The 71,867-nt window shown below is 49.0% G+C and overlaps 1 protein-coding gene across 1 annotated transcript; it reads right to left on the bottom strand.

Moving 5' to 3' along the window:
• Positions 1 to 48,410: 48,410 nt before the first annotated feature.
• On the bottom strand, positions 48,411 to 61,058 carry LOC144153179 (chitinase-3-like protein 2). The gene is made up of 5 exons (XM_077684829.1): positions 60,728 to 61,058; positions 58,906 to 59,255; positions 53,926 to 54,162; positions 51,177 to 51,557; positions 48,411 to 48,647 (listed from the first exon to the last, which is right to left on the bottom strand). The coding sequence occupies exons 1-5, from the start codon at positions 60,762 to 60,764 to the stop codon at positions 48,411 to 48,413; spliced, it is 1,242 nt and encodes a 413-aa protein (XP_077540955.1). The 5' UTR covers positions 60,765 to 61,058.
• Positions 61,059 to 71,867: the final 10,809 nt, after the last annotated feature.

The raw sequence follows: 71,867 nt of genomic DNA, 5'->3' as shown, positions 1-71,867 counted from the left end.
ATGACAAGGAGTACGGGAAAGCCACCCAGTGTTAGAACAAGCACAAAGAGTCACTCGAAAATTTCAAAACGAACGATAGTGCTACCCTTCCCTAGAAAAGTTAGGAAATCACTCCAGGGAAATCACTCCCAGATGAAGAATGAGATTACTGTATCTCGTGGTAGCTGTGTGTAATTGTCCTGTATTTGTAAAAATTTGTTTACCAGTTTTCCTTTCTTTAACAAAAAATTGGCCTCTTATCTTCTTCGCTGCAAATGTCGTCGAAAGACGATAGTCTTCTGTTGGCCCTACTACATAAGTCCTGGTATCTTTTCCTGGCGTCTTCTGGGGTTGTGTTTGCGTGCAGACTTTGCACTTCAGGACAAATTCCATGGTCGCTTTTGGTGGGAAACAGCGCAGTCTGGCGCAGTCCTTTCCAGAGCTATGCGTTCTCCGGACACAGTGTGTACACTAATGCATGACTGAGTACCATTTCGTCGCCGCGTACATCCATGGAGAAAGCAGACGCAAACTGCGGTGTGCACCGCCAAAAATACTGCTGGCAACGCTGGTGGCGCACCTTGCAGTGGCGCTCGGAAACACACGGATAGGCGCATAGGGCCACTGCCAGCTTGCAATGCGCCACCGTATCCTCGGCGGTGCGCGCCGCAGTTTGCATTTGTACAGTGGCTAATATTTCCTTTGCTATCGGAAAAACGAAGCATCTATGTTTTTTTTTTTAGAATAAAGGAACACTGCAAACATCACTTATGTATTCCTGTTGTGCTTCAGACATCCCTAATATTTTGTTTTTGCTCAACAATGCTGACAAATATGGACATTGCCACCATATTTAAATGTATAGAAATGTTTTTGCCTGTATAAACGTCGCGTTCAGCATCTGCCTTACCTTGGGCCGGGCGGAGGAATCGAGGGACAGACAAATAGACGTACAGACAGACCAAAATTTTGGCGTTCAAGTAGCCCAAGAAAGACTATCGTCTTTAAAAAAAATTGGTGAAAAGCCTCCACGACGTGCCGGAAATGTAGGGAATGCGTTAACTTTTCTACAGTACAATTTATCAACATTTATCCGCTGTTATAGGTGCATTCTACCGGAGACATTCTCGCGCACAAATTTTTTGCGCAATTTTTATTATTTTTCTAAGCCCCGGTTAAGGCCTGACCTAGGCTCAGCATTTCGACCACGGTCAGCGTAGAATCACCTGTCCCCCTTCCAGTTTCGAAACTTCGACATTCGTGGGGTTCCGAGAGAGTCCGATATCAACGGATTTCACGTGCGAGCCATAACAAAACCACGAACTCATACGCACATAGCAGGAAACTCAGGCGACTCGCAACGGTGGCTCAATGGCTAAGCCGTTGTGCTGCTGAGCCGAAGGACGTGGGTTCGATGACAGCCACGGTGCATGTTTTTCTGATGGAGAAAGAAGCGAAAACGGCAGTTTGTCTAGGTTTAGGCGCGCGTTGAAGATCCCCAGGTTGTTAAAATTAATCCGGAGCCCTCCACCACAGTGCGCCTCATAGCTAAAGCGTAGCTTCGGCGCGTTAAACCCCAAACACCATCAATCAGAAAACTCAGGCGACTCATTTTTACTTTCTCTTCTCAAGAAATAATGCATCCCCTATTCCGAACCGGGAAAAAAGAAAGACAAAGTGTGGAGTAACCTTGGGAGCAAACAAGCGCACTAAAAACCCAGAAAACCACCGCTTACGCCGATAATGCGGAAGCGAGCATCACAGGGGCCGCCCCGTTCGATACCGCAGCCCAGTCGTCAACTCGTGTTGTTGTTACTTCGACACTAAGATCAGAGATCTGCGGCGGCATCGAATTAAGGCCAGACCGACCACGGAGATCCCCGGCCAGATTGGTGTTGATTTTACGAGCGGAAGCGGCGCCCCCAGGGAGTGAGCGAGTGAGCGTCGCTGTGGGCGAAAGAAAAGTTTGAGAGCCGCCCGCGACGCAAAGACAAAACTCAGCTGAGTGTTGACCTTAAGGATCGGTGTTTGTTTACTTTGAGTAAATGAAGAGCTGGATCTGATAGCCAAACAGCAGACCACGAAACGGCGCTCTCGATGGAGACGTGCGTTTGTGGGTTTTTCTCTCTCTCTCTAATTTGCTTTCCTTTTGATCTCCAGCGCTTCCTTTTTTTGTTGATAACCATGTTATCTCCCCCCCCTGCCTTCCGGTCTTACCCTCTTATTATCGCGTTTGCACTTCTAGATTTATTTTGGCCAAATGCTCGAGAGTTTGACGTCAGAGTCCCTGTGAAGGATGAAAAGTGAGTGCACAAATCCGGAAACTTAACCACATGGTGCCCTCTTTTTGCACTTACTTACGATTCAATCTTTCACTTAAAAGATGAGGTTCTGTAAGCCAGGAAATGGCTAAAAGTGTCGACAAGGTTATGTCGCATCCCATCTGCAACCACATCTAAAATAGCCAAATGATTTATCAATGAAAATAGGAACGCAGATAGCTCTGCTGTGTATTCAACTGAGTCATATGGCAATTCATTACTATGGGGACTCACGATAAGACCCGATTCAAGCGCGGCTGGCAAGTAAAATTATTGGAGCAATATTCTCTTGGTACGCATTATGTAGTAGGTGAGCACGGTTTGAAGCGTTGGTAACTGTTTTTTTAGGGTGGTGCACTTCTTTTATTATGCTTTTTATATGAAACAGCGGGAGAAAGGGAGGGGAGGAGGGGGTATTGAAAAAGAAAGAACGAAAAAGAGAGAAAGAGAGAACGAAAGAAAGAAAGAACGAAAAGAAAAAGGGAAAGGAAAAGGAAAAAAAATGTAAGGTAGGAAAACAAGAAAAGAAAAGGAAAAAGAAACAAAGAAAAAGGAGAAGAAAGAAAGAAAGAAAGAAATAAAGAAAGAAAGGCTGATCTGTTGGTGGACCTTTAAGAATGTGGGAGCGAATCCCTCGGACACATGAGACGCGGCCCGATGCGCCCGCCTTGCTGCGGTTTAGAACCTTGCAACACGGCGTTTCTCGCACGCCCGTTCCTCCTTATGTTAACCGTGCGTTGTGTTCTAACCTTCTCAGTAACTACTTTTGCTCCCTTTAGCAGCGGCGTTGGCAGCCTACCACTCCTTTTGCTGGGCACCAGTATCGGCATTTCGTTACCGCCATCCCGATCCCACCCGTTTTGCCGCCTACATTGTCCTATATAAGGACAGTGGCCCGATCTCTACGTCACAGACTAACAACACACACGATTGGCGGGCCGAGGCAATAACCTTTTGTTGTAGCGCGGCTACGCCAATCACAGCACAGAGTATAGTGCTTCGCACAGTGGCCACAGCGCAATGTCAGGTGGAGAGAGACGTCCCGCGTGACGAGGAGTGTAAACGGCAGAAAAAAAAAAAAGAGGGGGCGTTTGGGAGGAGTATAAATTGGGGCTGTAATCAGACTCACTCCGTAAATTGTCATGCTTCACTGTGGAACACACAATGTGGAAATGCCACCTTACAAAGATCAAGCTTACAGCGATTCTTTTAGGGTCGGCTTCACGTCTCAAACACGATGCATTGCGGGGAAGGCATTTTCTAATAAGGAATATAAGCTGTCGTATATCAAAATATGGAGGCCGCCTTAATAAGGACCTGTGGCGACCGACGCGTGCGAGGATGGGGGAACGCGATACCAGCCCACTCCGCTAACCAAATATATCGCGGCAGCAGAGCGTCAGAAAGAGAACCTTGCTGGCGCGCAAGTGCGCGAAAGCGCGCATTCCGCTACCAGCCGACCGATTTCACACCACCGAAAAGAGACAGTTGCTGTAATACGCCTCGAGTGGAAGCAATAAAGTCATGTTTCTCCACAGAACTCTATTTTTAATGATTTTTTCACACGTGAACACACGCCTGTGAGTAAATTATTGCCGAATGCGCAAGAAATCGGGATATTAGACATATAGAGCTTCCCTGTAATAACTTCTTTCATCGCTGTGGTACTGAAGCTACGCGGTTGCCTGTGTCGTGACAGGCGAGGAGAGGGCGCGTCCGCAGTGACAGAGCACGATTGGGGCTGTCCTCCTCTCCCACCTAACTGGTCGCGGTCAGTTGAGTATGCTGAACATGCTTAGGTGAGGCGGAAAAGGTTTGAAAAAAATGAAGGAAGCTCACACTAATGCGTAAGACTTGAAGGTAGCGAAGCTGTTTAAGCCTCGCCGCTGTACGAGGGACCACAGCTGGATTCTTGTCTACCTCTATCGCACACGGTTCTGCACCGCACGTGGCCTCGCTGCCTTCCTTCGTGGCGCGCGCTTATCGCTGCGGCGGCGGCCTCTTCGCCTTCCTTTGCCACATCCCGCGCACGGGTCCCGCGCACGTCTCCTTTCCCTCTTCGCCTATCTCTCCCCTGCTGCCTATCTCTCTTCGCAATCGGGTCGCTGCTCCATGACGGCCGCTTCCGGAAGGGGGTGTGGTTTGACCTTTAGAGCTCAAGGGTAAAACAGGTCACTCCGCGAAGACTGCCCAAAGTAGCGTGGTGTAGCTTCCGCTACAAAAACAGGGACCGCGCTGCTGTGCAGCGCATAACTACGCGGAAAGCGGAGAGTTGTAGATGTGGCCGTGAATGCTGTGTTCGGCAGCAAATCAAGCACGATCTTCGCTGACCTGACCTAGCAGCGCAATAGCCACAATTACTCGCAGCGCAAAACTGGAGGGAGCAGTCAGCAGCGTTAAAATTGACACTAACGCGTTCGCATTGACAACTCATAAAATGGGCCTAGGTGTCCTCCAATTTATTCTTATGTACAAATGGTAGTTTGATTGACTGATTGCAGTTTTTAACGCGCCGACGCAACACAGCCGATGAGGCGCGCCGTAGTGGAAGGTTCCGGAATAATTTTGACCACCTGGGGATCTTTAACGCGCGCCGAAATATCGTACACACGGGCGTTTTTGCTTTTCGCCCCCATCAGAAAAGCGGCCCCCGCGGCCTGGAGTCGAACCCGCGTCCTCGTGCTCAGCAGCACAACGCCTTAGCCACTGAGCCACCGCGTTGGATTACAGGTAGGTTAGTCAAATACACCTACACATTATCTCTTTCTAGTAGGCGGTTGCATTAGCGACTGCATGCACTTTAGACGCTTGTTTTAAAAAAAATTGAATGTGTCTAAAATGGCTCTGCAAATACGCCATCCCATTAATATTGTCTGGCACTGGTTATGGTGTCAGTAGAGGTACAGCTCTGGTTAGGTTGCGCTTCGTCGGGGACGCTGCCGCGCCTTCCATTAGGGCCTGGCCTGACATGGCTTGTCCATTAAAGTATGAATGATTGAGACAGCACGATAATAAATAGTGGGGAACTAGTTGGGCACTGCAGTCGTTATCAGGAACGAAGGCCTCATACCTATTCACGCATCACGCCTACCCAACTCCTCTCGTTCAAAAATAATAATACCCCTTTACTAGTAGACACGGAAAAAAGAATTTGACCAGACGAAGACTGGTCGCACGGTTTTAATTCCGCTCTTCTCAGTATTACATGTTGGTAATGGGAGAGTATAAGTACGCATCAAAGGGCCCAATCGCTCAAGCGCGCTTTTTAAGAAAACCATTACCTTGACAACAGCCAGGCACTATGAATGGGGTAATGGATCTCTGAGAATAGGACGAGCGTGAGCGGCGCTGATATTTCTTGCTGCCTTTGCGCATGTCGACGGATGCACAGTTAATCTCTCGTTTTTCTTTTCCTTGGTTAATCCACGCCGGCATAAACCGCAATGGAGCCTGTCGTTGAAAAGGCACCACTGCATAAGGAAGGGCTTCCTGCACTGAGGCGCATGCTCGGACTTCGATACACCGCATTCGACAATCCCGCAAGTCAAAAGAATTGTTCACTGCGCTTTTTTTAGTTCTTATTTTATTTGTCGCCTGCCACTGCGTCTCCAAAAACAGCTGATACATTTTTTAGTATTCACATAAGTAACCAGCTATGTAAGGCCCAACTGCCGGTATTGCCAAATTCACTTTTCCAAAGTAGCCGCTGGTACATAAGTCGGCGTGAACCTCGACGTCCGTGTACGTATGTACTTGCGTAAGTGCGTTTACACGTCATTGGTTTTATTCTCTGTGCAATCCGTGGTATGCTTAGGACCGAAAAAGTGAAACGAACAGTTTTTTGTGCATGTCGCTTTTGCTATTGAAATGCAGGTGTTTGTGGGGAACGTTATCCTAGTCTATGATGAAGGCTTGGATTTTAGAAAAATAAAATATTTGGAATATTTAGGAAAATCTCCGTACCGATGTACGGGTGTCATGACTCATTGTCCAATGATCATTTCTCCCTGCTCCTCTTTACTGGTGACACATTCTCTTCGGGAAATTTTAGAAAAGTTTTGGTGCAAGCCCTATTAATGAATATCCGGGTTTCAACGATAAACGGTTCCTTTCTTGTACTGTACTGCTTTTTTCCATGCTCAACAACATACTACAAAAGTATGTGGCAGCTGTATGATTGCTAGAACTCTCCATCCTGTTCCCGTGTTTGCTTGTGCGTGTGCGTGTGCGTGTGCGTGTGCGTGCGTGCATGCGTGCGTGCTGCGTGGGCTTTCGTGCATGCTCCCTCGTCGTGGTTGTTAGTTTATGTGGCTCAGCATTGCTCTATTTATGACCTTGGCACTTTGCCCTAGTTATGTGCTGTAAGACCCGTCCAGAACGTCGCACGGGTCTTCTCGCTGTCACTTCTTCCTTAACGGATAGAAAGAGTGAAGCGTGACAGTTGAAACACTGGCGCAATCCTAAAACGTTTTCCGAGGTAATCGTTTGAGTAACGTTTCGGTAAGCATTCGGAACGAAATTTGTTGGTACGGCTCTGATTGATGGAATGGGTTTATTCACATATATGAAGGGCCGAGGCATTTAAGAAAACCGGCGAGCGGTCGGACTACGTTCACCATTTAAACCTCTTCTTGCCCCCATCCGTTGTCCTCCAGAGCAATCCCTGCCGGGTATGCGCCATTCTCCCGTGAGACGACAACTGTACCAGTCCCTTGGCACCTCTCATTTCAGGCGACTCTGAGTTGTGACAATACCTAACAATTCATCAAGTTTCACGCCATTTCAAGTTAAATGCCTGTAGTCACGTTGGCTAATGAACATTTCTTCATTAACAGCGAAAAACTGCTTGTTGAGTGGAAATTATTTGTAGCAAAAGCTGAATTCGTTGCTTTAGAAGAAACACGCATACAATGAAGTTCCCCATGTCCGATTCATTGTTCTCACTTCCATAAAAAGACATACCTAAAATTGTGAAACAATTGGTAATAACTGGGCAGAATGTTGTAATCGTGAAAAGTTGAAGCTCGAGATTAAGCTTTTCAACTAATTAACGTCACGTCTAATTTAGAGCCCGTCGGCATGCACCCGTTCTCCGCGGGCGACGTTGCATAAAATTTTAACGCAAAACAAATTACTGCGGTTGAACTGCTTCGCTTTGTTTCCGACCCAACCGCCTTTGCGATTTAATACGTCGGTTATAATGATGGACTGACAAATATGTAGCGCTAAATTTTATTGATTGCTAATATATTCAGCAAGTATAGACTATGAGACAACAAATAAAAGTTTCTGCTACCCTTGAAAGGAGTAACGGTGAAAAGATTTTATTGCTAAGATAGCACGACAAGACATTGCACGACTACAAGTCGGACTTCACTGCGGAAGTTCGTGCTGCGGCCGCAGACGGCACGTGGCGTTCTCTTCTACTGCCGACTAGGGAGCCTACATGCCGCCGGCGGCATGTAGGCTCCCTACTGCCGACTATATTTATTTATTTATTTATTTATTTATTTATTTATTTATTTATTTAATTTATTTCCAATCCCAATTAGGGGTTATTCTGTTAAAACATGTCGTAAGATAGAAGGTAAGCCCGGGCAAGGACATGATTTTACTCCGAAATGCAGATTTCTCCCAATTTTCTCAGAAATCCTCATTCGCGTTATTAGTGTTGATGAGGGGAAAGACCTTAAACTACTTTTTAAAGATTTTTACAGGCTACATATATACGCGAAAGAAATTTCGATATGTTCACGCGTGAGCGAAGAAATCGGAAATTTGCTAATACACAATGTTTTCCTTTCTCTGTGTTAAGGGCGTGATTTCCGAAAATCCCGCCTTAATGATAAACCCGTACGCCATGGTAGAAATGTACTCCCGTAGTTTCAGTACTCTAGGTGTAGCAGTTTTGATGGAGCGTTGATGAATCCTTCATTCAGTCAGTGTACGGGGCACTTTATTTTATGGGTATAGATTTGAAACAGAACTTATTGAGTGCCAGTACCTTAAACAATTCAAAAGGGTAAACCAGCAGGGATGCAACTCCTTAGACTAGGGTTCCAAAGAAAACCGCGCGGAATTTGAACGTTCCTAGGCTGTCAGTTATTAAGAGGCAACCTTCTTCTCGCGTAAGCGCGGTTACCTAACCGCGTTAGTTATTGACTTCGCGATGACATCTGAGGGATCCCACTCTTGACGAGAACTTACAACTTTGTCAGCAGCGTTATTACCGACGATGGTCGACTGGATGGCCACGGAGTTTTTCATGGGTAAGCTCTTAATATCTGAGGTGCGCGGCAAAAGGCCATAAAAACGGATGGGGAAAGCACGCCGGAATGGAGCAGTTGTCTGAAGGCAGGGTCTGTTTTTGTGTTGGAGAATGCCATGGAAGGGCGCAGGTTTCGAAATTCTTGAGGCGAAAAGTTAGCCATACACAATTCAGTTCTAATGAGTTGCCTTTGAACGACAACAAGACGAGGATAGCAACGGAGGATCTGAGAAAAACCATTACTGTGAAGATACTTCCGTTTACAATAACACACTCATTACGCGCGCAAGCTGTGAAAAGGGAGCTAGCTGTTAAGAGCAAGCGAGAGTTTTCTAAGCGTTCCGGTGTCTACAGTGTTGCTTTACGCCCTTAATAAATTGAGCACTTGAATGAGATACCAACGGTATCGCACAGAAACCCCACTACAAAACGCAGCGTGCAAATGTGTTCAAAAATGGAGGTCCCAGCAGTTGCGGAACACCGATCGAGGGCACCGTTTTGATGTCTTGGTGCAGTTCCTATTTTTTAATAATACCTCCTGTAACCGGGGTCTCGCTATTATTCACCAATTTCACACACCCACACTGGGCTGAAGTGCCCCCTTAAAGTTTTTTTCGCGCAGTAGCCAATATAAATACTGTCTTTCCTTAGTTGAATTAGAAGCTGTACATCAGAGAGCAACATCTTGAGATATTTATACAGAAAATACTTAAGATAGAATTCAATTCATGAACGGAGGGGAGTCGGAGCCAGCCGTATCAAGCCAGACGAATACCCTAAGGCATCTTTTAACAGCTTAGTGCTCAAAGCCCCAGCCATCGCGTGCACACGTAGGGCGTGACATTAGATAGATACTGCGGTCGGTTGAAGAATGGTCCACTCTTGTTACTTTGCGTCGACACATCTCAATACCAAGCAAATCTTTTTCTTAATAAGAAGTTTTTGCACCGCTGAAAACCTCTCAAAGAACGCAACAAAAACATGTTGTACGAATCCTTTACGTTTTTACTGTACATCGATTAAAACCCACCTCCCCACGCCGTCGGTCCGTCCGTCTCCACCCCCAACATCCAAGCGGCCGTTCTTTCGAAAAGCGCAAACGATCGAGTCACTAACAGAACTCCAATTAGGTACCCTTCAACACTTGCCCGAACTTTCGGCGGTTTCATTTCACACGTATTTACCCACACAGGGAGACGCGCGCGAACTCACGCACGCACAGTCATACTGACGGAACAGGCGACGACACAAAACGCGAGCTGAAGCGTGAAGCGATTGCCTCTGCAGTTACTTCTTTCTTCTTACCAAGCGCGATCATCCGACCCCTTGCCCTCTTTTTTTCGGAAGGCAGCTGCCGCCGACCCTAAACACAATATCTTTTCCCAATTTGCAGCGGAGTTCACAACAAAAGCGCACCAACAAAAACCCGCTGAGAACAAGTTGATCGAAGCGCTTAGGAAAAAAAAAAAGTGTAGCACAAATACGGGGGGCGACGGCAGTGTACAGACGCAAAGCGAATATAGAGAATCGGGAAACGGGGAGGCGATTGGGACCGCTCATCAGGACAACCCCGAGCAGTACGGTGCGCCGGCTACAATTCTTTCGCTCGGCATTTATTACGATCCCTTCTTTCTCTCTAGCTTCCAAAGTTGTTCCTCTTTCTTATAGCTCGTTCTGGGAGGCCTCCTCCGCAGCTTCCTTTCTTTGTTCTCGGCGGCTTCCTATATAAACTTTCAGAGAAGGGGTGCTGCTCCCATTTGTCGGAGCAGCCACCGCTCTACCTCACCGCGGCGGGAAACGCGGGCGGCCGTATTTTACGCCAAGCCGCCTGCTCCCCAATCCTTCCCGTCGTCCCCTTTTCTTCGTTGCCCCTATCGTCCGCGGCGTCGAGAGCGGCGAATAAGTGAAGCGCGAAAACGATCCGTTGCCTGGCTGCTTGCGGGAACATCCAGAACTTCTGCGAAGCAAAAAAAAAAAGGGCGCCCGAAGCTCGGAACTGCGACCGGCCGACCGACCGACCGACCTCCCGTCGGATCGGGCCCGGTTGAGGCGAGGAAAGAGGGGCAAAACACACGCACACGCACACAAATATGCGCAAGCACATTTTCCCCCTCCCGTCCCTATTGTCTTTCCCGACTTCAATTAAAGCATAAAAAAAACGTGCGCCGCGACGAATGCTGCGTTGTGTACTCCCTCCTTTTTTCCCTCGCCGCTGTAATAACGGAAACAACAACAAAAGAACGGGGAATAAAAACGGGAAGCGGGGTATCGCCGGATTGCACGCTACTCAGCGGCTTCTTCTGCCGCCGATCGCCCTTTCCCTCCCTTTTTTTTCCCCTCGACTCGTTTCTCTTACTTTTTTTCCTCCTCCATCCCCCTCTCCTGCTTCTTTTATTGCCTCTCGATTGGTTTAGAGCCTTATTCACAAGTATCAGCCGCGCAGTTCACTTCCCATCTCTCCCTCCCTCCGTCCTCTTCTTCCCTGGCCAGTACTGCGCCCGTTTATTTCCTGCATCAGTTTCTCCCGAAATCCGCGAATTTTCTACGGTGTTGGCTTATTAAGTTTTTTTCTTCTCTTCTTGTTAAATCCCCGTTCCGCTCACCTTGGGATTGAGAGCGTGTAATAAGTTTTGTTTCGAGTTAAATGAGAAAACAGAGGAGGGAGATGGGGGCGGAAAGGTCGAATGGAAACTGTTTGTGAATTGGAGGATCGCGAGGATGGAGCGAAAATACCGCGCGAAAAAAATACACAAAAGAGCTAGAGCGATGGAAGAGAAGCGAAACGAGGAAAACACATGGCAAGGTTACGCGATCGGATAGCGAACCTAGGGGACCGCCGCGGAAACGTTAGAAAGAAATTATAACTCGCCGGACTGACGCCGCTCAGCTTCTCTTGATCCAGAGGCGGAAGAATGATCGGCTCAGAGGGGGAGGGTGGCGGACGCTCCGGAGTAGAATGCTCATGCTTGGTCCGCTATACAGCTTGGTTTCAAATTACGTTTCGATTAGTTTCGCGAACGTCCTGTTTCGTTTCCCGCGGGCTTGCCGCTCTTTTCTTTCTCTCCGTATCTTTTTTCCTCTTCCGCAGTGCGGGGAATCGGCGCGAGCGGTCTCTGTTGGACCGTATAAGGTAAGTCGAACGGGTAATGCGCGATACGAAACTCGAGATTGCGGGCTTAATGGATTCCGTAAATTCTGCTGCAGTTATTTTTTTCCTTCTCAATGTACGACTTCGTTGTTTGTGCGCCACTGACCTAATTCGGGGAATGCTTTTTTTTCTTTCAAAGAGCTGTTTCCTGTTGTCGCTGGGCACGACTAGATCGGTAATGCTAGACAATCGCTGTTGTTATGGCCCTAACTGGAAAGTATTGAACAAGAGCAAAACCTCGTCAACACGCCGAGTGATTTCCTCGGAAGCAATTCCAGTGGACCATAAACGGTATACGACGACACGAGTGATAATATAAACACTGACAGTTACAACAGCAACGAGAACACGGGAGGGATAACAGGAAGGATAACGGGAAGAAGAACGGCATCTCCAATAACAACAACGACGTGACCATTACATCAAAAATAACAAAAAAATCACCAGTAACAACAAGAGCGGAAAGGCAAGAAGAGGCATGCCGAAATACTTCAGGCGATAAATAACAGGTCTGGTCCGGCCTCGTTCCCGAAATGCTCTTCCAGTCATTTATCAAAACCATGACATGTATTGGCACTGTCTGATTTTGTCTGCTTTTTTCATCACTGTACCGGTTAAGAGTTTTATGTGGATTACCTGTTTCCTTGGAATTAGTCCAGTCCGATGTTGTGGGTTCTTTCTTTCTCTATCTAATAACTATTAGAATGACTTGGTTTGCAGGAGAAGGATAACATTTCACGCAGGCGTTCTAGTTTTCGCTAGTTTTCACAAAACTTCATTTGAACGAGTAACACTTAAGAAGAAGACGTTCACTTTGTTTTTATACCCCCTTCCTTCTAGCAATGTACGGAACCCCAGTGCCAAGTGGACATAGGGCCGTATTCTGAGTCCCTCCTCCACTCCATTTGCTCCCTCCATTCGGCTGAGGGGAGGATTCCGCAATGCTTATGCGTGGGGAAATTGATGTCAAGGATCCACTCAACTGGAGGCTCAAGTGGAGGGAGGATCCAGAATACCAGGAATAGTTTATAGTGACGACTAAAGCGCAAAAAGTTACTCGAAGGGTGAAGGGAGACAGCAGAGACAAGTGCTACTTCCTACTGACATTCATTCTTAAAAACGCCCATATATATACACACAAAACGCCCGCACATCAGCCCTAAATTATACTGTACAGCGCATATAGCCATTTCTGGTGTGATCGCAGCTCATGCTCATACTTACAGACATCAATAGGCAGCAACCGACCACGGTGTTTCACGTGGTACACTGAACAAAAAGCAACCGTACAAAAAAACCAAAAACAATTAACACAAAAAACAAAAACAAAACCACACTCCCCCCCCCCCCCCACACACACACACACTCAAAAGAACGGAACAAACGAACTTTCGTGTACTCGGTGAGCTAATCTATCGATTTAGAGCAGTTGGTATCTTGACTTCAATGCCCCTTTCGGCTGAATATGCTGTAGTTAAACATCAAATCATCGAGAGACAGAAAACACCAGTAGTCGTGTTTAAGTCATGTAGTACAACTTCAGAATCAGCTGAAATCATTTTCTCTGAAGAAAACGTAAAGTCGGCGTCTTATTGCTTATGACATGTGCAGGAACTCACTAACACATCTCCTTTCAAAGCCAACCAAGCCCCCCACCCCCCCCACCCCCCCCACCCTTCCCCTCCCGTTTCGGTCATTGTTTATCGCAATAGCGGTAGGTCCCCCCCCCCCCCCCCCCTCTAATTTTGTAAAATTGCGTCTGTTGGAGCGAAGGCTGTGCGTCTTCTATAAATTCTGCAACAGGTTATCAAATGGCAGCGTCTTCATAAAAACCGCTCACTACCCATCGAACCGCACCAAGCATTTAAAATAAGTATTTCCCGTCCTCACAGCCACCGACTTGAATGGCCTCGCCGAAGAACTTTTCTACTGATTATTTACGGTTTTTATGTTATGTTTGGGATTACTTACAAGCATTTAAAATAAGTATTTCCCGTCCTCACAGCCACCGACTTGAATGGCCTCGCCGAAGAACTTTTCTACTGATTATTTACGGTTTTTATGTTATGTTTGGGATTACTTACACATGTTTCACATCGTTGTTTACTTTGTATTGTATGCCTTTTCTGAACATAGCGCCCTCGAGACAGCTTGTAATGGTGCTTTTTTGTTTGCTCGTTTTTGCTTGTTTGGTTGGTTGTTTTTTACCCTTTTTGCTTAAAGGGGCCATGAAGACAAAACACAAGCTTGGTTCATTCAAAAGAATGCCTCGTTAGAATCGTACTGACACCACTCTTGACGTAACGTCGCTTAAATAAGCTATATAATTAGGAAAAAAGGGAATGGCCATGCGACCCACTCGCTCATTTCCCGCAACAGAACCTATGATGTCATACCAGCTAACTCTGCGATTCGCAGAGGCCGGTAAAAGCAAACACAAATTAGGCTGAGCTTATAAGCTTACCGAACGAGCTTTTTGCGCTTAAATGTAAGGAACAATCTTTTTAAATCAGTAAGAATGGTGGGACAAACAGTGTAAATTACGAAAGCACACGTAAACATAGAAATACCGGTGCGCCCTACTGTTGATACTGCGCGCACTATGCTTGGTTTAACTGCACAGGACTGCGGGGCTTTGGAGTAGTCTCAGACGGCAGTGGCCGATTGACGCAAGCAACGCAGTCTTACGGGACCATATTTGTCGAGCGAGCACTATGTTTCACGAAACGATTATTTTCTCCCTGAAAAAAAAAAAAAAAAAACAAGCCAGGTTCAAATACGGTCAAAAACAAACCAGAGGCAGAAAACGGCTTGCCATGGCATGGTGGCGCCATCTAGGTTCACTAACGGCAAACAAGGGTTCGCAATCGGCTGCAGAGCGGTCGGTTCCTGTGATGTCATTGCAGACCACGAAAACACAAGATTCAGCGGGGAAATCAAATTTTTGATTTAAATTGATCAATTTCTGAGTGAATGAAACATCTTTTGCATCCGGACAAGCGCCGGAGACACTAAAAAACACGAACTCTTTCGAATAAAACAAACTTGTACTTTGTCTTCATGGCACGTAAGAAAAACGTCTCCAAATAGTACACATAAAAAGAGTGCGAAATGCAAAATACTACGTTTCAGACATGAACGCGAGGAACACAAACGGCTGACGACATTGGCGTTTTCGGAACCGAAAATGAATAGAAGAGGCGGCCATTACCGGCGTCCGGACGTGACGTACGTGATAGAACGGAAGCGGCCGCGCTAGAACCAGCGGCCGCTCAAACCGCCTTCAAATGCGCGTGGTAGCACCGCGTTTCGCAATGTTATTTCCACAGAAGAACTCCTTTGCTCAGGATAATGGAGTTAGGCGAAACTCCGGCATCGCGTTGCTATCAATCGAAATGAAGTATACCGTACGATAGTTCTTTTTCCATCAGAATAACTCCCGTAGTAGCAATCCTTGGCATTGCGAGTAAAAAAGTGGGCCCTTATTTACAAAGCTAGTTGCTCGTACGATATCGGCAAGCAGCTTTAGTTAGCCGGCGCCTCGGCTGTCACATCACTCTCTTTGAAGGGAATAAACTGCACGCAGGAGGAGATCAATCACTATTTTTACTATACATTACGTGCATACAGCTTTGTGGATATCAGCCCAGTATTTTTCGCTTTGCTGCACATCGAGGATCGAATTATAAAAGGGATCTAAACCTATAATCCACTTTCCACAGCTATATGATGCACTAAAACACGAAAAAAGTTACCTATCTACCGCTGTTTTCTTTCACCAGAGGCATGTGCTGTAAATGTTTCAAATACTTCAAAATACTTCAAATACTTCAAAAAGTAAATAATTCATTTGGGAATTGAAAAAAGTTAAGTGTATTGTTTATCAGAGGAGCAGTTTTGTTAGCTTTCCGCACTTCGCGAAGATGACGGCCGATATTTGTGTGGATGTATTTGTTACTACAAGCAAGGTTGATTTTGGTTCACTTAGCGAGTGAGGCAAAAGTCGCACAAATGCTTATACTTGCATGTACAACAACTCCAGTTAGGCCGTCAAATTTTTAGGAAGGTCTAAGGGATCGAGGTAGCGTTAGGCCAGCCCAAATATGGCAAATATTGGACGCGGATGTGCAAGTGGCCACGAATTTATCAAATATCCTTTTTTTCTTCTGTGATAGATGCAATAGGAGTGACAAATGTAAGGCAAGTGTGCGTGTCGCGCTATTTATTTTTTTAGTGGAAATTATATTTTCACGTAAAAATAGTTTTGCTAGCTCCAGAACGCTCGCAAGCGTGTGAATGTTCGTAGGCTTCTGATCTCTCTTATTGCACTTAAAAAAAAAAAAGGGGTATATTGCTACCTATGCGGTTAGCTTGAAGCATGTGATGGCGACGGCGGTGCAGCGCGGTGGTGCAGCAGAGAAAACCCGGGCGAACGCACCCCTGCGCCCAGCGGAGCGCCTTAAAAGTCGCCGGAGAAGCGCGAGCTTCACGGGACAGGTTCCCCAACCTCCATCATAGTTAAGGACGGAAAGTTGGGCTAGTTGGTTAGACGATACTGGGTACATTTTACTAGCGCAAAAGACGGACCACCATAGTAAGAAAACCCCATGACGAACGCTAGACATCAACTGAACGTGAAATCAAGCGAACGTAAAATCTACCAGGCATATTGTATTGATCAAAAAGTCGACGCGTGTATCAGCACCCCTTCTGTGGCATTGTCAACTAAAGGAGTGGAGTTCCTGGAGCAAAGAGTAACCCTCACACGTCTTGGTGAATAAGCGTCCCGTTTTATTCCCCCTCCCCCCCCCCCCCCCCTTTTTTTTTTTGGCGCGTGCGCCGTTGGCATAGTGTGTACGTGTATTTTGTAATAAATTCAGTTGTTTATCGTTCATCCTGTGATTTTCTTACTCTTGTGGTTCGTCTTTTGTGCTAGTAAAATGTACCCAGTTCCGCCACAGGCCGCTCGGAACTTGTTTCGGCGACTCTCCGCCAGGTACAAACGTCGTCTGCACGGAGCCACTTTGAACGACGGTACCTGGTGTACTGTGCGCTTACGAGGCTTAGGATTTCGCCATGGGGATTTTAAGAGCATAGACTACTTATTTCAATCAAATTTGGACAAAGAAAAATTTGAGTGTAGCTGGCCTTTAACCACCCGTCATGTAAAACCCCACCCAACGGGGTCCTTGAGGTGTTAATTAATTGATCAATTATTTTCCAATTAAATGTGACTGAGTAAAAAATGCCGGACGAGGGCACCGAATGTACAGTGCGGAGGGAGAGTCCCCGTTTTACATTTGCCTTGGCCCCTCTACCGAGTAGCGCGCCTACATCTGAAATACAGCCGGCAGGATCCGTGATCCTGCTAGGCGGAACGGCTGCTGTATGTAAACAATGGAGAGCACGGTAGCTGCACGAGATGCGCAGCGAACGACAGTATGAAGAGGAGGTTAACGCATTTATGGCCTGGTTCCGGATCACATGCTTGTGCTGCGTATCGTCTATACCGCTTTTATGGTCTCGCGACAGTTTAGAGAGTGAAAAAGCGAAGTACTCCGACCGATATCCATTCTCAGTGCCCGTCAAGCTGATCCAACTGATAAACAGCGTAAACGAGGCCATCCTCAAGGTACGTCCACTGATGCTGAAGTTCTAGTGCCTAAACTGTCTAAAAAAGTTCCCACGGCACGTAAGTCTGCTTACGCGCTTTCAGGCGATACTTTGGCAATACATACTCATTGTGATGAAGGACCCCGTTAGCACCTCGCGCTAGACCTTCGTACGGAGCGACGACATCAGGTGCGGAGCATCGAGGAGATATATTCTGATTAGCAGAAAGACAACGAGAACACGCACAAACTAGGCACACGGGGTAGAAGGTACATGGAGACATTGAAAGCGCGTACACAGTCACGTGATACTTAGATAGTGTTCACTGATCTACGACACAGTCAAAGCAGGGATCGCCTCACCACGTGCGAAGTCCGGCGTCAGTCGCACTATCCAGCCATGTCGGTGACGTGAGCTGAAGGGACTCGCGGAGAGCGCTTGTGCTTGCTGTGGCGCCTCGAGACTACGCCGCGAGGAGTGACCGCTGGCCCGTGGACGTTGCGTGGGGGTCGCTTGACGACGTGCGGCCTGGTGCACTGGCCGGGTAGCACATACCCCACGTCAGGCCTCGGGTGCTTGGCGCGGACCCAGGTCTCGGCTCGGGAACAGTGAAGCTCTGGCAGTCCGAATTCAGGAACCCGGCTCACCACGCAGCAAACCCGCCTGGACGTGATTCCAGCCACCACAAACCCAGCTCACGCCGTTTTCCTCTTCCTCTTCCTCCGTAGAGGCACATACCTTGTCCTTCTTCGCCTGGTCAACCCCACACAAATACGTTCCTGCACCATGCATCACCACACTCATCAACTACTTTCTTTCTGCTGCACCGTATTTGCGTCTCTTACTACTTCGCTTTCATTTCTTCGATGTGTGGCGCTAATTACTTCGGCAGTCTTCTTTAGTGCTACCCCGTGTATGCACGGTCCCTGTCTTCACTTATTTTTCACCGTCATTTGGCGCTAAATAGTTCAACAGGCAGGCTTGTGGCACACGTCACAGAATCTCTTAGATGCACCTGTTGTACTCACGTGCCAAAACATTCGCTTGTCACGCAGAACGTACTGCGTCAACTTTCCTTCTACCGCTGGCAGCGGGCAGAGACAGTGCACTGGTAGTGCACTGGTACACCCTGGGTCAAATTCCTTACGAAATCAAATGAGTTTTTTTTTTTATTTATTGTATACAACGGCAGCCATTTTCCGAACCGGAGAACAATAAATACAATGATATTTACTACGAGAACAACGAAGACGCCGGTTTTTTGCTGATGAAGCACTTAGGGCTTTAGTTTTAAAACGAAAGACCGCAGTGCCGCCCGCGCTAGTGGTGGAGCTTGCATTGCACCGCCCCGAGAATGTTCTTTTAAAGGTCGCTTCACCTTACGACAACTGTGTTAGCGAAGAAGCACGCTTTAAAGCATAAAATCAGGGGCCGGCGATGAAGGTGCGTTACCTGACACAACAGAGAAAGGGAAGAAAACGGATTAGAGCAATATTGTCAAAATTTTAAGAATGGGATGTGAACAGTCCTGCTGGGGACTAGGTGCAGAAAGAAGCCCGATTGTTTACATGTTTCCCCCGCGAAAAGAAAAAAAAAAACGAATAAAGTGCCAACGGTAGGGATCTAACCGCAATATCCCAATTAATTGATCTTACCTTATATTCACAAAGTATTTGTATTATATTCTTCTCCCATCCAGCCTTGAACTGAAAAAAGAGTTTGCTACCTCTTACCTACCTTTCGACAACTCCCTTCCCTGAAGCAACATCCTGTAACACATGGTTTCTATGTCGCTAACACTCCGCTCCCCTGCTTCTTCCACCCTCAACTACCGTCGTCTACACTAGGGGTACACTGTAGTGTACCCCCAGTGTAGATGGCGCCCCTTGCAGTGTAGACGATGCCCCCTACACTGTAGTGTTCCAACTTCCACCAGAGTACACTGGCGTCTATCCTTTTGCCAGCTCTCCCGTTCAAACGCAGCCCCCTGTAGAACTCGGGTTTCTCTGCCGCTAAACCTTTCCCCCCAAAAAGACCTTATATGCATATGAAGCGCGTGTCAAGGATGACCGCAGTTGCCCTCCCGAAGACAAATCATTGTCAAAACTTCGACGCTTCTCGCTGAGCGCTGCCTCTTCGTCCAAAACCTTGTTTCTTATGTATGTGTTCATACGTATCTGAATAAGTAATTATATACACGGCAGAGAAAATGAAAGCAGGAATATAATAAATGCTTAACCCTTAGCACTTCTGTATTTGGTTTTTCGACAGTTGTGCTCTACGACGGCACGAGGTGCGGCAAGTTTATTCTGGATCGTCGCGAACTCTTTGAAATAAAATGACCGCAACTCGCGGGCTGCTCAAATATTTGCTGAGTGCTTTCAACGGTTTCCTCCGTCCGTATTCCTGTCCTTGTAGTGTATCACGGGAGAGGCGGTAGGGAAGAATAAAAACCTTAATGTAAGCAACGGGAGACGACATGAGAAATACGCGATGCACTTGCTCCCGACCTGCTTCTTCCCCTACACGTTTAAAGCGAACCAGCAGTAAGTGTTTTCAATCCGCTTCGAGCGCGAAAGCGTCCGCGGGAAGCTTATTTATAACAGACCCTACGATCGAATTCATTTTCGAGAGAAGAAGAAGCCTTGTGCGGGCAAGAAGGGGAGGGGAGGTGGGGTGAGAGACGCACAAAGGTTGAGGCAGGCACTCCGTTTGAACCGTGCATACTCAGTCTTCCTGGCGTTTATTATTTTTTATCCCTTTTCGTTCAGAGCGAAAAGAAGACCTAGAACGCGCAGTTCTTGGGAAAACCCGAAAGGTGGAGCGTGAAGCGTATGGAACTGTGCGTGCAGTCTTCCTTCGCTGTTATGGGTTATCGAGCCTGGAGAAACGCTCCTCTTCGCCGGCTTTTTCATTATCGGTAAAACCCCGATAGTGCACGGCGCGGACCGGCCACCTCCAGTGTACGCCGCTCCCTTTGCATCTCTTTCTATCCCGTTATCACCGTTTGCATATTTCTCTGGAGCTCGTTTTCTTTCCTTCTTTTTTTTTTCTTTCTGAGAGAACTCCGCCGGGATCCTCTGAATCGGCTTCTTATAAGGCTTGGCTCGGCTTCGTCGAAGTATCATGCGCGGGCTTCGAGCCCATCCAGCGGGGTTTTGGCTTGACTCGTGCTAATAAAGTTTCGCGTGGCTGCGCTCCGGAATTTCGTTTTGCCGAGAATCATATGAGATCCCCGGAAAATGCTTCCTTTTCTATTATGATGAGGAATGATTGAGTTTTAGGCTTCCTCCTCCTCTGAATCGTTCCCTCCGCCATGCCTAGTTACTGTACGCTCGGCTGGCTCGAGGGTTTGGGATTTTATAAACAGCCAATTCAACGGGCATGATAGAGTTAAGTTTGTTCTTTTTTTCTCAAAACAAAAGAAATAATATAGGGATGCTATAAATTAAGCAAATAGCCTTCAAACTTGGCTTCCACTGCGCGCTCGGCTAAATTAATTTGCCGTCGTTTGGGGGTGACGTGGGAAGGAAGAAAGGAACCTGTGGGCGAGAGCTTAACAATAAAGGGCTCGTAAAAATGTCATAAAAAATCAATTCAATTCATTTCTGCTTTGAGAGAAAGTGGAAAGCATGCGTAAAAAAGCAGTCTAATTGAAAAAAAAAAACTATGCGTAGCCAAAAAAACGATTATGATCATGCAACTGGCCTATAAAGAATGCTTGTTTCGTATAGGACAGCCGTATATATGTGCTCTCCGTTTTTTTAGAAGAGTAAGGCTGTGGTTGGTGCCCACTGACACGAGAAATGCTGGACACGCTTGCAAAGTCAATTTTAAGAATTGAAAACTAAGTCAAGCGAGTTGGAAAGTCGTTGGATGAGCTGTTCCGCATGCAATTTAACCTTAAAGCGAATTCAAGTTGATTTGGTAGGAAACCTTTTTGTGGTCTCTACAAATATTTTTTGTAACAGTGATAATTTACCTATACGCTCGAAAACCTATCTCAACCTTCAATGCTATATGAAATAGTGTGTAACGTTGCAGCAGGGTTTGCTGAAGGGCCAGTTGGCACATTGTACTACGAAGAAAAACAGCGCAAAAGACAGGACAAAGTGAAGAGCCACAAACCACAGGCGCGCTGGCCACAAACCACAAGAACCATAAACCACTGAGCCTGTGGTTTGTGGTTCTAAGTTTGTCCCGTCTTTTGCGCTGTTTTTCTTCGTTGTATGTAACGCTTAAAAACCAGCGCGTTAATTTATTCCGCAAATATTTCAATTGCATTGCTTTCTTCCTTTAATCATGCTTACTTATCTCCTTACATTCTACCTCAGCGAGAAAAAACGCAGGAGTGTATAATTTACGGAAGGCCGCTCGCACTTGATTAAGTAGGCTTCCTGTTTTTCGTGTAATAAATTTGCAGAATGACTAATTTAATAGTTCGTTGCATAGAAATTATGTCTGCGGTACAATGTGAACTAATGCTGCCTGTTTTAAGACCAGTCCTCATATGCGGCACTGTACTCTAGAAAACCCATTGAAAAAGTTGTTATTGCCAAACAAGTGTAATCGACATAGTTCTGACCTTTTTACACAAACTTCGCTGACCAATAAATTATAAAAGCTCTGTATAGTTTGCCTAAATTTTAGAAAATATATGAAAGCCTTATTCAAACTAGTTGGAAACTTCTCGCTTTATTTTTTCTTCGATCAACGTAACAGTAGAATTGCTTCTTTTTCTTTCCACGGTACAGTGCATGTTTTTTGGTCCTGTCAGCACCCTGTTCTGTCTATAGCGTGAACGTACTCCTGTACTTAATGCAAGCGAAAAAATCCCGTATCTTCGACGTTGTCACAACTATTCCCTCACACCCATTTTTTATGAAGCGAAGCTTTCTAAGTCTCACTTGTGACGTTGTTGGCAATAACGTACAGCAGAAAAGCCAACTTTACACAACAGCTTTCCACAAAGAGCACATGATGATGATGGTGAAATGGGAAGCTTTCTGCGGTCACGATAAAACGCTCTGCGGAAAAGTTGACTTTACACAATGGCTGCGTTCCGATTCGCGGACAGCTTGGTAGACAGTCTGCGAAGCAATCTAACTAGAAGTCTAAAGGAATAAAATTGGAACGACGCCGCGGTCCCAAACGCAACACCAGCGCAGAGTAACCAGTGCGCATGCGCGAAAAGTAAAAACGGCTTGGAGAGGAGTTAGGGGAAAGAAGAGAGGGAATGTCTGGGTCTTTCATTACGTGGGAGTAACAGATGACGTTCATACACTTTCGCAGCGTAGGCGTGGTGTGAACATGATGGGAAACAACGCAAAACAAAACTTGGACAAGAAAGACTAACGGGACGTTAGTCTTTCTTGTCCAACTCGCATGAACGCATCCAAGTCGCATCCACGTCGCATGAAGTCGTGCACATAGAGGAAGTGACGTCACGGTGCGGCGTCGCTGCTTGGCGGGGTGAGGTCGGCCTGGGCCCCAACGGGATATGGTTTGGGAATACGCCGCCGGGACCACTGCCGAGAGTCCGCCTGCCTCCGCCGTGCCGCCAACGCTGCAGAAGATTGGTCCGGCGACGCCGAGCACAAATGTCAGCGTCGGCGTGACCCTACAAATTGTCCATTTAGGGTGATTTCGCGAAGCCGTAGTAGTAGTAGTAGCGGTGATGTGTGCTGTTTGATGAGGTGGCATAACCTTGCATAAAACTGCCGGCAGTTGCTGCGCCAAGCGGACCCATTGTCTTATCAAAGACACGGAGAGTCACCACTCATCACTTAGTCGGTTAGATGGCGGCAAAAATCTCAGCAGGAGACGACGAACCTCCATGCACAAAGTACAGCGGCCACTAGGAAATGCAAAGCGCTATGGGCAGCATTGAATTATACATTGTGATACACCCAAGCCGAAAGCGTCCACGTCTTCATTGCTTCATTTCTCGGTATAAAGGGGAACGTAGATGGACACACAATTTCATCACATAGTTCAGAAACCTTTTAATATACCGAAGTGAAAAACCTTAACATAAACATTATGGTCCCTTCTAGGCTTCGCTGGTCAGCCCTTTCTACGGAGTGTAGGGGTCGAAGATTTTTTTTAGAAGCTGAACGATTCAGTCTCTCAAACTGCTCGTCATAATCAAAAGCTCGCAGTAATGAACTTTTCTTCGCAATATTACGGCGTGGTCTTTCTATTCTCCTTCCGTTCGAGCTGAGCCGAATTTGCATATAACGTACAGACTTGGGCGTTACAACTACATAAACGTATGATTGGTTAGGCAGCTGTCAGATGAACGCGCAAAAAGCGCCAGTACTTAAACTCCCAGCATCCATTCGGATTGAGCTTAATCCTCGTAGTGTTTGGTCAGCCCGCGCGGCCAGATTGCGCAATATCGAAACGTGAATTCGGTCGCAGCGAAAGCGCCGCTCAGCGGAGCGGGAAGGAACCAGAAGATAACCGCATAATCCCAGATTCCCAAACCACTGCTCTTTAATAAAGCACGAGCACAGCCAGGACGCGAGTACACGAGGCAGAAGGCGCGGCGGTCGAAAGCCCTCATTTCGTGGCTGAAAACGGAAATCCTCTTTGCTTCGCGCTCGCCCTCCGCTTCGCGGCCACACCTTCATGCGAGCCGTTGCCTTCTATCGGACCGAACAAACGGCGCTAAACCAGTTCGCGCGGCCCGATTAAAACCTGAGCAAACAGTCGCGTGAAGAGGACGGCAAACAGAGCCCAGAGGCGTAACTCCCCGGAAGCTGGAGAAGTGGAGGAAGTTTAGCATATGAATGCGCCAAACTCTTCAAAATTGTCCCTCCTTGCCCTTCTTCACGCCTGCTTCGCACGCGATGCAAAGGTATTGTTTCGATTCCTGCGGGCGTGAAAATGAGCGCGCGTGAGAGACAACGTTTTCAGAGCCTGCACTATGACGTTGCTTCTTTGAGGATCTGCATGACAGCTCGTGACACTCAATTGTTATTATCAGCGTTAACAGGAGGGGACCGATAAAAAAAGCTACTTTTTAAGCAGCAGGCGTTGTCGGTGGCGCTTTTAACCCAATCTAGTGTGCGCGGCTGTATTTACCCTTCCCGGACGATCACCTGCTGAATTCTCTGAGAAAAGTGGGCTCAATGTCGGAGATAAACTCATACATCGCTTATGGAATTGCTACTTTAACAATCACTTCACCAAGCAAAATAAAATGAAGTTGTGCTGGTTAACACGTGCGAGCTACACGTGGGTTATGAGGCGCGCTGAAGCGCCACTTCAAGAATTAACTTGCGCCATTCACGTGCTTTCCGACGCACGCTGATATCTGTAGGAGATCTCACGTCCCTCCTCTATCACATATATCGAGGCAAAATGTACGTACGTGGACGAAAAAGGTGAATAGAACACACAAACCGCCAACTTCCAGCTAAGGTTTCCTCGAAAAAACCCAAAGTTAAATACAGGTGCAGTGATCACTGCGCAACTTAAATATAATGCCTACGTTTGAAAGTACCTGTAGCGTTTCGAATGTCAAGTTATGCTTCTCCCAACAGTCCGTCTTGCCAGCGTATTGTGTGATCCCGATGGCTATTGGGTGATTCTTGGATGTACATTCAGATAAAAGCACCTCGTTCTGGTTAGTTACGAGATCACTACGTTAACTCGCTCTTTGCAAAAAATTTAGGTTTATTAGGTTCTTCCAGAGATATAAGCAAATAATCATATCCTAGAACACAATAGTGGGTTCCGGGTTGTGTTTGTGGCGGTTTTTGGTATTGTGTTTGTTTGCTGTGTGTCACATTGATTGGACAAAGGGGATTGTGTTCCAGGCTGCGTTTGTAGTGGTGCTTGGTATTGTTCGCATGGTTTATGTAAACATTGCGTGGGCGTGGACGGCGTTGTTTTGTTTGTTGGCGGCTTTAAAGGGGCCCTGAAAGGCGTTTTGAGCACACTAAATGAACTAGCGCAATCGTTACATTGGGTCGTCAACGTCATCTGTGCCAAGTATTACTCTTTTACGCGCAGCGGAAAGCTCACACTTTTGTTCCAAAGTTTGTCGCTTTTTTCTCACTCTTCCCTTCGTGTTTTTGGACGCCGCCATCTTCACATGTCTACGTCATCGATTCCCAGATGTTCGTCATGACCTAGACATCTGCTACTGGGCGACTTTCTCACGCACTTCCGGCAAAGAGATGAGTCGTCTGCTCAGAGTCGGCTCCCCGGCTGATCTGCCAGCGTAGTGCCGGAGTGCTTGGACATTTTACGACAAACGAAACAAGTGTAAACAAACACTTAACCGTTTGTATTGAATGCAACACGGCCATAACACGGCATGGATATTCTCTTACCTGAGTACGTTCCATAATGAAAGCGTTGAAGCCCCTTGGCACTTCTTTCGTGCAATCGCAGAGAACGCCCTGAGCCGAATGCCCGGGTTTGACGCACACATTTTATTAAACTTCAAAACAATCCAGAGATGCGTTTCGAACGAACACAACGTCACAACATGCGTTGCAAGTCTGAACCGCGATTGACCGACTATGGGTTGCCTCCTCTTGCCCGTCGTAAATTCGGCACTCACCTCGCGCGCGGTTTGCGGGGACGAACAGCAAGTCACTTAACTCCGGCGCACAAGCCGAGATGGCTTTTAGCCACGCACCCTGCACATACTCCATGCGAAGTGGAGTCGTACGTCGCTCGAGAAAGATAATCCAGACCATGGAAAGCACTATCCACCCGCAGAAGCACAATGTCGCATTTCATCGCGAAACAAAGGCGTCCACAACACACACACCATCGCCTCCTGTAATGCCAAACGCATCTCGCACTTCCCAATGGGAGTGAGTGGTACGCCTGCAGTGCCAACATGCCGCGAGGTGGGGCCCCGAACTGAACCGGGATCACGGAACCCTAACTGACCTCTAGAGTGGTTTGTGCCTTGTTGCCAAGGCAACCGATGTTTGAGATTGTCAAAGAAATGGTGCTCGTTCCAGCGCTAGAAAGCTCAGAGCCCCGGCGGAGCATGTTTTGCCAACGTTGCCGCTCTCCACCACGCGTCGCCCCAAGCTGAACTGGCCACATGATTGAAGCGTTTTGTGCACGGGTTCTGTATCGGTTGAAAACGTATTTTTCACATGCCGCCAGCAGAAATTACCAACGCCGTAAAATAAGAGCCGGCACCAGCGGGGCCACATCTGATGCGGCACTTTTTGGATAAACAGTGCGCGGTGCATCAAAGAGAACGAGCGCACGATCCCCCCCCCCCCCGTGCGGCTGCGAGTTCGCCGCCGATAAGAAGTCGCGTGCCGCCGATACTGCAGCAACGTACACCGCGAAAGGGCAAGGCCAGGCCGCCGCACACATGCGGCCAGGTTTTTCGTTCGCTTTTCCAGCCTTGATCGGAGTGTGGGATTCAAGGTGTCAACAAAGCTTGCCCGTAGGAGACGGCAGTATGAGCAGCGCAATAGCGGAAGTACGTCACCGCCGAGGAGCGCAGCATCACGGGAGGAAAGGCTTTCGCGCCGTCAACAGCGGAGAGTAAGTTGAAAGGAGGAGGAAACGCGGCGCGACGATAATGCGCGGTTTTTGATTTACGATTTCTCCGCTAATACTCATCGCTTTAACAAAATTCTTGCGGGAGGAGATTGCTGATACATTGCTTTATTTGGTTACGTGTATATCCATGCATCGGCGGGAGGTATTTCAGGACCCCTTTAAATCGACTAACCGGCTCAGCTAACGCCAGTCTTTTCGGTTTTATTTCTGTTGTGACAGTTCATACACAAAAAAACAACTATGCACAAAATGGAGCTAAGCCTCCGTGCGTTATAAAAAAAAACTAGCCTCTTTCTTTTATTCGGAAATACGGACAGGGAACTCACTCACATTTCTCCTTTAACGGAGCATTATCACCTAGCTGTCGATATTGGTGATTGCAGTAATATGCCCCTGAAAAGCGGCTGGGATCCAGTGTTACAGCATTGAATGCTGAAATGCCTTCATGCCACATGGAGACATTGCACTCACGTTTCAGTAGTGTGTCATTCAAGCAGTGACCCGTCTGCCTCGCGGACTTATGACTTACATTCGTTAACTTTATGCGCGCATTCAGCTATATTTTTGTCAGGTTTCGCACGGCCTGGCGAACTTTGAGCCACGTTCCCTGCGTGGTAAAAAACAAATAAATTTTATATTCAAATTCGGAATCAAGTTTATTCACTTCTGTTGTACGTAGGATTTTTTTTTTTGTCTGGTCTGCGTAACCACTGAATGCTTGTTAAGTATTCAGGCCACGACGGCGTGCATTTCCTGATTTTCTGTGGCCGCTGAGAAAAGCGGTGAAGCTGCGGTATGAGCCATACAATTGCTGTTTGTTTTTCTGGCTTTGTTCCTGTTCTCTACCATTTGACGCTCATCAAGTGTTCTTTGGGGATTTGAGTAGGGTTTCTGGGATGGTGCTGGTGATTGGATGCGCTAAACAAAGCTTTGGATCATGACACTCCTCAGCGAAAAAATGTAACCACTTGCACCAGGGATAGAACCCATCACAATATTCTTAGCAACAGCATGCATTGACTTCTACGACGATGTGCAGTGTCATTAGAAAAAAGTAAGTCTGGACATTAAAACTACAAGGCTTTTTCATCGGGAAGATGATGTCTTAGCCCTTTACTGCAGGCAAGACTGGCCCGTCTCAGTATACCATGTTTTTTGTCGTTTTTCTTCGTGCGTGAAAAAAAAAAAAAAACGTCTGTATATTATTCTCAGTTTGTCATAACAACTTTCTCAACTTCTAGTTCACAACAGCGCTAGCGCGATGCGCATCACGAAATTCTGAAGCGCAAGATAAACGAAGCTGAAAAAAAGTTCCATGTTCCTGTGTTTGTTTTTTTTGTTGTTCTTCTTTTTGCCGAGAACAGGGCGTCGAAAAACTAAACTATCACATGCGTGACACGGCCTTCGTTTAGTTATATGGTTCGAGGCTTGTAACTCGTTCCCAGACATGGCTGTGTTGCTTCAGAGACTCTTTCTAACGAAGTAGACGCCTTTCTGCACCTCCTTCCCCTTCTCCCCGCCTCACGCCTACAGCAAGCCTCAGATACATCGTAACGCGTGTGTGAGTAATGGTTGCGTCCGAGACGCGTCTGACCCAGATTCGGTTACCCCCTAATTGAAATTTTTCCCGTTTCTGCGAAAAAAACTTCACTTTCCCACCGTAACCACAAGATGGCGTAACTGGCGACACAAATTGTCTCGTCTCTGGCCCAACAAAAACCTTGGCTTTTTTTCCTAGATATGCATATTGAACAACGTCTTTCGGCGCTTGTATTGTCCCTGTTTTTGTTTCTTGAGATTCAGTGCCCTTTCTTTCGGGCTGAATTCGAGTGACAGAAACTGAGAGGACAGGCTTCTCTAGCACGCTTTCCTTGGGAAGAGAATCCCGAAGAGGCATAGAAGTGGCCGCGGTCACAGTTCACGAATCCCAGAGAAGGGGGGGCGCTTTTTTTCCAGCGCGTCACACGTTTTAACAGTCAGTCAGTCAGTGAAAACTTTATTACACACCAGTAAAAGAGGGAGCGTTAGGTGCCCCCTCCCCCCATCAGTCGGCCGGTATCCCTTGAGACTTGGCGGCTTCTAGGGCGAGACCGGTGATCTTGCGCTGGGCTTCGGAGGTTCGGCTGAGGAGTAGTGCCTCCCAGGATGCTACGTTTCGGTGCGGTTTATTGTACGAAAGACAAGTCCACACCATGCGGATGAGGTCCGCTCGACCCTTACATTTCTTATAACTTGGATCGACGACTTTGGGATGCCACTTACTATATATGACTGGATTCTGGAAAACTCCCGTCTGCAAAAGTCTCCAGTAAATCTCCTCTTTTCTACGTAGCTGTGGATCTGCAGGAGGCAGTGTCTTTTTCTAGAGTCTATAATATTGCGTGATTTCGCTGTAGTCACTCGGCCCTTCGTTCGCCGTCATTTGGGAAAGAGGTTCGGCATACAAGGCCGAGGCCAATGACTCGACATCAACAGCGGCGGCGTTGGCGGCGATCGCCCGGACTGTAAGACCTCGGGCGGTCGCATGTGCTTTCTCCTTCCCAGTGAGTCCCCGATGAGCTGGCGTCCACGCTAACGTTGCCTCTTCGGTTGTAAAGTTTTTTTTTTACGTTTGCGAGAATACTCCAAGCGGCGCTTGAGATCCTTCCTCGGTCAAAATTTCTGATGGCCGATTTAGAGTCGCTCACTATCGTTCTAGTTTCCGGCCGGGTCACTGCTAAGGCAATGGCTACCTCCTCGGTCTCCGTCGCGTCCCTACGCGGTACTCGGTAACGTGCAACACGAGACTGGGACCCCGCTTTCAGCAACCGTTACTGCTGCGTAAGCTTTCTTTACTCTGACATGCCGCTGCGTCGATGTAAAGGACGTCCGTCTGTCCACCGTATCTGGTTTGCAGGGCTTTGGCTCTGCTCTTTCGTCTAGCTTCGTGATACGCGGAATGCATGTTCTGGGCATGGGTGTTACCTGAAATTTCTCCCTAATCGACTTTGGTATTTCACGTGTATCTTTGGTCTGGTATCCCAGACGCTGGAGTATTTTGCGACCCGTCCTGCTGCTCAACAATCTCTGCTGTTGCGACGCGTTTTCCGCCTCCATGAGTTCATTCAAAGTGATCGATACGCCTAAACTAAGAATCTTGGCCGTTGACGTGTTCGGGGGAAGACCTAGCGCACATTTGATTGATTCCCTTTCTTATTCTTCTCGGATTTTGTGAGCCTCATCTAGGAGGCTACGTAAAGGATCCTACTGATACCGAAGGCCTGAAAAACTCTGAGTAGTTTGGAATCCTTCATCCCCCCATGTTTGTTTGAGATGCATTTCATCATTCTGCAAACATGTGCCACCGCATTCTATTGTCGAGAGAGTGAGATTTTTTATTGAGCTAAGTTTAGGTGGACTGGTTCCTCATTTCAGGTAACCATGTGCCGTCCCGGCTAGACTGGCCCTGTCGACCAGCAGAAGTTGATCTTGAGGGAGGGAGCTGGACAGCAGTATCTCCCACTGCTCTGGGGTAGGGGAAGGAAAAGGGGCTGGCAGGTCTGGGTTCTTGACACACTCCCATATTATGTGCCGTAGAGTGCCTGGTCTACTACAGAATTTGCATTGTGCGTCGAATTGTGTGGGAAATAACATATGCATCCTGACTGGATGTGGAAACGTATTTGTAGGTATGAGTCTGAGTGCGGTTTCTTGGTTGCTTGAGAGCTCTGGGTGTGGTGCCGGGAATGCTCTTGTAGCGTTGGGTAATTTCGTGGAAGGTTCTGAGTGGCGTGGGTTCCAGTGTCTCCTCCGCGACGTGGTGGGTGAGATCTCGGGCCATGAGATGGGCATGTTCGTTGCCTCTCATGAAGGAGTGGGCCGGTTTCCACACAATTGCGACCTTCCTGTCCGGCGTCTTGCTTTTCAGGGTGCGTAGCGTCACGGGTGACACCCATCCCGAAATGAAGCTGCGGCGAGCCTCTTGTGAGTCTGTGACAACGGTCGTGGTGTTCGTTTGCGTGAGGGCGAGAGCGATAGCAAGTTCTTCAGTTTCTTTGGCTGTGGCTTTTGGAATGGATGCACTGGTCAAATGCTTACACCCGTCCGTCACCACGGCCACCATGGCTCTTTTACCATTGTAGTAGGCTGCGTCGGTGTAAGTCGTCGCCGGGACTTGTGAGTAAACCTGATTCAGCGTTTTTGCGCGTACTTCTCTCATTCACAGCGTTGGCGGCGAGCTGGAGTGTGTCCTGAAACCCTCCTAGGGAATCGGGGCCCGTCCACAGGGTCACGTCGTCCGCGTACAGGGCATGGCTTAAGTTTGGTATTCTTCTCAGCTGCTCTGGGAGATCCAGTCGACGTATAGCTTCCGTGTTTCTTCCGGTGTCCTATACATAAAGCCCCAGTACTCTGATCTTGTCCCTCGCGGGGATTTGCCGTCCTCCTACTTTGAGTCTTATGTTGTGGCTATTCCTGCTCGCTTTCCACTTGTAATCGGGGACGAGGAACAGTGCCTCGGATTTTTCGGCCGAGCACTTGACTCCCAAAGTTTCTAGGTAGCTTTAAATTTCATCTATGGCTTCTGTAGTATATCTTCAATGTGCCCGTCACTACCACGGTGGATTCACAGAGTGAGATCGTCCGCGTATATGGTGTATCTCAGGTCTTCTATCTTATCGAGCCTCTCGGATAGTCCTATCATGGCTACGTTAAATAATGCCGGAACTAAGACCGACCCTTGAGGAGTGCCCCAGTTACCTAACGTTTCTGGAACTCAACACGTAATGTCCCCTCAATAGTCAAGCCCACCGAAGCCATGAGCACATTAACCCCTCCATGCCGCCGATACATGCGCGCGCAGCATCGACAAATACGACCGACAACTAACGCAACAACGTGCTACGAGAGCAGACTCGGTGGTTCGAAGAAGAGAAAGTCAAACAAAAAGCGCATGCGCGGAAATTCACGTAGAAAAGAACAGAGCGGATACAAAATCGGAAACTAGAGAAAGGAGGGTACGTACAAAAGCGAAGCGAGACAAGAAAAGCCCGCAGCAGTGGAAAACTGCAAATGCGCTCGCGAAGAACACCTTTTTTTTTTCTTCTCCTCGGAGCTGATACTAAGGGCCCCTTCGCCGAGCCCTCTCGGGGCGAACCCGCCGCGGGCGCTGCCGACTGTCGACGTGACCAGACTCGGGGTGCCGTACGTTTCCCCTCTTTCTAGCCGCCGCCGCCGCCGCCGCAACGTTCTCGCCGAGGACGTAAAGGATACGAGTATCGGCTTCCTCTCTTGTAGAAAAAAGGGAGCCGGCGATGGCTGCGGCGCGCACTGGCGATGGACCCACACTGGCGAAGGAGACGCACACCGGTGAAGGCGGCTGCGCCTACAAACGGCGCTCGTTGGCGGCAAGGGCCAAGTATTTCCATTCTGGGCTGTCGAACGACTATGCTAGGCCGGGACGGAAAGGCTTGGTTGCGATTGTCACCACTGGTGGTCCACGCCGGCCTTGAAGGCATTCGCAGCAAACTAATCGTGAACTTCGTGTTTACGCGAGAGTTGTTGCGGTTGAGTGTGCTGCGATGCATGCCAATGGTGCGCCGAGGCGTAAAAGGTTTCGTCCTGGTTTCCCTTAACCCCTGCGCCTTAAAACCCCGTCTCTACCTGCTTTCCACTGGGCTTTTTTTATGCTTCCTTCTTCGACTCGTATAGTGGTCGCATCTGTTGGTGAGTCCGTGTACGCGCTGACACGGGCCAGTGTTGGCTGGTGGGCGGGCTGCGCATTCATTTCGGGTGATTTGGATGCGCTTCGAAATATAGAAAAGGGGACGGCGATTTTACGATACAAATAACTAGCTACGATTTCCGGGACCTCGTTCGTCCTTCGATGTGTAGGAACACGCTGTAAGTGAAGGGAACGTATGCTCACGCTGAGTTTGTTTTCCAACTTTTATGGGGCAAGGAAGTTCGGGTCAGCCGTTCCGCGGCCAAGGTGTCTTGGTTGTAATTCTGTCTTGCGCTTCTGCGTTGTCCCGTTTATTTTGTCATGTTCACGCGTTAAATGTGAAAAGGAAGGAGCATAATTTTGAAGTAAATATGTGTAGTCGGCGTTGTGCTTCTACAATCCAAAATAAGAAGACCAATACTGCTTGCTACAAATTGCATGTAATTGTCAGTAAAAGCGCCGAAATGTTGTGACTTGGCGATCTAGAGATAAAATAACAAGAAAACGGTAGCATGCGCGTGCATAGAAACACGTGACCGACATACATGTATGAGTGAAAAGTCGCTGTCATTTTGGCAGGTCATGTTGGATGATGACACGTCATCTGGGAACGCAAAATCTGCCCCATATTTCTGCCCCGAAGTAACGCTGGCGCCACCAACCGACCGGCGGAGTCCTATCTCATAGTAACGCAAAGTGTCTTTAAACTTTGCCGCCATTTTGAAGAGGCTAAAAATTCTCAGACGTCTGTCAGCTCCTAACGCATCCCTCGATCCCGTTTTTTCCAAGAAACTACAGCACTGATGCTTGTTGTGCCGCAAACTGCGTCGGAAAGCGATAGCATGTAAGGCCGGTCTCTTGCTTTCTGTGCTGGCCCGACCAGCTCGACGTCTTTCCAGACACAAGAGTCACATACAGCAGATTTGTGTCATCTTGCTATATAGAAGCACTTTGGCGCAACGCTGCCAATTTTAAGTGCGGAGCACCTTAGGACCACGCAATGTCCGTTCGCGTCCGTGCGCATAGTATTTACATTCGCAAAGAATCACACAGGCACCGGAAGGATTCGAGCCTGTGTCTGCTAGACCAGACATAGTTAGTGTCAGTCGTCTTACCCATTGGGCTACGACCATCAGTTAGAACCCGAGAGTCAAACGGCTTACTCCCTTGCCTATAACGGTGCGAATTATCTTAGGACCTCCCAATGTCCGTCCGCGTCCATCCGAGCGCCCACCACCATCAAGCGAAATTCGATTTGAGCCGTGCGTTGCAGTTTCATTTAGGGAATAATCAAGGTGCAACTCCCGGTTCAAATCGAATGACGGTCGGGGCGCAAATACGATGTCACTCGGGGCGCAACTTGGATGTCATTTCAAGTCCCCGGACTCCGCACCCTCACCATCATCAACGGAGTGGAGATGCTGCCATTTTTTCCAGCTTTTTTCCGGGTTTAGGCTTCGGGACAACTACCTACACTCATTCTTACCACCCTAGATTAAATATATCTAGGACGGCCAGAATGAGTGTAGAACTTTGTTACCTAGTCATTAGTGCACCCACCAGCCACATGTGCGACCAAAGTTTAAAGATTAAATAGTATCACTTTACTTCGGCTAACGTGGCAGTGTTATTCGCCTAATCAAATGGCGTCACCAAAAGAAAATGGAGAGTGACGATGGGGGAAAAGGTCCCGGTAGGAGGTGGAATCGGAGGAACGAAGGAGGTCACGTGGTTTGCGGCAAGTAAGGGGAAATGGTTGTGCGGATTCTCGCGTCTGGTATGCAGCAATGCTGCAGCATTCGCTTCGTACCAAGAAAAATCCCGGGCCATTTCCACTAACGTGAAACCTGAGGAGGGGTGAAGCATGCAGTGTATAAGTGTATTCTTGGTGCCTCGGCGTTCTTGCCCACGGAGATGAAACCGTTGGGGAGTAGAGCTATACAGCTTTGCTGTAAATGTCTCGAGTCTTTGAAGCACGAAGCGTTCAAGCACGGGGTGTTGGAAAACAACTGTCAAGATGTGTTGATTGTTTTGTCGTTGTTGATGATGTCGTCGTCGTCGTTGATGATGATGATGATGATGATGACTACAAAATTTATGACGATGGTGTAAATAATTAATGTTCCACATACCAAGAATGCGCACTCATCCGTTAGGGAACATCGGGACGGCCTGTCACGGTAAGTTATGTGAGCGGGATACTAGGACAGGTCCTCGTTCGCTCGAAACTCAGCAATGCTCTTATTCCGTGCTCCTTATCATTTCACTTTCTCAATTATGCGGCAGTAACTAAGTTGAGGAGCATCAGCACATAAGGACACAGTTTCCGATTGAAAACGATCGCAGCCACTTTATTGCCGTGACCTTATATTCCCACTGCAAGACGACCAGTATAGCGAGAACATGCTGCAAGAATACAACTATCCAGGAACAAGATGTACCTCCAGATAGATTAAATTATTCGGAAACCCTCGATACCGCGAACGTCACTACGTCACGAGAGGCCTCCCAGACATCCTTCCCCCAACCCCGTACTTAAAGTAAGGCGAACACGCTAAAACAAAGGAAACGGGGAACGCGATGACCAAGGCCGGACCGCAGCACCGACTTCGGCGGGCGAGCCGGGAAAAGCGGCAAGAGAGAGCGGCGCCACTAATTTCGATTACCGCCGTTCGGCACACTCATGGAGAACAGGAGTGGCCGAAAAAGCGCCAGATTAGATTAACCAAAAGGAATGGCCCGGCAGCGGGGGAAGAAGTGCCGGCCGTTTTTCTCCTTTCGCCGCCCGGGCCGAGCCGCAGCAACTCTCCGCGACGTGCATTCGGCCGCCGAAAAGTCCGAGCATCGGTGCGTGCTGCCCCGATTCTACACCGCTGCGTGATTTACTTGCGCGCCGCGTATCCCGCTGCACGGCGGGGATTCCCCCTCGCTGCTTGCGCTGCCCTGATTGCATGGCAATGCGGCAGCGTCTCCCTAATGGAGAAGCTGAGAAGCCCGAGGTAAAAAAAAAAAGAAAAAAAGCTCCGGGGTGGAGGAGTAAACAAAACAAACAGATGCGAATGTAGAGTAAGGAAGGAGCTTGGGTGAAGCTTAAGACACGGCCGCGGTTGCCCGGTGGGCGGGGAAATTTGTTCCGGGTGATTAGCGGCCAATCGGAGGCTTCGGATTTGCTCACTTCGTCTTCGCGCCCAATGTACTTGCTCCTGTGTGAGTGCTGCTGCCGCTGCTGCTGCTGCTGTTGTTGGAGAGCTTGTAGGGCTCGCCGGCATTCTCTTCGCTACGGTTCTGGCCTAGCGGATTTCATCACTGGCAAAAGAAGGCCGGTAGCTTATAGAAAGTGCGTGCCTGCTTCCTAGTGAGATGCTGCTCCCCGACTAACATTCGCTATGCTAAGGGTGCGGGCGGACGTGGAAGGGAGAATAAGTGCTTGAAAGTGCAACCTGCCCGATTTGCTTTCCTTTACCCGGGGACGAGTCTGAGCAGCGTATCCTCTGAGGGTTCCACTTCGCTGTGTGCCTTGTTCGTTTGGCGATACCTTGGCAGGACGCGAAGCGAGAAGGGAATGCAAACCGGAGCGGAATGGAGGCGTTTCGGGACTTGTCACTTCTTATCTTTTGCGCACGACACTCCGATAACGGTTCTTCCGCCAGGCCTAGCGCTGCTCTTGGACTTGTTTATGCGGTAAGGATGCAGGGATGTACGTTGTAGTGGTCCCGCTGTCGGGCGCCTGCCATTCGTTGTAGTGTAAGAACAAATTTTTGTGAGAGGAAAACTCGCAGATTGTCCTGCGGTTGACGCTCTGACGTCCACTTTGCCTTGTGAAGAGAAACAAAGGAAATAAAAAAAGAAAGAAGGAAAGAAAGAGGGTGAGTGACATAAATAAAGAGAGAAAGAAAGAAAGAAACGAAGAGAGAAATAATAAATAAATAAATAAATAAATAAATAAATAAATACATAAATAGAGAGAGAGAGAGAGAGAGAGAGAGAGAGAGAGAGAGAGAGAGAGAGAGAGAGAGAGAGAGAGAGAGAGAGAGAGAGAGAGAGAGAGAGAGAGAGAGAGAGAGAGAGCGCTTGTCCGCGGAATAGGTGTGAAGGTGGCTGTAGCGAAGTCCCCTTCGTACAGGTGACTTGATTGGTAGCAAACCTGACTCAGAACCGTTATGACTGGAGAAGGGGGTCATTCACGTCAGCGTACATTCAGCAGAGAGAAATATAAACATCTTATCGCCCTCCCCTGAATAGCAACCAAGGATTGGTAGTGTCTCGGGTTACACACCAACCTGGACACCGAGCAACCTGGAGTTCATTCGTCGGATAGGTTCGTTAAACATGAGTACGCTCACCTACTCATCTCCGTCACATCACATAAACTCATCGTCTTCTTCTGCATGCTATGACAGTTGGAATCACTTTAAAGTTGCCAAAAGACACGGGAAACTCAAATGCCAAACATTACTTCATGAACATTTGGCTGGTGCTTTCGCAAGGAATGTTCCAAGAGGAGCAAAGTCAAGAGTATGCGATCCTTATTCGAATGTAGCAACGAGATTAAGTTGATTACACTCATTTAATCACGATGAGGTGCTACGTATTCAGGCCACAACGTCTTTGAATTTTCCACCTCGAAAGCTTTGAATGGCTGCGTAAGCATTAAACCCTACATTCTCATAAGCTCGCTGAGTGCGTGAGCTTAATACAACGCTTGCTTAAGAATCTAAGAGGGTTCTTCTTTAATGCGACGCACTCGGAGCGGGCACCCGCACACATCCTCAAAAAGCAAACAATGAATAATGTTCGCATGTCTTGCGAAATCGCAACCCGGGCTCTTTAAGTTACGAACAGCTGGTTTTAATTAGGGGGTAGGGTAAACTAGTAATGGTTACTTTCTCCGCATCTTTTGTGCTGCCATGCTGCGAGATTCTAGAGGGAGCGCCCTGGCGAAGCACGGGCAACTTTGTTCCCTCGTACAAGAAAGAGGGCGACTGTTTCACTCGCTCTCGCCAAACCTGAGGAAGATCCCGCTCTAGCGAGTTACCGCCGCTACGAAAGGACACCGAGTATTGCGCAGCATTGCTATTAACCGGCCTCCATTGTCTTCCGGCGTTCGCTCCAGCACCCGTTTACACCGAACCGGCTTTGTCCGCGGGTTGTCACCAAAGAGGGAGGGAAAGACGTAGACAATAGTCGCACTCCGTGTTCCTAGAACGCATGAATACAAGGCCCAGCCTTTCTGCGAGCCGGCGCTTTCGCGGCGGGGCCTCGCTCGCGCAAACAATCTGCGGCGGCCTAGCGGAATGAAGTTATGGGTCCGAACAGGCTCCGCGCCTGCGACGCAGCCCTCGAAAGTTGCAGTTCGGCGTCCCAAACAAGGGGGTGGCGGCGGGTAATTAATTTCTCACACGCCCGCGCCTTGCGACGACGACGACCCGCTGTGTCTGGCATCTACACCGAGAACACGGCTCCACCCACCCGCGAACAGATTGCGCATGTCGCGGCGTTGTGGTGGTCGCCGCCGGCCGCCGGCAGCGACACAGAAGGCATAACGAGACGCGGCTCGCGAACACTCCTTCGAAAGTGAGTCGCTACGCGACGCCCTGTGAATCTCCGGGAAAGCGTAGACGTTGGGACGGCGGGCGTGCAAGGAACCGCGAGGTTCGAGCCCGAGGGTGGGTGGTATGGGGATAACGAGTTTCCGCTGCAAAGTGCGGCGCGCAAAGAGAGTCGTCTGTGGCCTTAGCCGGCAAGGCGTGAGGCGCGTGTTTGTTGTGGTGGTCCGCGCGGACATTGATGTACGACGCCGGCGGCCAGCCGAGGGGCGCTTAAAAGGAACGCCGCTTCGATGCGGAGATCTCTTCCGGAAAATGCTGTGCCCAAGAGTGCGGAGATATTTGCATGCAAAGTGGCGAGTTACGCGCGCGTGAGAAATTTTTAAACTTCGATATCGTGGCGCGCCGTTGATGTCCGGTTCGGAGGCGGAAATCGCGCGTTTCGAGAGCTGTTCGGTAAAGGGATTTTGATGAGTCGCATATTTTAGAGTGAAGTGGTAAGACTAGGCTTAGCAACGCCAGTTTAGCTTGGGGTTCTGGATTCTCAAAGTGCCACTACACGCGGTGCCCTGGAGTACAAACTTGTGGTCGTATGCACATGTGCGTAATGCGTCGGTAAATGGCAGAAAAAAAGAGGCGTCATGTCAACGTGCATAGACGAACTGCTCCTGGTATTACACATTTACGAGTTTCTGTTCCGTTACTCTATAATTTTTTTGCAAAACTGCGTCATCTATTAAATCCCTAGCAGTATAATTTATTTCCTCACCATTTGGCGGGTATAACGAGAAGGGGCGGTCGCCTTCAAAAATTAGTGCAATGGGCAGAAGCAATTTCTAATAGCAAAATGATATTTGTGCACAAACAGCGACCAAACAATGATTGATACCTAAATCTAAGCGGGGATAGTGGATGCACTATACTGGTTTGATTCTTCGCTATATTCTACGCTATATGTCAGCTGAGGCAAATTACATGGTACTGGTTCTAAAGAATAATTTTTAGACCTTCTTGTGTTGAAGTAATTCCTAGAACTAATTTCAGCGCTGAACGAAGGATTTACACCACTCAGCACATTACCCAAACGTCGGCAACAGCTACTATTACTGTCTTTATGCCCTTAAAATAAACGCTCAACCCAATAAAAGATTGTTTTTGTGAATTAATACGCGATAACTGATTCTTTGGGACATTGCTGTTAGACCAGTCAGCACTTTATTCGCTTGTTCTTATGCCGGGGGACACGTGCGAGCAATATCCACTCTGTCTACACCCAGCCCCTCTTCCCCCACTCCCCCCCCCCCCCCCCTCTACAATGGACTGTTTACATTTTTTTTTTCATTCGTGAAATACTGTTTTAATGCCCCTTCAGCCGTCTCTCTTACCGCACCCTCACCCCTATAGCTCCCTAGCCAACACCTGAAAGCATGCTTCTCTGCCGAATGAGTCTTTGTGAGGCGAAGCATCCTTTTCAGATGGCGTTGTCCTGTCGGTTGCGGGCTCCGTCTCCGGCGACGTCGGCGCAGCGGTCTTTCTTTCGTTTAAGGCGAAAGCTCATGTGCCTCCTTTTGCCACAAACCGATCTTGAAGTTGTAGCTGTTCCCGATATAGAAAATAGGCGCTGCTGCAAAGAGTAAATAAAGAACGCGGTTAAGCTCGCATGGAATTTGAACCCGGGTATACAGAGTAGGAGCCAAAAGCGTTGCCACCGGGCTATTTCTTTACATTGCCAGCGGATCAACAAAATTTATCCTATTGCGTGGCTTGTGCAGCGTCACGCGTGAATGTGCTGGCACGGAAGTAAAACAGGGGAACCATAACCGCGCAACGCTCTGATTCAGGAGAAGCTGCGGTGCCTGTTACCAGTTTGCCTCCAGGATTAACTCGCACGAAAAGAAGAAGCGACGAAAATGAAGAAAGAAACACAAACGCTGTGCAGAAGCAAAGGAGCCTGTCGAAGTAATCACCGCGCCGAAAGTGGAAGAAACGGAAGCGAAGAAAAAGACGCAAATAGAACACAACAATAAAAATTTACCATCTCTCGCTAAATAAAGTTTAGAGAAGCGCGAAGGCTGAACGTGCGTCCAAACTCCACTGAAAGTGCGTCCAATCGATCGAAAATGTTTCAAAGACACAAATCACAAGCGAAGATCGAACCTATGCGGCGATTTCTTGCGCACTAGGTACACTAAGTAAGCGCATGTTTTATGATATACAGGTATACTATTGTACTCCCTCTTCATGATCGATGCGTGTATTGCTTTACGTAGAACCGTCCCTTTTTCGCGATCTTCAAGTAACCGCATTGATACAATGGAATCCCGGTTTCACGCACGCGCCGTGTATCCAGAGATCTCATCAGGGCTGTTCGGTAGACCAAGCGGCCTATGGGGAAACTCATTAGCTATTTGACAGGACTCCATCAGTCACACTGAGAAAGCTTTCGCTTTAAAAAAAAATCATTTGATAGGTGTCACAGGGCTTTCGCCTTCAAGAGACGTAAGCAGGCTTAGATGCTACGCAAAATTTTTAAATCGCAGTTCTATCAAACGTTTATTCTCTCTCTCTCTAAATCGTCCGTTCACGTGTTGAGGGGCATCAACGTCATGGTCACCGTTGGCAAAAAACGGGATGACAGGGAGCCGAGGGGACGATGAAGGGCGCGAGCGCTGAGCGCAGCGGAGAGTGAATGGCGTTGATGGGGATAAGAGCGTGGAGAGGCAAGCGATGGGAGATAGAGCGGTAGCATGAGGAGGAAAGCGCGGTGTTACACAAGACGTGCTTCACATCGTCTTCAGACGTGCTTCTTTAAATATGGCGTCAGAATAGTGCGCAGCTGCGCGTTAGCAGATGGCTTCATAGGTGAGCTTGAGACTATTGAAACCGTCGATAGCATAATTGGGAACAAGGACGACTATTCGAACAACCGAGGCGAGTAAGTGGAGTGAGGCGTGCGTGAATGCTTTCACAGACCTCTCCTTCAAAGCGAAGTTTTATATGGCCACGAGAAAGTCAAACCGGTGGTCTCGCGTACGCAAAAAAAAAAAAACTATCATCCGGCGCAATCCGATGCGCATCTGCGAAAAAAAGAAGAATCGGTTGTAGCGAAGTTAAACGCAGGGAAGAGAGGTTGGCTGGGTTTATAGAAGGCTTAGCTGCACTCTCGCATCCAGAGACACTGGGCCCATCGGAGGGAGCGAAAAATAGTCTCCCTCGCAGCAGAGCGCGCGCGCAGCGAGCTACTGTGCGTATGACAGCTCAAGCGACAACGGCGGTCAGGTGCGGCCGCGCTGCGGGCGGACAACCGTACGTTGCAGCAGAGTACCTTAACGCTTTCGGACTCTGGTTGCAGCTTTGCGTGTTAACCATCTATACGGAGTGCATGGGCGCATATTTATTAAATGCAGAACACATTAGGGGCTCGCCTTGTCGTCGTAGCTCGCTCGCTCTACCAAAATAGAGCCACACAGCGTACCTTCGTAGCGGCGTCCCGCAGAGGCTTCGAAAACCAAGCGGTTTATATTGTCATAAGCGTTCGAAACTATTGGACCGCTGGCGCTTGCCATACATCTCCCCTTTGTTTGCCTCAAAGAAAACTGCAGGTGCATTTGAGGAAAAATATACGTAACCAACCGGCAGCGCCCGCATTCATTTAGTTAGGAGCGCTCGTTGGGCTGGTTTTTACGATAGTAAGCGAAAAAAAGGGGCAGTGCAAGAAAAAAAAAATTCCCGCGCCTTCCCGCGAGGGGAACACAGTAAATGCAGAGCATTGGGGCCTCAGTACTGATTGAAGGCAGTGTTGCTTCCATTGCTTCTTCCGTGATGCCGGAGTAGCAGACACGAGTAAACGTGGGCACGAGCGTCAACCAAGGAAGGAAGGAGCAACGCAGTGACTGAAACACGAGCGACCGCTAGCCGCTATATTTGCAGCGCGCGCAGTAGATGGAGAGCAGTACGGGGGGGAGAGCGTGCATGCGCAAGCAACTTTCCACGCCCCACCGCGCTGCTATCACGCACCTGTTACGCCGAGACCGCGACGGAGCGAACGGGCTGACTACGACGCATGCGCGCGCCAGCTGCTGTTGAGAGAGAGGAGGGAAGGAGAGGCGCACCTGCTGCGGACGCGGAACTGTTGACACCGTCCGACGCAGGAACAGGCGAGGCTAAGAAATGCTCTGCATTTAAAATGACGCATTCCAAACTGCGCAGGAAGGCGCCGGCGGCGCCGACACGTACGGGAGGAAAAGCAAGCACAAAAAGAACAAAACTTCCGCTGGCGCAGTTTCAAACAGGGGGCGCGCGAGCACTGCGAAGGCGGGAAATTTGAATTGCATTGGACAAACCTCCGTTCCATTCATCAAGAGAGGAGTGAGACAGGGCGGAAAAGAGCGTGATGGGTAGTAGCAGTGAGTGGATAACGGCGCTACAGCCCATTATGGCGAATCACTGCTCTGCACTTCCGACAGCGGTCACATTGAGTGGAACGGGTTTAATTTTTTGTTATATAATTAAGAGAATGGTGTGGCTTGTGCTGGCGTTGCACCGTGCGGCCCACTGCAGACTGAGGAAAATGTGGCGCGACTCCTTCGCAAACCAGGAGACCGTGTGAGGGACTGCATAGTTTATGCGTGGGCGCGTTTCACGGCAGTCGCCGCAGATAGGCCCCCCGTACAGTCGGGATCAATTTGAAGGTTATCGCGAGAGCGCCGACCGACCGCGACGACAGCGCCTTTGCGTGACACTTCTTAGCATTAGCCACAACGAGATTATGCTAGGTTTGCTTCTCCCGTAGCTGTTCCATGCAGTGCGCGCACTACCGTCAGAAACGATAAATGCCACGTACGCTCGGTTTTAAAGCAAAGCTTTCTACCTCTACCCCCCAAGGGTTCTTTCGCGACCGTTGGTGTCACCAGAAAACTCCCGGAAAGAAATAAAAGAATTTACTGCACCGCCAGGGATCGAACCCGGAACTAACCGAGTAACAAACCAAGAGCCCGTAGTCTTACCGATTTAGCTACGAGCCCACGCGGAGGCGGGGAAGACAAGTGATGCACTAACCAAGCACATCTACGGCTTTAACCCCTGCATTCTCGCTAAATGCTACGCGAAGGAATGGCGTCTCACTTCTAGTACGACGCCAATGGGCCTGTGGCTTCCAGTGTTCGCGTAAAAAAATATCAGTTCCTTATCCGCCCTCACGCCAGACGATACCTCAAGAAACACATTCAAATACTCCTTGATGGCCAGGCCATCACTCCAATCCCCAGCACCAAAATCCTGGGCCTACATCTTCAGGACAACACCAAGAGTAACATATCCTTGCAGTGCGTCAAACACAACATTAATAAATCATACACATGATCCGGCGAGTTACCACCAAGAAGCGAGGCCTCAAGGAATACGATACCTTTCGATTAGCTTTCGTCTTCTCCAGAATCACTTACGTCAACCCCCTGTCTTCTTCTCGGCAAGGAGGACATAAAGATGCTTTATATAATGATTAGAATGGCGGTTGAGCAAGCCATTTGTCTTCCCATGAGGGCACCCAGAGAGACTGCTTAGCACGGGTCTCTAAAAAACTGAAAGGTGGTCATCTTTCTATCCAGAAGCTCCGAATGAGCAGAACTGCGGCGGGTTGCCGAATCTTTCACCAGATTGGCTGGGCAGCACAAAATATCACTCCGCTTGATGTACTCCTGGGCTTTTGGCGACAAGAAAAAAAATATGCTCCCTTTGCTTAGAAATATGAACCCCTCAGACGACGAGGGTCACCGACAAGCTCGGGCTCAAGCGCTCAACACCACGCGCGGTGGGGATTATGCAGTTGTCTACACAGACGCCTCTAAACATAGAGTGCAGCAGTACGTCATCATCGTGTCTACCTCCAGAACCAACCTCCTTGCTGTGCCTCACTCAAGACCGAAGACATGATGGTAGCAGAAGAGGCAGCCATCGCCTTGGCTCTCAACCAGGGGTTTGTAAAGTAGTCACAAATTCCAAACAAGCCTAAAGGAACTACACGTGGGTTTGGTGTCCCCACCTGCACTGCGTGTGCTAAAAAACCACTCCCCAAATGGTTCCATTCAGCTCATCTGGACACCTGCTCACGCTTCCATGGAGGGCAACGAATACGCCCACCAAGCCTGCACTTTCACCCCCAGTGCTATGGAGCTGCACGAGTGCAGTCACCCGCTTGTCTCATTCAGGGACATAAACCAGAATTATCGCTATCTGAGGCAGACTCTACCTTTGGCTTACCCTGACCTTTCCATAGAAGAACAAACTACCCTACGCCTCATATAATCCGGCTCCTTCCCACACCGGACGTGTGTTCACTTAATGCATCCGAATCGCTAAGACGCTGCATGTAAATTTTACTCATAAGTAGGAACACCCTGCCACATAATCGGGGTGTGCAACTTTAGCCCTGAGCACCTCCTCTCCTTCTGTCAACTACCTAACAAGAGCAATGGGCGATGCTGCTATCCAGCCCCTCTCTACCTACCCAGCTTCAACTGGTGGACAGGGCACAGGCGGCGCGGACTGAATATGGGCTACAGTGAAGAAGGAACCACTCCCCTGGACCGCACTTTGGCCGTTCAGAAGTCTTAATAGAAGTGTTTCCTCCTCCTCCTCCTCCTCCTCCTCCTCCTCCTCCTCCTCCTCCTCCTCCACCACCGTCTATGCAACCGATCTCATCGCCTCCGTCCGCTACGGCAAAGACGGAGAAGTGAGATCGTCTGACACCGGGTTTGAGCTTTTATTTTATAAAAAAAAGTTTCCACTGATGTGCTGCACCAATACAACTCAACCAACCACCGTTCATTCCTCACGCAATAATTTAACCTGAGCAAGAATATCTCTTTGAAGTAATACAGGGTGTGGTTAAGTACATTTCACTTCTCTCTGGTTTCACGATTTCTAGAGTGACGTGAGTGAATTTATGTGATGTCGCATGGGTAATCGTTGTGGGTGCCGTTTACAGCTTTGCTTTCCAACCACATTCACCGAGTGGATTGGCCCCAATCTTTTTTTTTCTTTATTCTTTTCTACCGTCACCGATATAACACACACTGATACGCAGCTTTCTCAGGGTAACTATGTCGGCATGCCACGGCATTCTAGTATATATAAAAAAAACTTGTAATTTGCTTCCGCAATTCCGCAATGTCGAGGTATCTTCGTTGTTATCAAATTGCCGAGGGACGAAACGCGGATACGTCCCCCAAAAAGGAATGAAGAAAAAAAACTGCGGCAGTCGGCCTTTGCAGAAGGGGGTGAGCGAATTCTATGCAACAGCCAAGGGGTGAGAGAGAGTAGCCTAATATCACCTTCGCGAATGAAAAAAAGTGCCACGGAACGGCGCTGTCGTCTTGCTTGGTCGGTGCTCCCGCGATAACCTTCAAATTGATTCTGACTGTAGATGCAGCGCTTTGTCGGGTACTTCTATTAAAGCATCCACCCGGCTGTGTTAACACCAGCCTTTCATTCTCTATATACCATCGTCAAGTTCTATATATTGCGAGACTCAGATACGTAATGCATCGAGGACGCATTTAATGAGGACGCTACCACTCCGAGAGGCTGTTGCCAAAAACGATGACGACGAAATGCACTAAAGTGGCTATTTGGGCACGTTGGTTGAACATGATCAGGGGACGGCAGCGCAGCTCGCACACGGACAAAAATGAATAGAGATCTGAACACACCAGCGCAGCTGGCATACAGACAAAAATGAAGAGAGCGGGACCCAGCACTCGTGTGTGTCCAGTTGTCTCCGTTTTTGTCCGTGTGCCAGGTGCGCTGTCGTCCTCAGTGACGATGGATGCGCGAGACTGTGTGATGAAAAGGACGGTGGGGGTTCTTGCGTGTGAGATGATGATGATGAGTTGAGGCGTGAATGACCAGTTCAGAAGCAGTTAGGGAACAATGATGCTAATGATGTCACGGCAACGGCAACTTTACTCAACTAAAAATGTTGCGTTTAACGCAGCGTGCCATGGAGGGGTGCACTTAAGATTACTTTATGGCAGGCGAACTGAATCAATTGTGCGCTAATCTATTGTCAACGAAAAATTTACAACGGAAGCAGGCAACCTTCAGTATCGAAGACAGATTTCAAAAATTGCTCACTTCTGATCATATTGACGATAGTAAGAGAGCCCGCAATGAAGAGGGCGATTTATAACCACGGGTCTGCTCCCGTGATCCTAATGCCATGCGATGCGATGCGATGAGGCTTTGAGGGGGGGGGGGGGGGGGGGGGGGAGGTAGGAGGAAAAGGCCCGAAACTGTCTGGCGAAGGGTGCCGACACCTTATCCCACAACAGTCCTCCTCCTCCTCCCAGGTGACTCCCAGGAACAAGACCCTCCCGATTTTAAAGCCCACTTCGTGCCTTTTTTTAAGCCTCTCTCTAAAATAACGCAAGAGGTTTATTCACACGTTACAGGCACACCAACCTTTTTCTTCGAATAATACATTACAAAGTATGCTTTGAACAAGGCCTAGTCACCATATATGTTTTTGGAGGCTAATAAATTAATCATAAGATTAAAAAAATATCAGGTAGCAGGCCTATGCGAAAAGTATTGCATACGGTCTGAGAAACCGCCAAACCGGAAACGTCTAAAGACAGTTTTTAAGACAATAATCTTTCTTAGGCTACTTGAACGCAGAAATTTTAGACCGTCTATAAGTCTGTCTGTCTATCGGTCTGTGACTGGATTCTGCCACCCCGCCAAAATGAAACAGAAGCTGCACAATAGTCCTATACCCCCAGCCAAATCTAAACACCTTAGTCCGGTGTCAATGTTCATAATTGTCAACATTGTTGAATAAGAACAAGTCATTACGCTAATATAAGGCAGAAAATCAATACATAAGTTATATTCGCAGTGTTCCTTTATTAAAAAACTCATGGATGCTTTTTTTAGCGATAGCAAATGAAATACTACATCAACTGCAAAAAAACCATCGTCTGATGATTCCCGCAATACCATAGCTCCTGGCGGCATTTAAGAAGACAAACGGTAGCAGCAACGAAAGGTTCCAATAGATAGGTTCTACGTTGCGCTTGAAGCGCTCGTGGAGTATAGGGAAACGTGGTTCTATAAACGTTGTAGTAGGGTGCCTCGATTCGCGCGCGTCTCCGCCGTACGGCAGCGCTGGCATCGAGGCCCCTGACTTAGAGCACTGGAACGGGGTAAATTTACATCTAATTGAGCAAACCTCTAGCGTGTTATCTTGGGAGTAACGAGACGGGAGACGAACAGCATGAGAGCTGAGAGGGAGAGAAGGAGGCATTTACCTGACAGGGGCGCCAGTTTTGTCTACATTTGCAACGAAAGGTGCAGATACGCGGTCATTCTTTTGGAAGTTAACGTGTGCGATTAATCATGGAGGGACCACATCGTGGTTGAGATAAGAACGCTGTGATCTCGCTGTCCAGATGCTTCTGCTTATCCTTAGCAGTCGTCTTTTATATCTAATTGCGCTACTTCAGCACAGTAGAAACTAGCCTGATCTAACGCACGTTTCGATACTTCCATTCGCAGCTGTAGTTCCGCTTTTTTAGACGTTAGCAAATGCGCAAGGTCTTTCAACATACATAATCCTAAAGGCGCCGCTCAACAAGCGGTTAAAAGGCGTGCAAAAGCTTTGAATGCCACTGAAACTCAGAAGCGTACTTTAGTATTGGGAAAGAATTTTTACTGCCCATAAAGTTGAAGTTGCCCGGTAGAGAGACGAAAACAAAAAATAAATCAAGAAAGCATTGCAATGACTAAGCCGTCGCAGACAGGTATTGGGAACAGCACGTTACTTGTATGCGGCGCATTCGTATCTATATCCAAGGTAATATTTCCGCTAATACCCATTATGGTATTTTCGAACAGTACTCAGAGGATTTGACGACTAATCTTGAGTTGCCGTAATCAAGCTTTTCTTTCCAGTGAAGACAATGAGATTGCACCCAAAAGGCGCCACGTAAGCTCAAGTCCACACGTACTGCACAATCAACAATATGAAAATTTGAAGATTAAAAAAATCGCGTTAAGAGCTACAACAAAAAAAAAAAGAAAGAAAAAGAACTACCCGCACCAACAAGCGCACCGACCGGCAGCAACGGAAGCACATCGCGGACAGTTCGTGCAGTCTCTTCACGCCCGTGCCAGTTCGCCATCTTTGCCCCTCTTGCTGTCCTTGGTATCGGCGACAGCTGGGAGCATTGCGCGGCTTGCGTTCGTTGCTGATGCCGCCGGTTTTCGCCACACAAAGCACGCGCTAAGCGCCAGTCAAGGTGGCGCGGGCGACTTCGGTGAGCGCGTTCACCTTCCCGCAGAGTCCCCGGTAGTCGTCACTTGTGACGTCCCAGAGCATGACGCCGCCCAGCGAGTAGTTGCGGGCGATTGCCGCTTTTTCTCGCATACTGTCCGTGCTCTCGTAGCTCACGTAGTCTTCCTGGCTCGCGGCCACTGGGTTTCCCAGGTCGGTCATGTTCAGGGACTTCCAGCCGTGAACCTACGTTTTGGAGTAATCCATTTTATCCAGTGCCGGCCCGTACTGCTACAATCGAGACTTCGTTACTGCGTTTTGGTTCAATAAAAACCGTGGCATTCTGGTTATTTAAACCTTTCTCGTCGCCATCTAGCCCTGGTGATACCGCTGGATTTTCACAGATCATTCAGAGATGATTTTATGAAGAAGTATTTCTTGCATTTTCACGTTTTAACCGCAAAATGGTCAAGACACGAAAGTGCAATGGCGTTGGCTCTTAATTATCGCCCATGGATGCAGGTATTGTCTTGGGGTTCCAGCGATTAGAGGGACGTTCCGTGCGATTGCTATAAACTATTTTTAGCCAGTTTTTCACAAGATGAGGGCATGCATAGATGCATAGGCTTTTTCCTTTCGATGCAAGCCGCGGCTTTTATCAGCACACGTTGTGCGGTCTAATATATTTTTTTTTATTTTCTCGTGTTTTTAGGGGCACAAGTAAACAAGAAAAGAAAGAGGGCGTGCAGTTTGTACTCCATCAAAGAGGTTCTCAAATGGGGGTCCGCGGAACTCAAAGGTGCGCAAGGGCATTTCAGGGTCCCGCGACAGTCCCCTGCTTTGCGCGTTTGATCAAGGTTTTGTCGCCCATATCTTGAATGTTGGCTTTGCCGCATGACATATACGTTTGACCCCTCCGCGAAGCACGCATGCGCGGTGTGTCCAGAGATCTTATCAAGCTTTTCGGTCGACCAACCGGTCTGTAGGGAAACGCATTAGTTTTGTAGTGTGAGCTACACTGGCCGAGGTTGAGCAGTTTCGCGTGGCCCCTGGAGAGCCGTGCTGCGCATGCGCAAGGAGCAGTGACGCTTCACGGCGCACAGCTGGCGCCCCGGAGCCGCCGCCGCCGCGACTGGATTGAATTGGATTAGAGATCGTTTTAGTAGAAGTAAGCATGATAATCAGCTAATCCTAGAAAAACCAGGAAATTTAAGCTGAACCTTGTGACCACGGCTACGGCAGCCTGGAAGCACATGGGCTCCTGAACTGAGGAACCACTCTCGCATTATTGCGTAATAAAGTTCTCTCTCTCTCTCTCTCTCTCTCTCTCTCTCTCTCTCTCTCTCTCTCTCTCACGCTACGTATATCCTGGCATAGCCGAGCTAAGCCACTGCTTTTTTGGGGGGGAGGGGGGAGGGGGGAATACAAAAATTATGTGACAAAGCCCGACGCCAACAATGCGGACGTAAAGATAGCTGCGCCACCGACTTCAGTTGCGAGAGTAAACTGTTTCACATTATGACGCGCATTAACATACTCCTCTTACGCCGTACTTTTGAACATTCCTTGACAGGTTCTCCCTTCGGCAGTTCTTTAACTATGGGACCTCCTTTTGCGTTATTATTATGTGTATGTATTTTTGAAACATGTCAAATAAACTTCAACTTCGACTTTTGTCTCCCGCCACTTTTGAAATACCGAAAGGGGTCCCCGGCACGCTCATCATTGACAAATACTCCTCTAATTGATACCTCGCAAACGTACTCCTTTATTGAGCCTACTTTTCTCATTCAGTTTTTAAAGCGAAAGCTTCCTTAACCGATGGCGTTCTGTCAAAAAACTAATCTATTTCCCTATAGACCGGTTGGTAGACCGAAAATCTCTCATACGATCTCTGAGCAGACGCGTCTGCTTGAAAACAGGCTTCCATTTTGTGTTAAAACGGTTACTTGAAAATCGCGAGAAAGGAACAGTTCTAGATAAGAGAATACACGCATCGATCATCAATAAGGAGTTCAATAGTGTACTTTTATCTCATAAACCACGTATCGGTACACATTTAGATCGCTCGTAGATGCGTTTACTTATGGGGCTCGAAAATCGTCGCATGGCTTCGTTCTTCGTTTGCGATTTGGGCCTTCGAAGTTTGACGATAGATTAAGAGCACTTTTAGCCTTCGCGCTTCTCAAGCTTTTAGGTGCGGAGTACCTTAGGACCTCACAATGTCCGTCCGCGTCCGTGCGCATAGCATTTACAATCGCAAAAAATCGCACAGGCACCGGCAGGATTCGATCCTGTGTCGGGTAGACCAGAGGGAGTGACAGTCGTCTTGCCCATTGGGCTACGACCATGAGTTATTACCCGAGAGTCGAACGGCTTACTTTATCGCTTGTAACGGTGCGGAGTACCTTAGGACCTCCCAATGTCCGTCCGCGTCTATCCGCGCGCACACCACCATCAAGCGAAAATCAAGCGAAATTTGATTTGAGCCGTGAGTTAGAGTTTCATTTAGGGAATAATCAAGGTGCAACTCACAGCTCAAATCGAATGACGGTCGGGGTACAAATAAGATGTCACTCGGGGCGCAACTTAAATATCATTTCGAGTCCCCGTACTCCGCACCCTCGCCATCATCCACGGTGTGGAGATGCCGCCATTTTTTGTACGAAGGGATAGTGGATTTTTTGAGCCGCTTATCTGTATTGCTGACTTCACCCTACACCCATCGCACCTCCTTTGAAATGTGCGTAATATTCCCGCGCGGCCGCCGCCTACCTTGAGGAGTGCGCACGCCTCGAAGTAGGCCAGCATCCCGGGCGTGTTAGTGAGCGGGCCCTCCATGCCCAGTGACGTCTCCTTGCCTTCGACGCGCAGCGTGGTCGCGTCGAGCTCGATCGAGTTGAGCATCTTACGCGGCGGCAGGCCGGAGGCGATGGCCTGCTGCACAAGCCTGAGCGAAGGGTCTGGCGGTCGATCTGCAGGCCACGCGGTGTCTGTGGCCTGCAGACCGTCCAGCACGCGGCCGATGGTGTGCTCGTGCTGCTTCCGGTTTCGTATGACGAGGTAGTCGATGAAGGGGCTCAGACGATGGCCGTACGCCTTCGTGTGCGTGAGCTCTGACTCCTCCTCCACCGCGGCTACCAGGAGTAGGTTGGCCTGCGAGAGAGGAGAGCAGCTGGGGTGAAAGAACTAGGAATCACGCCAAGTGGGACGTGTGAATGGTACAGAGTGTGTCACACAATCCTGAAGGAGGACCCGAAGACTTGAGGCAATTGGGAATGTCGCCCGAGAGCGAATTGGCCAGTTTATCCGAGGCTGGAGACTGGGGTACCGTTGCGTAAAAATATATGCAAAACAGTTAGCGCCACTGCACTCTGCGAAGGTGAATAACCCGTGGAGCTGATTGTGGGTTATTGGTTGGGTTATTGGTTGGCCCGCGCCTATGAAAAAAAAAGTCAAAGCCGTTCCACTCAATATGAAAACTGGCTAAGTGCAGAACAGTGATTCGCCATTTTGGGCTGTGGAGAAGTTATCCGCTCCCAGCTACCACCCAATGCAATTCAAATGTCCCGCCTTCGCAGTGCTCGCGCGCCGCCTGCCTGAAACTGCGCCAGTAGGATTTCTTTTTTGCTTGCTTTTCCTCCCGCACGTACCGGCGTTGCACTGCCACGTTTTTTCGCTTGCTATCGTAAAAACCAACCCAATGAGCGTTCCTTACTGAATGAACGCGGGCGCTGCCGGTTAATTACATATTGTGCCTAAAATGTACCTACAGTTTTCTTTGAGCAAACAACGGGCATATGTATGACAAGCGCCAGCGGTTCACGAGTTTCGAACGCTTAGGACTATGTAAACCGCTTCACTTTCGAAGCCTCTGGTCACGCCGCGATGACGGAACGCCGTGTGGCTTTACTTGGGTGGAGCGAGCGAGCTACGACGACGAGGCGCGGCCCTAAAGTGCTCTGCACTTAAAAAACATAGCGCAATGGCGCACCCCTGCTAGTTTCCGGTATTTCATCGTTCAGCGGGATTGTGAGTAGCCTTCAATGTGCAGCCTTTAATGTGCGAAAACCAGCTTACAAAAACAATGTCTAAACCGATCTTCTAAGGCAGGCTTCACGTTTTAGCACTGGTGCATTGCTAGGTAGACATTACTTCAAGGGCAATATACGCCAGCCTATAATAAATTATGACGCACCAGAGGCGAACAGTTGGCCGGAAAAAAAAAGGGTGTGCCGAAGTGTGGAGGAAGAGAGCGGCTTTTCTCGTCTTACGGTCGCAAAAATAAAAATGGTAGAGTTCCCCTATAACAACTCAGCTGTAAAAAGGTAACACAAGCGATAAAATGGTTGGCAGACGAAAAACTATTTAGAGGTACCTCACGTTTCAATATCCACAGCATGAGGGAAGATTAACAAAGAAGTTTTGCGACATCTTATACAGCCTAATCCCTGGACAGCCATCCCGATGTTACGAAACCGAACCGGCGAGCCAGCGCCTGCTTTCTTAAACCTTGTGTGCTTCGTCTGGGTTATCTTTGCGCGGGTGAAAACTTTACGAGTTACAAATTTCCATCACATCACCCAGCTTCAGTATTGTGGGAAAGGGGGCGGTTAAAACCTCCAATGAAGCCCCGTCACCACTCTTCTCAAACCATTGTAATGATGCCGTGATTCGCCACCAAAGTCCAAAATAAGGAAAACTGGCTCGCAGAACGTGGCTTGTATTAAGGGGAGATGCCAAGCGCAGCAATATTCCTTTGAAAGTATGGTGATGGGCACACACATACTCTTACCGATACATACTCGGGGGGGGGGGGGCACTGTTCGAGGTAACAGTGCCGAGTGGTGCCACGACTAGCGCCGCGAGAATGTTGCGGCAGTGCGACATCATGAAGAAGTTAACAGCGCATGAAGACGACGATACACAGGACAACCGCTGACGAACAGGATCAGCGCTTGTCCTGTTTTCTGTTCCTTGTGTATCGTCGTCTTCGTGCGCTGTTAACCCTTTCATGCTGCCCCACCAACTAGCCCACCAAGCCATCCTAGTGCGACATCATCGCCAGAGGTGCAGAACTGCCTCTCTCCTGCTACGGCTACGCAGTGCCTCGCGACGCGCCGGTGGTGGCGAACTTCCGAACTACCGATATGACTTCTTTTTTGTCTCGAAGCCAAAATTAACAAAAAAGGTACCATTTTTTTCTTGTTCATCGTGCATGAAGCTTCTACATAATCACTGACAGATAAGTCTTTTCGGAGGTTCAATTTTATAATAAAAAAAAGAAATTTGATGAACCTTGTACACTAATAGTGTTACTTTTTTACAGCCATAGCCAACTTTTCAGCCTGTTCATGAGCCATGCCAAAGACAAATGGAACGTGCCTGCTCGGTACATGACGGAACACTCGCCGAAGCACGGCTCCCCGAGACAGTGGCGCCAGATTTCCCTCTAGTGTATATTACTATGAAACTATGTATCACAGCGCGCGAGGAATGCGCCCCAACGTCGTCGCGGACGCACCTGCTTGAAGAGAGTGTGCATCTTCTTGAGCAGCCGTATCATGGCGGGCCTGTCGGGCTCCGGCACGGGGAACATGCCCTCGGCCACCATTCCGCGCAGGTGGTTCGAGAGCAGCCACTTGACCAGGTTGCGGGCGAACACCATGCTCTGCTGGTCGCCGCTCGTCTCGGTGCCGATCCAGTCCAGCATGTGGCGCCGGCCGTTGGGGCCTTCCTCCGCGTCCACGTACACCAGCACCTGCGCATGCGCGCGGGTGCTTGCCCACGCACATGAGACCGTAGCGCGAGCGGCACGCGACATTCCGTTTCCAAACAAGCGCATGCCGCCCACTTCCGGTTCGATGCAGAACCAGTCTATAGACGGGGTGACCGGTTCCCCTCCGCACCTAAGCCCACCAGAAGATATATTTACAAAAAAAAAAGGCGTGTACCTCATCTAATGGACCATTTTTGCTACAAAAAAAAAATGGCGCAGCTTGCACCAGTGGTTCAAGGCTGGAGAAACAGCAGAGCTGGCGGCCCCTCTCTCTTCGTCGGAGAACCGGATGTTGCACCTCACATGGATCTCCCAACTTGCCCCTGAAAGTTCTCCTTGACGTGCAGGCCCGTATCGTTTTGACTGCAGGCTTTCAGATCTCTACCGAAGTGTACCTCGTTAGCACGCGTTAGAACCCGCGTCAACCGGCTTCGCAAACTCGGCGCCAGTAGCGCGAACTCGGCTCGGCGTCTGTGCTCCCCATTTCAGGCGCGAACGCACGTGAACTGGCGAGGAGAACAGCACGCGAGAGGTAACGCCTTGAACTCAATCGCATAGAAGCCGGTTTCATAACACGAGGGACCCAGTCACCCAGGTTGGATTCCGACACCGGGAAGTGTTTTTTTTTTTCTCTGGTTCGCCTCTTTTTTTGTTTCATGTGGTAACGTCTTTCAATTTTTTTTCTGTTGTGCTTAATTTGGAGGGTTAGCTTACCACTTTTTTTTATTCTTTTATTATTTATTTCCACCCTCCCAAACCCATGCGTGCATTTACCTTCCCATCTCGCAACGAGACGGCCTGGGAAGGCGCGATGGAATGGTTTCTGCACGCTATTGGTGCCTACATGCGTTGCTGTAGGTTTATTTTTTCCGCTTCAACATTAACCCATTTGGCTTGCGATTACTTGCGAAAATTTTTATCTGGCCTTTTTTTTTCTTGAGTTGTTGCGCAATGCGGTCCAACACAACGTTTTTTTTTTTCGTTCCAATTGGCTGCCCACGTTATTGTTCCCTTAGTCGCCTGATTGTCCAACGAAATTAGTGACCCACTAAGACGAAAGATCTACTGTTGGACCTTTTGTGTCATTGGACGTTTCGTCTCGTTGGAACTTTAGAAGCTGAATCATTGTTTCCCGCCGCCGCGAACTCCGTACCCGGGGCATTTGACGTGGCTCAGTGGTTAGGTTGCCGGCTTGGCGGCAACCTAACCACTGGGATCTCGGGAACCCGGGAGGTCGGCGCGCACTCCCAACACCTGCTCGTCGGCTCCTTGCCTCCTCACCGCATTCCCTGACATTTCGTGGCCTAGAATTTTCACCCTCGTCACTTCGCGGATGATGATAGTTTTCTGGTAACGCTCCACTGCTAACTAAAAGCCTAAAGAGCTCCGCTGTTAGAATCCCGCAAATAAAACAAATAGCTATAATTGGTTAGTTAGAGCCCCGGACAAGCGCAAGAAGCCGCGACGCCACCCGCCAGGGCAGAGAAGCCGATCAGCAAGCTCTTTCTAGCAGTTGATCAATAAGATTACGGCAGTGTTCAAAGATAGCCACTAGATGGAGTTAAGTGCAACAATAAAATCAGAAAGCAAAATTTATATGATAATTTCAAGGGCAGTGCTTTGCTTTTCGAGGCTAGAGAAGGTTGCTTGCGAACTAAGAGCTTTGTGGGGAAGCCTGCCCAAAATGATGGTGTATGCCTGGTCTGCGGAAAAGAAACAAACTCTGCGGCACATAGTGTTACAATGTGAGGGTATCCATCCAAATCTACATGAATGGAATATTGGGCTTCCAGAAGCCCTAGGATTTAAGGGTAGCACATAGGAAGGTAACTTCAGGGCTGTCGATGCGACGAAAAGAAGGTTAGAATGCTGGTGGACGAAAAGCACAGAGGGGAATATTGCATAGGACAGCTGCCATCTGTAACAGAAAAAGTATTTTGTGCCTGCCCTAACAGCAGTGCTAGTAATAAACGAGGAGTATAAAACATAGGTGTATTAGCCCTTTTGGTAAGATTACACGTCATGACCCCGCTACAAAGGGGAAACCAATACCAATCATCCATCATCATCATCATAGTCATCATGTGCCCGGCCTGTATTGAATTGGAAAAAGAATGCGGGGTCGTGCACTAGGCGAAAGAAACGGAGGGGGAGTCCCAGTGACACAGAGTGCATTCTGGGTGGGTGGAAAAGAGAATGCTATCGCATGCGAAGCAACTTCGATAACACACTGTCCTTTTGCGAGAAATCCTTGAGCAAATCTTCCCATTCCATTCCTCCGACACTTATCCACAGTCCGTGCCTGATCCTTCAGGGAACTCGTCGCTGGTGTTTGTTCGCGCTAGTCAAGTTGCTAATGGCCAACTTTTCCCCGCTAGATTGGCCAAAAAAGAAACTCCAGCGTTTACCGTAATTCTGCCAACACTTGCTCAGAACGAGAAAGACTACAGCGTTCGCCGTAATCGTGGCAACACTTGCTCGGTACGAGAAAGACACGTCATAGCGGACGCCCCTTCAAGATCATGTCCAATTATGATCACTTCCAAACAAATGGAGGAAGCTCATGCTAATAGAAACAGTTATGGAGGGAAGGTCGCTGCGGCATCGAAGGAGCAGCAAATAGGCTGCAATCGTGGACTTTCGTGATGGTCGTGTAGGTTGCGTACAGCTTCGCTACCTTCAAGTCTTACGCGTCAGTGTGAGCTTCCTTCATTGTTTTTTTTTAAAGACGATAGTCTTTCTTGGGCTACTTAAACCCAGAAATTTTGGTCTGTCTGTATGTCTGTCTGTCCGTCTGTCTGTCTGTGACTCGATTCAGCCACCCGGCCAAAGCAAAACAATGCCTGCGCAATAGTCTTATATAGTCACAGCTAAATCTACCTGTCTTGGTCCGGTGGAATGTTCATACTTGTCAACATTGTTGAAGAAGAACAAGACATTACGCAAATATGAGACAACAAATCAATACAGAAGTCATATTTGCAGTGTTCCTTTATAAAAAAATCAAGCATGCTTGACTTTTGCGAAATTAAATACTTCATCAACTGCAGAAAAAGAATTCACTCCGCCGTCGCCTGCTGTCGCCCGCGCCACTATAGCTTCTGGCGCCATTTTAAGAAATCAACCGGCAACAGTTACGCAAGGTTCCACTAGATAGGTTCCACGTTCTGCTTGCAACGCACGTGGAGTAGGGAAACGCCGTTCTATAAACGTTGAAGTAGGGCGCCTCGATTAACGCGCGTCTTCGCCGTACGGCAGCGTTCGCATCGAGACACCCGGTTTGGAGCAGTGTAACGCGGGAAATTTAAAATGATTTAAGCAAACCTTTGGCGTCTTTACCTTGGGAGGAGCACGACGCAAGAGGAACAACATGAGAAGTGAGCGGGAAAGCGAAGGGAGGCATTTACTTCGCAAAAGCCGATAAAGACTATCGTCTTTTGACGGCATTTGCAACGAAAGGAGTAGATACGCGGCCAATTTTTTGTGTTCTGGCTCGTGCCTACAATTACGCCACTAAATTTGCAGGACGTGGGAGGCCCGGCCTAACAGCGCCAGAACAGCGTGGTACACGCTCTTTTTACTCCTGTTGTAAAACTACCTGGGATCCGCCATGGCACACCTTGGTTGACTGATTAAATCATGACGGCTCTTTTTTGTATTTGCCGTTCATGGTCCCTTTAAAAAGGGCCGTGAATTCAATACGCAAATTTTGTTCATTTAAAAAACTGCTTCGTCTTCATTACAGTAATATCAATTTTATCGCAATCATCAAACAAATATTCGACATATTAGAGAAAGCGGATGAAGCCTTCCTTGCGTTTTTTTTTTTTTCGGACATAAAAAGGCGTTTCGTGGCTAAGGTGGAGCTGAGTGAGCCACAAAAGGCTAGTTCTTTCAAAACGAACAAAGTTTGTCTTCATGGTCCCTTCAAGGAGAACTCACCCGAACCCGTTCCTATGGGGCTTTCTAAATCATGACCCACCGGCTCAAAAACCTTTGTGAACCAATACGAAACGCTTTACGTAAGGGCCATGGAAATGTTCCTAACGGCCTAGTATGCTTACTTAGCAAGTGTAGAACTTCTTTAGTAAAATAAACAAGAAACCCATTTTACTTAAGCCAGTTTTTACTTGGTAGCACTCGCTGTCTAGCAACCGGGAGTTTCATTTCATTTTATTTCAACGCAGAAGTTAATTCCAAAATAGGCAAACTAGGCCGTTAGGAGCATTTTCATGCGTCTGTAGCACTGTTTGTGCTTGAGAGCGCGAAGGTTTTTATTCCCGTGGATCTTGAATTAGTAAGCCCCATAAATTAGCAGTGGCTTAGCTCGGCTATGCCAGGATATACGTAGCGTGAGCTCAGGTTCAGCTGGTTATTCTTAGGTTTCCTGGTTGTCTGCGATTAACTGATTCGCATGCTTACTGTTGCTAAAACGGTTTAAAATCCAATCCGATCCAATCCAATTTAATCCAATCCAATTCAATGCAATCCAGTCGCGGCGGCGGCGGCTCTGGAGCGCCAGCTGCGCGCCGTGAGACGTCACTTCTCGCGCATGCGCAACACGGCTCTCCAGGAGCCACGCGAAACTGCTCAACCTCGGCCCGTGTAGCTCACGCTACAGTTTGTTAACAGGTGTGTCCCCCTTAAGCGATCGGCGTATTTACCGCTCCGGCTATCAGTGGCACCAAATTTTTTCCGATAGGTTCAGCAAGCTGTCGAACGCACCTGCAACCCCTTGTTGCGCTTGAGGTAGTTCATGTCCGCGAATAGAGCTGGGTGCAGCGCGGGCTGGTAGGCGTCGTAGTTGAGGACGTCGTCGAACCAGTCCACGAGGCCCCGCACCGGGAAGACCACGTGCGAGCAGGCCTCGCTGGGCACGTCACCCACCGTGTACTTGTAGCTGCCCGGTCGAGAAAAGGCGGTCAGGTTCAGGTGGCAGAAGACGGCCGGGCCCTCGCTGCCGCGCGCGGCGAGCCGCTCCCCGGACATACGCGCCACCTCGTTCTCCAGCTCGATGTCCGAGGCCACCACACCCTTGACGAAGTTGATCCGTCGTACGTAGTTCAACAGGGCGCCTGTTTTGGGGGGAGAACTCTTTGAGCGCAATTCGCGCGGAAAGAAGTTCGTTGAGTCGCAATCTCAGATCCGCAGATCGTTTTCGAGCCGCATTGCAAGGTTCAAAGTCCGAGTAATTTTTTTTCCTACTACGGGCTCTACACGTGCATGGTGTGTGCTCTATGTTCTAATCAAGCAAGCCCACCACACAGTCAAGACGGGGCAGCATAGCAAGATTAGCGAGAGCACGATTAGGATCGCGAAGGAGCATGTTCAAGCACAAGTACAAGCTCAGGTACAGCGCAGGCACGATCGCAGCAGCCGCGAAAGGCGGGACCGCTGTGTAGTGCCGTTTTCGATTCGTTTGTCCGCTGGTGTCGATGAGTCTTGTTTGAAATAGAGCAGGAGGTCGCACATGCTCGCGCACATGCACATGCACATGCTCTGTGTTCCTAGAGAACGCTGCCTAAAGACTCTCGGCCCGCTACGACCGGCAGACTACGAACTTTGTGTTAATCCACTTGAATTCCCACCTCACAGGAAGCACCTGCTGACACGATGCTGATTTTTGTCAGATTCCGGCATTGAGAACTGCTTCTAGCTGCCTTTCTTTCCTTATACTGCCCACTGCTTACTTCCTATCCCATTTCCAACTTTTGACCGAGGCCTACGGTCATGTCAAGGGGACTTCTCTCCCTCTTTTTTGTCATAAAGAGTGTGTTCATTCATTCATTCAATACACCCAGCACTTTTATTCAGAAATTTAGAATTTCAAAGCGTTTGCATGTCGTCACTTGCAGAAAACATTCCATTGCGGTGAAGCACTTCACATATATGCGGTTAAAATTTCACGTTGCGTTGCAGTGACCTGCGTCTTAGTTCCTCGCGCTATGGGGGCCTGGCCGCTGATTGCTGCAGCAACATGGCATGGTAACCTTACACTTGTTCATCACCACAAAACTGTCTATAAGAACTCTATAAATAACCTCCGAGAAAGTACTGTGTAGCAGCACTTCGTATGCTCGCACCACGCTTGAAACGTTCATCAACCTTCCGTTGATAACTGACACACCTTTGCTTGAGTTCAGTTTCTCTACATGCCACATCATGCACTATTTTCGCCTTCCCTAACCTAAAGTAACGCAGCCTAACCAAACATACCCTCCTAAGCTAAAATAAATCATTTAAAGCGCAAAAAAAAAAACAAACTCTCGGAGATTATAATTAAACTAAACATGAAACAAAAATAAAGGAGGTAATAGCCGGCTTGAACCGCCGCCCTTGGTGTCAGGAAGCTAAGACATCTTAACCCGAACGGCGGACGCTCTGTTCCCTTATGAATTCTAATGCCGTCGTACGGCGCTCTAGCCGTGGCTGCAACGCTGAGCTCGAGCGCAGTCGGGCGGAGTTCTAGACATTGCCTTAATGTTACAACAATCACAACGACCTGCCAGGAAGGAGGAGCAGGTGAGCGGCCGGTGGCGGTACTGACCGGGCAGAAGCATGAGGAAGACGATGATGAGGACCATGCAGGAGGCGCATATGTAGAACAGCGAGGTCCTAAGGATGTGGTCGTCGACGCGACCCCGGAGGGTTTGGCGTCGACGACGCAGCAGCTGCTCCTCGGACGGGGCCGTGGTGGTCGCGTCGCCGGTTCCTTGTCGCCGCCGTGGCTCACGCTCCGGCCACCTGCAGGACGGGCCCGCGCGCGATTCGCCCTCGTTCCACGCTGGTGTTGCTCACGACTGCCACCGCATCACTAGCAGCAGCGCCATCTGGTGCGGCCCGTGCTGGACTGCACATCCGGCCACTTGCAAGCCCCCTTCTTCATTCGGGGAAGCTGCTATCATAGTAGATGACAAATCTCATTTATGGAATTGACCTTATTTCTCTAAATATCGCACCGCCATTGATGCCTAAAGACTAAGCATTACTGCATAAAATAGGCCCCTTTTCTATTAAGAGTAGCCTGGAACGTGTGGTTTAGCTGGGCAGCCCCTGTCTCATCTCTTACAGGACTGGTGACGACGACGACGACAACTGTGATGATCATGCGGCTGAGTGGCATGTCGGGGACTGCATGTCCGGCCAATCACAAGCCTTCTCCTTCTACATTCCGGGAAACAGACCTGAAACATCGTTCATGGCACTGTCCTCGTTCCTCCAAATATCACTGGAAAGTTGGAACGTCGCCACAGCTGGCGTCTAATGAAGCCGATATTACATCAAAGAACGAGACCTTACGACGCAAAATAGGACGTTTTTCTGTTACGGGTGGTCTGGAACGGGCAGTTTGGCACAAGCTGGCCTCGTCCCTTACAGAGGAGACGGCGGTGATTACTATTATATTGATGATGATTATTGCGGTGGTGATGGTGATGGTGGTGGTTGTGAATGGCTGGCATTGTAGCAGTGTCATCTGGTGGAATGTAGCGAAGTTCACATCCGGCCACAGACAAGTTCATGGCCGACTTCTTCTTCATTAAGTGAAACTGTTACTTCGAGCAAACCTTAAATTGATTGATTGTAGGGTTTAACGAGCCGACGCAACACAGGCGATGAGGCGCGCCGTAGTGGAGGGCTCCGGATTAATTTTGTCCACCTGGGGAACTTTATCGTGCGCCGAAATCTAGTACACACGGGCGTTTTTGCTTTTCGCCTCCATCAGAAAAGCGGCCGCCGCGGCTGGGAATCGAGCCCGCGACCTCGTGCTCAGCAGCGAACGCCTTAGCCACTGAGCCACCGGGGCGGGTAGCAAACCTTAAACACCGTTCGTGGGACTGTCTCCATTCATTAAAACATTGCTCAGAACTTGGAACTCTTCCCCCAACTGACGCCAAGCTAAGTCGATAAGAGATCAGTAGACGAATTATTTTTGCATTAAAAGGACTTTTTTTTTTTGTTAAGAGCGGCCTTGAATGGGTGCTTTTGCTGGGGCCGGCCTCATCTCTTACAGAAAGGAGTGGCTCTTTCCCTTCCGAATTCCCTTTCCCTCACCGGTCTTTGACCTTCCTCTAAAATAAAGGTTCTACTCCTCCTCATCCTCTTGCTCTTGTTAATCATCATCATCATCGTCGTCATCGTCATAGCTTCTTCTTCGTCTTCGTTCACTTATGTTATTCCGCTCTTCCTTCTTCGGGCTGTTCTATCAATATTTCCTCTTCCATTTATCCCCCTTGCCCTTTTGTTTTTTAGTTTTGTACACATGACTGTTTGTGCGAGGGCCCGCCACTGAAGCTTCCCAGAGAGAGAGAGAGAGAGAGAGAGAGAGAGAGAGAGACTTTATTTTGGCAGAAAGACTCTAAAGTGGGAGACGTGGGAGCAGAAGTTGGGGTGTTTGTAGCCTAGGACTTCTTGAAGGCGGGTAGTTCGAACAGAAAGCGGTGGACTTTTTGAGGAGGCGGGAGAGGCCGCGTGGGGTCAGAGAGAGAGAGAACAAGACTTTATTATCACTATCCGGCGTGTGAGGGAGTGGGTCATGCCGCGCAGGGCTTCGCCACCCCTCTGTCTCGCTAGACCTCTATGTTGCCTGACTCATCATTGGCTACTAGGAGTAGTCTCCGTTCGCCTCTGCCGGGCCAACGCAGCATCGAGCCGCTGGATAGCTTGGAGTTGCATCGCCTGATGGGGCGACGTGACGCACTGTTCAATGTCCGGTGGAAACGAGTCCCAGGTATTCCCCTGCACGGGAACACCACACCCCCACATCAAGTGGGCTAAGGTAGCCGGTCCGTCCCCGCATGCACTGCACATTACACTCGCAAACAATCCGGGGTTCACATGTCGAGCGAGTGCCGGTGTGAGGACAGTCCTGGTTTGTAGTTGTCGTAGAAGGACACCTTCTCTTCTGCTTAAACCTGGATGAGGCGTGGGTAGTTGTCGGCGGGTCTCCCGGTACCAGCCGAGTATCTCTCCGAATTCCATGAGTGGTTCGAAGTTAGCTGTGGTCGTTTCTTCCGCTTCCGAGGGGCGGGGGGGCGTCGTGCGGCACGCGAGCTCACGCGCGACGGCGTCCGCTTCCTCGTTACGGTTGGCGAAGCGTCCAGAGACGGTCCCCGTGTGGGCTGGAAACCATCTTAGGTGTGTGGTGGTGGTTTTGACATTGGGTAGTATCTTGGCAGCCGGGGCTCCAGTGTACCCTCTGCTGTAGTGGGTGATGGCTGAGCGAGAATCGCTGAGTATCGTGGTTACTTCCGGTCGGCATCTGAGAGCCAAGGCGATGGCGGCTTCCTCCGCCTGCTCCGCCGACGTGGCACGTATGCTGCACGCGTTGATCGTCTGGCCGTCCGTTGCCCGGATAATTGCCAGGACAAATATATCCGGTTTGCAGTGGTGTTTGGCTGCGTCGACATAGACTGCTTGCGAGTCGTCTGCGTGAGTTTCGATCAGGACCTTGGCTCTGGCCCGTCTGCGTTCCTCGTTGCGTTCTGGGTGTACGTTGCGTGGTAGCGGTAGTATGACCAGCTTACGTACTACCTCTTTGTTGATTCGTTCGTGCGCGGGAGTTTCTAGTCCGTAGGATTCGGCTTGTGGCGGTCGTAGACCGATCTTTCGGAGGATCTCCCTGCCAGCATTGGTGGTAGCTAGCCGGTTGAGTTGCGCCGTTCGCTGTGCTTCGCTTATCTCTTCCAGCGTGTTATGTACTCCCAGTCGTGCAAGTGCGTCGTTACTAGTGCTGCCGAGTAGACCTAGTGCCGCCTTGTATGCTTTTCTGATCGCCGCGTTTATCCTGTCCCTTTCATGTCGTCTCCACTTGTGAAAAGCGCCTACATAGGATATGTGGCTTACCACAAATGACTGTACGAGCAGGCTCCCGGCTATAAACTGCTCGCGGTGGACCGCTTTCTAGCGAGCAGTGTGCAATTTAAAGTCAGCGTGGAGGATACATTTGGAGGAGGGTTGAAGGTTCTGCAGCGCGCATTTCGGACAGCGCCAAATTTAGTGCTGGAGATTGGCGCGTGTGGAGGAGGCGCAGAAGGGACACGAAGGCGGCAGGGATGGGGTGTACCATTCACGGAAGGTCCCTGGGGTAAGGCTAGCATTGACAAAATATTTGTTTATGATAATTTCGGCGTATCTTTGGAGCGGGGGCAGAGCGGATAAAAAGCTGGTCGGGGTGAGGGCTTTGAGGTGGTCTTTCTTTTTCTTTTTTATACCGTAGAATTAAGCTTTATGGCTGGTGATAGTGCCTCAGAAGGTGGAGAAGCCAAGTCGGGTAGCAATGGGGGTCTAGAGGTTACACACTCCCATGCAGCCGAGTGTGCTGCCCGGCTTCCCGGTGATGACTCCTCGTATCCAGGCGACGATGAATACCGCTAGATTTCAGGATGGAGATCTGATGAAGGATTACGTTGGCGGTAGTATTGGTCGACGTGGGACTTCTTAGATTCTGCAGGACTTCGAATGAGTCCGTCAGGATGCGTATCTGGGAAGGGATGCAGGAGCAAAAGTCGAACATCAGGACGCCCATGGCTTGAATGATGGCATGGAGTTGCGCTTCCATGATGGTAACACATGGAATATTATAAGGGATCGTTTGCCTTGGATGGAGCCTCGAATCCCTTGGATGGAGCCTCGAATACCATTGCTGCGGACGTGGCAATGACAAATACTGGCCGTACGTTACTTCTAAAATGGGTCACATGTAGTTTCGAAGAGCAGACAGGTTAGAACCAGCGACACCGCCCGCAGGAGCAGGAAGGGAAAAAAATATACGGCAAACCACAAGGGGGTAACGCACGAGCAAACCCCGCCCGCATGTTGCAATTTCGCTGGTTAACCGTCTGTATGGAGTGCATAGCCACATTATTTTTTAATTCAGTTAACTACTTCGTTTAGGGGCTTCCACGATAATTGAGAAGTTATTCGAAGCATTTACTGACCAGTGTTAATTCTTGGAGCAGTCGCGCATTTTGTTAGCCACGGACGCGAGCATGATGGCGAACGGACAGCAATTCGAAAGTTGCCAGCCCCACACAACCCTCTGGACCACATCGTCTTTCCAAGGCGACATTGGATGCTGCGCAGAGACGTTTCGCGCCTTCTACTAAACTTCCTTCAGGAGACAGAACTGGCAGGCGTGCGGTGAAAGGACCCTAACATTGACTAATTAGGATTTTCTACCTGCATAATGAACTAAGTATTTTCAATAAATGTGCAAACTAATCAAGCGCTGTTCCCTATCTAACGCCACCGCTCGAGTTCACTGTCACAAACGACTTTCGTCTTCCTTTTTCCTGGAGGGGGGGGGACTCATAACTCCTCCCGGTAACATACTGTATTAGAGCCATCGCGTTTTACATTTCCTGAGTAGTTCTTCCAGAAAAAAAGAACAGTTTGACCTACAATCGCTGTTTCTTTGTGTTGACAGGCGATACACGTAGGAACACGACTGCGCGAAAAGCGAGGATGAATACAAGAGGGTGACGGGAGGAAAGCAACTTCCAACTTAATTTTTGAATGAAACGACAACACACATATAAAGACTTCTCACCAGTGTCACCCGCAAGTCAATCAACAGCCGTCACCCTCTTGTCCTGTTAATCTCTTCGCCCTCGTCTTTCGCTCAGTCTTATTCCTTCGTGTGTCAGGAAGCAACTCGCCAGCAACCAAGTCCTATTAAGACCGACAATACTTTGGCATTTATGGTGGCAATAAGCGGTCACATGATTTTTTTGTACTAAATAGACAACCTACTTTTGTTGTCCGAAAATGAAACACCGTTAAGAACATAACGCTACACTCCTGAAAATCCTACACCACATTTATTTGTAACATTAATACAGAGCTTGTGAGAAGTTTCAGCTGAACTGCGCTCGACAACTAGCTATTCTAGATTGGGTTGTGGTGTGAGGCAGATATTTAGCATAACAGGTAGGACCAAGCGTTACCATGAACTCAACTTCCCGGGAAATGATTCCAGGGGAAAGGAAAGAGTGACACACGGAGTAAGTACAAGTAACGCCGAGTAGCCGGAGATTTTATTTTGCGCTTACAGGGAGTTAGAATGCACGCAGTTTGAGCTTCAGGAACTTGAGTGTCTTCACTCTGACTGGGAACGAGGTGCTTACTACTCGCTGAAAGGGCTTCCTGTCATTCAAGTACTGTTCCTCCATGTCTCTGATGTGCTCCTTGGATAGGAGTGTCTTCGACGCTAGGAAGTCTTTGAAGATGGTTACTGCACGCGTCATGACGTCTTTTGAGATCGGTGAGAAGCAAAACATATCCAGGATAAGCCTTGTGCGACCTTTGCACGAGGTGTCGAGAACGTCAACGATGTCTAAGAGCTGGTAAATCATTCCCGCGGGATATTGGTCCACCGTTAGAGTGACGTGAACTAGTTTTGAGAACTTCCAAAGTGTGGGAAGGGTCACGACGCTTCCTGACAAACCGTGAAGGCGCACGCTCTCAAGATTCTCGCAAGCGGACAGTATCTCCGTTGCAGAGTGAGGGACCTTGCAGGCGTTAATCGCGAGATGCCGCAGGGACGCCTTGCAACTTTGGACGAGAAGTTGCAGCTCCGCTTTTCCCGTTTCTAGTTCTGGGACGCTAAGCCACTCAAGTGATGGTGGGGCACGAAAGCTAGAACTGAATGGCTCATGTGCTTTGATGGCATGGACCGTCAAGCGCTTTAACTTGAGAAATTTGTCAAATGCCTTGGCCCTGGGTTCCACGAATGCGTCTAAGGCAAGGATCTCGAGGCATTCGAGATTCGGGCAACTGTTGCACAAGGGCAAGAGGTCACTCGTGCAGACGCGTGCCAGTGACAGGCTCCTGAGGTGTTGCAGGTTCTTCAGATACCGGTGAAGGTCTTCCAAGTAATGATAAGCACTCAGCTTCAGGTTCTCGAGGAGAGGGCAAGCCGAACAAATTTGGTGGACGGCGCAGTTGGAAACGACCAGTTTTCCGGAAACCACGACCGACGTGAGCCACGGCAGATTCCTGAGAACTGCGACATCGTTTTCGCAAAGTGGGGACTTGCCCGTTATCACAACAGTTGTGAGGCTCTCGCAATGGCCGAGGGTTGAAAGCATGATGTCACTTGCCAGCACGCCCTTGTCGATTGCAAGCTCTTTCAGCGCCTGTAGGCGAGGCAGGGCAAGGGCGATGGCTTCGACGTCGGTAACGCTCCCGGCGATGTCCAGCTTCCGGAGCTTGGTTGCCCTTATGAGGATCAAGCGGATCGTTCCCGTTCCTACCGTGGAATCTACCTTGAACTCGGTCCACAGCGAAGGGTCCAGGGCAACCTGATTCCATCGGCAGGAGACTCTGGCGGCCGTTAGCAGCGAGTGCTGTGGAAGGTAGGAGAATATCTTTACAAGGAGTTCCACTGGCAGATCATCGAACTCCATGTTGGACCCTGAAGTAAGTGATGATGATGGTTGTCCTCGCCGAACGGCAAGTGTATGATATCCAAGTCGTCGTCCTCGTTTTTGTGCGTTAAATTGCCCACAATCGGAATCGGGCATAGATGGTATTGCAGGCAGTGAAATGTTTGTGCCGATTTGTGGGAATTGCTGCTGCCCGCACGGGAGACCAACCTGGGTAGAGTACATTAACAGGTGCATTGAGAAAGTGAAATGAAGTTGCACCTTGATGTAACCAAGTTCAAGAATTTCACGATTTTTTGTTAACGCCAGGTTTCTGTTGCATACAGTTTTCTCCAGAATACTGGCAGAAATATTTCGAGAACGAAACCAGAATGCTAGAGGTGTAAATTCACAGTACGGCCTCTCAAACACTTTACTTAACAGAAAAAAACTTGATGATTTGATAATTTTCGCTTGAAGTTTTTTTTTTTTTTTTTTTTTTTGTGCAAGCGAAGGCATCACATGGTGCTCCAAGGACAGTACCCAATCCGCAAAGGTTGATGTCGTCGTCCTGCACGCCTACGTAATGACGCAAAAGGTCTTCCGCGTCAATAACCCCCTTGGCGGCAGGCGCAGCAAATGGCACACCGGACTGTGTCAAGCCGTTACCGTCAACGCTTTCCGTCAATTTTTTTGGTAGCCAAGGCGTTTTCATCAGCGTACAGTCTCCAAGCTCGACATAGTCGGGCACACCACCGTTTGCGCATAGTTGGTTGCACGCTTCGGTCACATACATTGGGTTCGAAGGCTCCTCTTCGAGCACTGCATCTTCAAGAACCTAGGGAATCTCGGCTTTGACGAAGCAATTTGCGATCACCGGCGCTGTAACTTCCTGCCAGGACGCAGCAAGTATCTCGTTAGCTCAGAGAAGAGAGAGAACAAACATTTAGTAGAGCAAACGGTGGTGGTCGAGCCGTCACTTGGTGGGGTGGGTTCGCCTCGGTCCAGGTACCCTTGGGCCTTGACTGCAGCCCTGGCACGGGTGACCAGAAAGATCTCATCAACGCGAGGAGAGCTGGTCAGCAGGCCCTCCCACTTCTCAGGGGAAAGGTTGGGATTGGGGGTAAGCGATGGGGTGTTTTGACAGGCCCACACCACGTGTTAGGTAGTATTAAGAGAGGAGCAGAAGTGACAGGTGAGGGTGTATTAGCTATGGGAGATAGCGTGGAGTATGGGTGCGTGGTAATAGGTGTTTGTAATCTACGCCAGATGATTGATTTCTCCTTGGTTAGTTTAGGGGGAGGTTGAAAAGACATTTTTATGGCGCGCAAACACAGGTTTGGGTGCGGATGATTAATTAGCGGCAGAGAACGGGAATATGTCGGGTTTGCAAGATTTCGTGGCCTCCCCAGGTTTTTTCTGCGTTCGCGTGCTCCGGCGTGCGTTAACAACTGTTCTTTGAACGAGAACTGCAACGGAGAACCGGAAGACGCAGCTAGGCACAGCAGCGGGGGATTTGAAAGGGTCTGGGATACTGGCCCAGTGCACGTGTCGACAAACCTGCAGCGGATCCAGAATACGTGACGTAAGGGCCTTTCCTATCCTTCTTTTTCCTCCATGCTGAGATCGCATGCGGTCCTCTCGCGACTGCGCGCTTCCTTTATTTGTTTGAGGCAAAATTTACGCCTCGCGCTCACGAATTTTTAGATGCAAAGCATCTCTTGCTCGGGGCTATGTCAGGCGTCCGTCCCTCGGGGCTATGTCAGGCGTCCGTCCCTCGGGGCTATGTCAGGCGTCCGTCCGTTGTCCGCACCCCCCCCCCCTCCTACACTATAAAAAAGAAATAGTTAGCGGCGCCCGGTTTTGATCCCACGACTCTCTGGCCCCAACGGGAGGTACGCAGCGCTCTTCCCACTGCGCTACAAAACCGAGACATGAGCAAGTGCTACGAACGCGCCTTATGTCCTTGATTCATTCAAACTACGTCAAGAAGCTACTGATACAACGAAGGCACGCGGAGCTGAACATCAATAGAAACGACGAAGTGAAAACTTAAGAGGAGTATGTTAGCGCCCCTTGCTCGAGGGGATGCTCCGCGTCCGTGCCCCGTCCACAGCGCCTCTGATGATGATTGTGGCAGGATGCTCCTAGGGACTGGCCAACCAAAGAATCCATCACGAGATATCTTCGCGTTCAACCACCGTCGTCATCTTCCCGTAGGAAAACCGCTGAAGGCGAAGAAGGAGAAGAAGACAAAGCTGCGAAGAGGAGGGCGTGTACGTTGCTCTCGCCCCGTCCGCAGCGCTTCTGATGATGATTTTGGCAGGATGCCCCTAGGGATTGGCCAACCAAAGAATCCATCACGAGATAGCATCGCGTTCAACCATCGTCGTCTTCTACCCGTAGGGGAACCGCTGAAGAAGAAGAAGAAGGAGAAGAACACAAAGCCGCGAAGACGAGGGCGTGGACGTTGCTCTCAGCCGGTGCACCAACGTCAACAACCTTTACCTCACCAACGCTGACAGAGACTACCGATTCTACCACAGAGACGACAACATCGACAATAACATGATGGACGAGTTTCGGCGCCTCGAGCACCACCGCCTACTCACCGTAACACAACAGTACTTGCGCGCCTTTGCCACCGGTGTGGACCCGGACGTGGAATTCCCTCTGGCGCTACTAAACACCAGATCACTCAACAAAACGGCAACACGTCGGCTGCGCGATAAGCGCGCATGCGCGTCTCCTCTCTCATCTCCTCCTCTCCACTCCATCTGCTCTATATAATAAACCCGGTCCGTGCGTCGCTTCCTCAGTTGCTGATTCGGTTGAGAAACGCTGCACCGTCGGATGAGCGGAATGGACGCCAACAATTCTGCTTTGCATCACCACATAGTTCCCTTCGGGGAGATGGTGTAATTTTTTCACTAAAACTGCTGCTGAAGACAAATGGGGATCTGGGTTGGAAATTTGTCATCCAGGTCAATCCCCGCCCCCTTCGTAACAAGGAAGTCGGATATACGTGTGCCTTTATGGAGCTGGAATTGGGGAATGAAAAGAAATTGTTAAATCCAGACATTTTTAAAACGAGGTACGCTACGACTAGGTTTACCTGTACTCGAAAATAGAAATAAAACAAATGGCTGCGGCTTTGCTCAGCTAACCCTGTATATGCAAATCGAAAGACTGGCTTAGCCCGGCTAAGTCCTGGTTTCACTTGGTTAACCTTTTACCCTTTCATTTCGCTCTAATTACTGTGCTATTCATCCAAAGCCTGCCTTTCTCTACGGCTGTCCCGCTTCCGGCATTTGCCGAGCCGAACGGCTCGCCGGGCGAAATCCGCGGGGTGGAACAAAAAGCCCCTGCTGCAATAGCACTACAAGAACCTGGACCTAACGTCAAGTTGATGGGCTATCAGGCCTTCCAATTTCTGGATAACCCATACACTGCAGTATTGGTTCAGCGTAATATCCCCGGTGAACGCTCACAATTCGATAGCAATGATATTCCACATGATTTGGTTGTCCTCGACCCCACCAAGCGCAAAGCCTCCCGATTGTATATTCTCAACGTGTACAGTAGCCCCCGTGCGCACTCACACAAATTCAAGCAACTTTTTCACCTTACTATTCAGGCTTCGCAACCTCACCCTTTGCTCGTATTAGGTGATTTCAATGCCCCACACACAGCCTGGGGTTACACCCAAAAATTCCCCCAAGGGCCGTCTCTTATGGGAGCTCACCCAGGTTCAGCGCTTTACAATCGAATCCGACCCCTCCACCCCCACAAGAATCGGCAATAGCGTGCAAAAAGATACTTCCCCGGGCCTTACTTTCTCACGAGGGATCCCAGAATATAAATGGCTCTGCACACCGCATACGCTCGGCAACGACCACTTCATTATATGACTAGATCTACGGATCCAATCTGAAATCGTTCGCCGACCCCGACAGCAATACCTTACAGATTGGGATGCCTTTAGGAAAACACGTGCAGTGTCAGAGTCCCATGAAATATCCTCTGAAACGTATCATACCTGGGTCAGCCAAATTCTCGATAACAAACGCACTCACGACAATCCGTAGACCCCGATATACCTGCGGAATTAGTAGATGCCCGCCTGTATCATCTGTGGGACGCTTATTGCAGCATACAGCGTAGATGGCGTAAGCAGAAACACAATAAGCGCCTTAAAGTTAGGTTAGCCTCTCTCGCTACAACGATAGAGACTTATACCTCTGAACTTGCTCGTGCTCAATCGGGCCAGGTATGTGAACAGGTGAAAGGTAATCTCAACATGAGGCGTACTTGGGCCCTCCT

The sequence above is a fragment of the Haemaphysalis longicornis genome, unplaced genomic scaffold, assembly GCF_048455015.1.
Source record: "Haemaphysalis longicornis isolate Haplotype H1 unplaced genomic scaffold, Haemaphysalis longicornis Haplotype H1 scaffold_9, whole genome shotgun sequence".
Classification (NCBI taxonomy): domain Eukaryota; kingdom Metazoa; phylum Arthropoda; class Arachnida; order Ixodida; family Ixodidae; genus Haemaphysalis; species Haemaphysalis longicornis.
Note: the sequence above shows the minus strand (reverse complement) of the source record. Positions and strands in the feature narration are given on the sequence as shown.

Coding starts and splice junctions, on each gene's coding strand:
- LOC144153179 (XM_077684829.1), bottom strand. CDS start 60,764: ATGGTCCTCATCATCGTCTTCCTCATGCTTCTGCCCG. Junction 59,256..60,727: donor CTTCCTCATGCTTCTGCCCG/GTCAGTACCGCC, acceptor CCCCCAAAACAG/GCGCCCTGTTGAACTACGTA. Junction 48,648..51,176: donor AGGCGTGCGCACTCCTCAAG/GTAGGCGGCGGC, acceptor TCCAAAACGTAG/GTTCACGGCTGGAAGTCCCT.